Source organism: Capricornis sumatraensis, chromosome 1 (genome assembly GCF_032405125.1).
Source record: "Capricornis sumatraensis isolate serow.1 chromosome 1, serow.2, whole genome shotgun sequence".
Lineage (NCBI taxonomy): Eukaryota > Metazoa > Chordata > Mammalia > Artiodactyla > Bovidae > Capricornis > Capricornis sumatraensis.
Window position 1 is genome coordinate 222,008,661 of NC_091069.1, and position 72,089 is coordinate 222,080,749.

At 38.8% G+C, this 72,089-nt stretch overlaps 1 pseudogene; it reads left to right on the forward strand.

The window, feature by feature from the left end:
• The first annotated feature begins 38,993 nt into the window (after positions 1-38,993).
• On the forward strand, positions 38,994-39,284 carry LOC138094131 (U2 spliceosomal RNA; annotated as a pseudogene).
• Positions 39,285-72,089: the final 32,805 nt, after the last annotated feature.

A 72,089-nucleotide genomic window follows, 5' to 3' on the forward strand; every position in this document is an offset into this window, starting at 1 on the left:
CATTCTAGTACTCTTGCCTGGAAAATCCCTTTGACGGAAGAGCCTGGTAGGCTGTAGTCCATGACGTCGCTAAGAGTCGGACACGAGTGAGCGACTTCACTTTCACTTTTCACTTTCATGCATTGAAGAAGGAAATGGCAACCCACTCTAGTGTTCTTGCCTGGAGAATCCCAGGGACGGGGGAGCCTGGTGGGCTGTCGTCTATGGGGTCTCACAAAATCGGACGCGACTGAAGCAACTTAGCAGCAGCAGCAGACACCCTAAGGATCTTTGAATTGTGCCTATATAGGGAAGGAGGATGTCCTGATAGGCACATTCTTCCCATTGGCTGGTGAAATTTTTCTTTCATGGAATCATCCAAAACTGGTACACTAGAATGATGCTGAGAAGCTGATTTGGGGTGGCCTCATTTATATTAGACATTGGATCTGTTCAGTCCTAAGAGCTACCAGTGGTCCGCTTCTGACCTTTAGGCTTGAGCCCTGTGTGTCGATCTGTCAGTTGGATATTACCCATTTACGTTCCCTCTGGAATGCTGCTTCTGATCTATGGCACTGAGGAGAAGTGGTAGAATCTTTTCCAAAGTGCACTCCTTATTGCTAAGACCCATGGTAACTCCACCCCACAGGCTCTCTACCCTGTGTCAAACAGTCCTCTGAAGTAACTAGCTTCACTTATCTCCTCCATGACCTTTTGACACCAGTATTATTCAATGCCAGTGTTGCCCTTCTTGTCTCTGATTGATGTGGTAACACTGTGTTCCCCTGTATCACTCTTAAGCTGCAAGTGCATGAAAGATGAACATTCTTTGTTCAAATGGGACTGTTCTTATTTAACCCCTGGGCCCCTCCTCTATCTTCTCTTTTGGTGGTGGTATGTGAAAGGCAGGGCTGTGGTCAATAATGAAAGAAATTACACTCCATGAACTCAGAGATTATAGGCTAAAGAGTTCAAGAGAAGACACAAAAGAAGTGCTGTTCAATATCTAGACTATAAATTTCTGAAGGATGAACTTAACATGATCAGAACATGAATTATAATTCACATTTCAGCATATCTTGGGTAAGACTTTCATTTGTAGTTATCTTCAAAGAAGTAGAGCAATAATTTTTGAAACAATCAATGAGAGCCAATATTCATAAATGGCACAATGGTTGATTTAACACTGAGTGAAAATGCAACCAACACTTTAAAAATTGTGTTAAAGAACTGAAGAGTTAATATATGTATTATTTAAATATATAAAGGTTAGGAAAAATCTATATATAATATTCTATTATATAATGAATATATATAGAGAATGGGATATATATATATAAAATGGAATACTACTCAGCCGTATAGAGTGAAATAATGCCATCTGCATGCATGGATGGATTTAGACACTATCTTACTAAGTGAAGACCACATATTTGCATGTATATATGTTTGTGTGTATGTATATACACACACACACCACATCTTTATCCACTCATCTGTTGATGAACACTTAGACTGCTTACACATCTTGGCTATAGTACTTCTAAGAACATTGGGGGTGTATTATCTTTCTGAATTAGAGTTTTCATCTTTTCTGGATATATGCCCAGGAATGAGATTGCAGTTGCATGCGTGCCTGAGAAGTTGCTTCATTTGTGTCTGACTCCTTACAACCTTATGGACTGTAGTGCCCTAGGCTCCTCTGTCCATGAAATTCTCCAAGCAAGAATATTGGAGTTGGTTGCCATGCTCTCCTGCAGGGGATCTTTGGGACCTAGGGATCAATCCCCTGTCTCTCTCATCTCCTACATTGGCAGGTGGGTTGTTTATATCTAGTGCCACGTGGGAAGCCCCAGGGAATTCAGGATCATATGGTAACTCAATTTTTAGCTTTTTTAAGGAACTTCCATAATGTTTTCCTTAGAAGCTGCAGCAATTTACTTTCCCACTCACAGTGTAGGAGGATTCTCTTTTCCCCACACATTTCAGCATTTATTATTTGTAAGACTTTTCGATGATGGCCATTCTGACTGATGTGAGGTGATACTTTAGTATAGTTTTTTATTTGACTTTCTCTAACAGTAACAATCTTTTCATGAGCCTGTTGGCCATCAGTATATCTTCCTTGAAGAAATATCTATTTGGATCTTCTAATTTTAATGCTTTATCTATCTTTTAATGTTTTCTCTGATCCTTATTCTGCATTTCTTCTTAGTTTTAGATTTTTCTGACTCTTTAAGATGTTTTTCTCTCAACTCTTGAATATTCCAAAAGAACACTGTCCCACTTCTCCCCCACCATCACTACAGTCAAAAGTCCAACAGTCCAACCTCAGCCGTAGATCCCAGATCCATTCCATTCTGCCCATATTTTCCCCCCAGTAAGAACCAGGTTATTCCCTGGTAGCTACACAGTAAAGAATCTGACTGCAATGCATGAGATCCAGGTTCAATTCCTAAGTTGGGAAGATCCCCTGGAGAAGGGAAGGCTATCCACTCCAGTATTCTTGTCTGGAAAAGTCCATGGACAGAGGAGTCTGGCAGGCTAGCTACAGTTCATGGGGTCACAAAGAGTCAGACATGACTGAGTGATTAATAGTTTCATTTTTTTAACACTATTTAAAGAAGCTCCTCCTCTACCTCTGTCTTTTCCCAAGTTCTGCTCTTGCATTAAAGATCATGTTGTCCTCAACTAGCCATTCTATAATGGATACCTAGTTAAGTATTCAGGATAAAATTTGAGGTCTTTAGAAAGGTACAAAGGGTCATTTAAAATCTTGCCCAAACCTCCATTTATTGTGTAATTTCTTAATGCTGATCCCATGCTCTTGATACCTCATTCCCATGGTCATCCTCTGAACAGGTTCCTTGGGCAAGTTTAACAGCTCCCTCCACCATGCTCCCTACTATTAATTATTTAACATGTTACATGTGGAATTATCTGCTTGTATGTCTGTCATTGTGCTGGACAGTGAGCTTCCTAAAGCTCAAGATTATGTTTTATTCATAATTGTATTTACTGTGCATGAGGAATTGGTGCTCATTAAATTTATGTATTAATGAATGAATAAATCTCCCAGGGTTCTCACATGCATTTACCAAATCCTTTTTTTTCTATTTGCAATTTTTGTATCTTTATTAATATTCTCTGTCTGCTAAAATATTGTTCTCTTTATTTTCTCTGATCCTTTGTCCCTGGTTTCCTTTAGCCCTTTGAGCCTATATTTAAGACAGCTGTTTTAAAGGCTTTGTCTCATAATTCTAATTTCTAGGCTTCTCTTGTTTATTTTATATGAATGGATTGCAATTCCTTTTTATCATATCAATTATACTTTTTACTGAAAACTGAACATTTTACATATTATAATGTAGTAACTGTGAAAATCAGATTCTCCTCACCCTCTCCTCAGGTGTTGCTGTTGTATTTTATGATCTATAAATCATCCATTTTTAAACTTTTCAAACTGTTTTTACAAAAACTGTATTCTTTGATGCATGTGCTCACAGAAATCTCTTTTCCATTATTTAAGTGTTATCTCAGTCAGGCAGTGTACTGACATATTTCTTTACTTTTACTCAATTTATTTAAACTAAAACCCAAAAAAACAGTTCACTCATTCTCCCGCCTTCTTCCAGTCCCCTGTCTCTTGTAACCGCCAATCTGTTCTCTTTATATGAACTTGATATTTCTGGGTTCTTTTCTTAGATTCCACATTGTCCTATAGACATTACTCATTATTTTCAAAAGTACTCATCAAAATTATTAATGTACAATTAAAAAAAGATATACATGAAAGTTGAAAGAGACAAAAATGACTGAATATTTTATAAAATTGCTTAAATCAAATATTTTAAAATCACAGCTATTCTTGAAAGGCAGGTAAACTGTCATTGAACCTGCTTTATTGGATCTTTACTGCAATACTAATTGAGACTTGAGAGGACTGAAGTTTATAAGGAAACCCATAAGAAGAGAAGGAAACTAAATTCTAGATGAAAATACAATTCAAATGCTAGAGTAAAAAGTATAAAAACCCTATCATAAATCAAGCCAGAAGATAAAGGATAAATCTGGTCATACATGAATATTAATACTTAGAGTAAGCAGTGGATTTAGAAACCAGAAAGACATTTTTAAAAAGTTGGAGATAAGTTGGACAAAGGTCTAACAAATATTAAATAATCCATAGGAATCAAAAGAGTAAGGTGAAGCAGCAAACACCATAAATTTAATGCTCAAATATCAAGATGCCCTTACATTTAATGAAAAAATTCTGGCCTCTGTTTTTAAGCTCTTCTAAGACAGAACCATCTCTGAACATATAGGTGAGTGGGTGCTCTGGTTAGAAAGATAAATGTAAGTGACCCCCAAAGTAGCCTTAAGCAATAGCAAAGGAATCATTTCATTTTTAAAATCTCGAGCCTTCACATTAAGGTAGTTCAGAAGATTCACAATCTGATGGTTGTTTAGTTGCTAAGTGATTTCCAACTCTTGCAACACCGTAGGCTATAGCCTGTCAGGCTCCTATGTCCATGGGATTCTCCAGGAAAGGATACTGGATTGGGTTGCCATTTCCTCTCCACGGGATCTTCCCAACCCAGGAATAGAACCCGGATCTCTGCCTCACAGGCAGATTCTTTACCGACTGAGCTACAAGGGAATCTTGATAGATATCCCGATAGACATCCTCAAACATACACCACATCAAATATGTAGTAAAAATAGGTATACAAATACTGGCAACTGAAATACCACAACTAAGCTAAAATTACAATGCATGAGAACTTAAATATAGAATGGAAAGAAGTGAGCAGGGATAAAGATGGATCCTGGGAATATAAAACAGGTAATGTACCTGGGTCAGAAAGTCGTATAGGATAATCATGACTCAGTTCATCATGAGAGATGGCAAGCTGGAGTCAAGGTTGCTGTGAGAGTTAGGAGATGGAGGGTGGTATGGTAGAGTTATCTCATTCATAGAAGGAGAAGGAAAAGAAGATATGTTTGGAAATCTGCTTATAGGGAAACTAAGGACCTGAGCAGGTGAAAGCACTTTCACTCTTCCTTATGATCTGTAACTGAAGAAAGAGTGAGTAATAATTCAGCCAGGGACAGTGCCCTTAATCATCATTTTAAGTATTGGCTCTGGATTGAGAAACCTTGGGTCTGTGCCACCACAATTTGCCAGGCAGGGGCAGGTACACGGAGGGATGGGAGTGGAATATAAAAACAATCCCCCAAGTACTCAAATAACTTTGCACACAAAATGAGCCTACCAGTGGAATATTACAAAACACCACAAAAAATCTAATCATAAGAAAGACAATATTCATGCCAGTTAGCCTGGCTATGTTATAAAAGCAAACAAACAAGTTATCATCAGAGAGTGTGGTTACAAGAGAATAGAACACTTGTATATTGTTATTGGGAATGTAAAATAGGGCATCTACTTTGAAAAACAGTATGGCATGCCCTCAAAGGCTTAAAAGTAGAATTACTATACAATACAGCACTTTCACTTCTGGACATACATACTGAAAGCAATTGAAATCAAGGATTCAAACAGATATTTGTATATTCATGTTCCAATCAGCATTATTTGCAACACTCAAGAGTGGAAGCAATCCAAGTGCTCATTAATACTTAAATGAATAAATCAAATGCAGTGTACACACACACACACACACACACACACACACACACACACACACACACAGAGGAACATTTTTCAACTTTTGAAAGGAAAAAAATTCTGACACATACTATAACACAGATGAAACTTGAGGACATTATACTAAGTGAAATAAGCTAGTCATAAAAGGATAGCTACTATATAATTACATTTATATGAGGTACTAGGCTGGTAAATTTATAGAGACAGGAAGTAGAATGGTGGCCAGGGGCTAGAGGGAAGGGGAATGAGAAGTTAGTATTTTATGGCTAGAGTTTTGGCAAGAAAAAAACAAAATTCTGAAGATGAATGACAGTGATAGCTGTGCAACACTGTGAATGTACTTAATGAAACTAAACTTTATACTTTAAAATAGTTAAAATGGTAAATATGGTTTATATACTTTGCCATGATAAAAAAGAAAGAAAAAATAGCAAACTAACTTAAATAAAATAAGATTGTCATTCTAAGTAAAATTTTTAAGCATCTGACAAAAGTCTAAAATGAGAATAATGAAAATGCTGACACAAATTTCTGATAGGAATACACTGTATTTGATGTTGATAGGATCCAAGGTCTGTAACACCATGCTTTATAGATGACAGACAGATAGACATAACCCTCATATACACCACTTTATTGCCACGAGTGGCTGCTGAATTTCTAAAATCACTTCCATACTGAGTTCACAAAGAAGGCAGGAAGAGGTAACAGGCTTTCTTCATTAGATGTTACATTTTAACCAGAAATGGAAAGCCTCCTTAAATATTATCCTGATATACTGCTGTCTTCGTTACTAACAGAATGCTCAGTTTTACATTATTCACACACCAAAGAGAATGCAATGATCCCAACTGACTTAGATCAAGCACAATTTTATCTCAAGATGGAAAGATGCTTAGCTTTCTCCCGTCTACCCTCCCCTCCATGCTTTCAGAAAAAATCAAGGCTAGTTTGTTTTTAAGAAAAGGGGAAATGACTCTTAAATATGTATAAATAAACTCTGAAACATTTAGCAGGAAGAAAAATGAACCAAAAGGAAAGTTGTGGGGTACAGGAAAAACAGACAGAAGTGATATGGAACTAACAGAAGCAGAGGATATTAAAAAGAGGTGGCAGGAATACACAGAAGAACTATACCAAAAAAAGTCTTAATGATCTGAATAACCATGATGGTGTGATCACTCACTTAAAGCCAGACATTCTGGAATATGAAGTCAAATGGGCCTTAGGAAGTATTACTATGAAAAAAGCCAGTGGGGTTGATGGAATTCCTGCTGAGCTATTTCAAATCCTAAAAGATGATGCCGTTAAAGAGCTGCACTCACTATGCCAGCAAATTTGGAAAACTCAGCGGTGGCCGCAGAACTGGAAAAGGTCAGTTTTCATATCAAACCCAAAGAAGGGCAATGCCAAAGAATGTTCAGACTACTGTACAATTGCACTTATCTCACATGCTAGCAAGGTAATGCTCAAAATCCTACAAGCTAGGCTTCAACAGTACATGAACTGAGAACTTCCAGATGCACAAATTGGATTTAGAAGAGGCAGAAGAACTAGAGGTTAAATTGACAATATCTATTGGTTCATACAAAAGCAAGGGGAATTTCAGAAAAATATCTATTTCCAATTCACTGACTATGCTAAAGCCTTTGATATGCCGATCATAACAAACTGCGGAAAATTCTTAAAGAGATGGGAATAGCAGACCACCTTACCTGTCTCATGAGAACCTGTATGTGGGTAAAGAAGCAACAGTTAAGACCAGACATGAAACAATGGACTGGTTCTAAATTGGGAAAGGAGTATGGCAAGGCTATATATTGTCACGTGCTTATTAAACTGAAGAGTCCATCACATGAAATGCTGGGCTGGATGAAGCTCAAGCTGGAATCAAGATTTCTGGGAGAAATATCAATAACATCAGATATGCAGATGACACCACTCTAATGGCAGAAAGCAAAGAGGAACTAAAGAGCATCTTGATGAAGATGAAAGAGGAGAATGAAAAAGCTGGTTTAAAACTCAACCTTCAAAATATGAAGATCATGGCATTTGGTCCCATCACTTCATGGCAAATAGATGGGGAAACAGTGGAAACAGTGACAGACTTTATTTTCTTGGGCTCCAAAATCACTGTGGACAGTGACTGCAGCCATGGAATTAAAAGAGGCTTGCTCCTTGGAAGAAAAGCTATGACTCACCTAGACAGCATATTAAAAAGCAGAGACATCATTTTACTGACAAAGGTCTGTCCAGTCAAAGCTATGGTTTTTTCCAGTAGTCATGTATGGATGTGAGAGTAGGACCACAAAGAAGGCTGAATGTCAAAGAACTGATGCCTTCAAACTATGGTGCTAGAGAAAACTCTTGAGAATCCTTTGGACAGCAAGGAGATCAAACCAATCAATCCTAAAGGAAATCAATGCTGAATGTTCATTGGAAAGACTGATGCTGAAGTTGAAGTTCCAATACTTTAGCCACCTAAAGTGAAAAGCTGACTCATTATTAAAGACCCTGATGCTGGGAATGATTGAAGGCAGGAGGAGAAATGGATGACAGAGGATGAGATGGTTGGATGGCATCACTGATTCAATGGACATGAGTTTGAGTAAATTCCAGGAGTTAGTGAAGGACAGGGAAGGCTGGTGTGCTGCAGTCCATGGGGTCACAAAGAGTCAGACACAACTGAGAGACTGAACGACAATAGAGATAACAGTGAGTAAAGACAATGATAAATTATATTGGTAAATCAAATATTTTGTTTTTAAAAAATCTACTTGGTAGTGTTTGCTTACAAAAATAAATGAATAAATAGCTCTATTACTTTATAATAGGGCTTATTAACTGGTAAGTTAAAATATGGTGGGGTCCTTTTTCATCTCCAGGGGAAAGACTGAATTGTTGAGTTAAGATTTGGTTAGAAAAATGTTAATGTTTTCTAAGAATTTAAGAATGGAATCTATTGATTCCAAATGAGCAAAGAAAAAACAAGCAGATTTGTCTTTAGAAAACTCTTTCATTCCAAAGAAGCCCTAAAGTGACTTCCCTGGTGGTCCAGTGATTAAGAATCTGTCTTCCAATACAGAGGACGAAGCTTCAATCCTTGGTCAGGGAACTAAGATCCTACATGCTGCAGGGCAAGTAAGCCTGTGCTCCGAAGCTCATGTGCTGCAACAGAGAGCCCATGTGCCACAGCTGAGGACTGACACAGCCAAAAATAAATAGAATGATGGATAAATTAAAAATTAAAAAGAAAAACAAAGAAGCGCTAACAGCAGGGAAAAAAAGAAACAAGAACAAAAAGGAAAACTGACAAGAAATTTACCTATTAAAAGGGAAAGATTATCATCTTGGATAAATTTTAAAATCCAGTCACTTGTAGTCATCCATAAGAGAGAAAAAAGATGAAAAGAATAAAGCCATACTTGTATTCCACTCTCAATCTGAAATTAAATACTGTTGATAGAATTGAAATCTTTGTACAGAATTTGCTTTGACAGCATGCTGCTCAACAACCCACCCTCTCCTGAAATATTCATTCAACCTCTCTTCATATTTTTATGGACTTATTTGTATGACTGCATCCCTGAACAATATATTTATTATTTTAAACTTAATATGGATGGGAATACTATATCAAGTCTTCTACAACAGCTTGCTTCAACATTATATTTGTGAGATTCATATATATGGGCTTTTTCATTGTTGCTGATGAATAGTATTCTATTGTTTGAAAACATAATTTTTCATGCTGAATATTTAGGGGATTTTTCTCCAAGTTTTTGTGATAAATGCTGCTATAAGTTTTCTTGTACAAATTTCCTTCCTCACATATATAAGAAGTCCACTGGAGCATATACCAAAGAGTGAAACTTGGTTTATGACACACATTTATATACTCAGCTTTACTACATTTCATCCAATTGTGCTCCAATGTAGATATCCCAGAATAATCTGGGTCCCACCACCAGCAATGAGAATTCCCATTAATTTGCCTTCCCATTAATTTGGTATTGCAAGACTGCTTAGTATTTATCAAACTTATTGGTGTGAAATAGTTTCTAGTTGTGATTTTTATTTGCATTTTCTTGTATTTCAATGAGTTTGAGCATCTTTTATGCTGTGTTTATTGGCCAGTTGGTTTTTCTACTTTATGAATTTCCTTTTCATATCTTTTGTCCATTTTCTCTTTGGTTTGTGACTGTGTGTATTTTCCTTTAGTAAGAAATCACTATATATTCTGAATGATAATTCTTTGTGGAATTTATGCACTTTGAATAAATTTTCTGTTATTTTTTCACTTTCCTTGTGAGATCAAAATTTCTTAATATTAGCATCATCTAGTTTTTCAGTCTTTCCTTGAATAAGATATTCTTTTAGAGTCTTAAAATTCTTCCTTAGATCAAGATCATAAAGGCAAGTTTGCCATATTTTCTTTAAAATGGCTAAGCTTTAGTGTGTTACATTTAGGTTCTTTGATACACCTGCAGCAATGGTCAATGCAGAATTCTTACTTAGGCAGATGTTATGAGCACAGAAGAAAAGTCTGTTGGGGAATAGTCTTCTCCATTATCTTACTGATTCATGTCCAAGCCCCTACAGCTCTTTGTGGTCTACTCTCCCCTTTCTTACACAGGGTTACTTCCTATGGCAAGCACGCTTCTGGAGTTCTCGGTTATTGTTCAAAGTTTGCTCCCTCATAACACTACATCCCTTCTCTCCATTAGCCTCTGGTAATTGATCACTCGTAAGATGGCACCCTCTTTTCTCAGGACAATCCATTGTACTAACTTTCGAGGAAAGACTTTACTCAGGGATTTCTGATCCTGCCTATAGTGTGACCTACTCAGTAGTTTTATCCATCAAATTAAACAAAAGAAAAGAGGAAAGTAAACTCTACATTAAAGTGATGTGCTCCACTCTACAACCATGGATGCTTCGACCAGCTAATAAATATATATTACTTACTTTCAGTCAATCCACACTTTAATGAATCTTATTTTTATGTTATGTTTATATACATACGTATGTGCTCAGTGGTGTCTGACTCTTTGCAACTCTATAGACTGTATCCCATCAGGCTGCTCTGTCCATGGAATTTTTCAGGCAAGAATACTGGAGGGGGTTGCCATTTCCTTCTCCTGGGGGATCTTCCTGACCCAGGGATCAAACCCATATCTCCTATGTCTCCTGCTTTGGCAGCTGGATTTGGGGTTGCAAAGAGTCAGACATGACTGAGCAACTAATCCACAACCACCACCACGTATATATTTTCTTTTAGTTATATATGTTATGGGCTTCCCAGATGGCCTAGTGGTAAAGAATCCACCTACCAATGCAGGAGACATAAGGGATGTGAGTTCAATATATATAATATTTATGTTATTTACCAAATATATATATATTAAGGTTTCCCTGGTGGCTCAGACATTAAAGAATCTGCCTGCAATGCAGGAGATCTGGGTTCGATCCCTGGGTTGGGAAGATACCATAGAGAAGGGAACAGCTACCCACTCCAGTATCCTTGCCTAGAGAATTACATGAAAAGAGAAGCCTGGCAGACTATAGTTCATGGGGTCACAAAGAATATTATATCTTATATTTATGCTGTTTGCCAAATGTATAAATATTAACATGGACAAAAATCCCTGTTGTAATGTTGAGTTCCATCTTGAAAACTAAACTTGGTTATAGATAGTAAAAAATAAATTTCCTAAATTGAGCTCCCTCAAATTGATGTGCTTCCTTTTTCTCTCCTACTCACCAGGAGTTCATTACTGGGGTTCACTTGGCTTCCTCATGTAAGTTTATCCCCATTAGAGGAGTACTCATGTTGTTGAGGGCTTTGTGTCATGAACACAGAGGTAAATATAGCACCCATGTTCTTTATGTTACAAGTCAAGGCCACTTTGTTGACAGTCAAACCAGGTCATTGGAAATACTGGGGTTAGAATTCCTGGTTTTACCAAGTCAGCTCAGCTTAATTTATGCCTTTTTATTACCAACCAGGGAAAGGGAGTTGAAATTTTTTTCAACTCTTTTTACTCAAATAAAAAAAAAAATCAAGCATTCTAGAGAGGGTAAGGAGTCAAATATGTGAAACTTTGAGATAAACGCAACAAGCTGATTTTCAATGCATTCTATGTGCTTACAAGTCAGAGAATGAGGACAATTTGTACAATTTAGAAATATCTGCTAGGAGGAGAAATACATTTTGTATTCACTTCATAACACAGGAGGAGACTCTACACATGGACATCACCAGATGGTCAACACCGAAATCAGATTGATTATATCCTTGCAGCCAAAGATGGAGAAGCTCTATACAGTCAGCAAAAGCAAGACCAGGAGCAGACTGTGGTGAACTCCTTATTGCCAAATTCAGACTTGAAGAAAGTGGGGAAAACCACTAGACCATTCAGGTATGACCTAAATCAAATCCCTTATGACTATACAGTGGAAGGGAGAAATAGATTTAAGGGACTAGATCTGATAGAGTGTCTGATGAACTATAGATGGAGGTTCATGATATTGTACAGGAGACAGGGATCAAGACCATCCCCAAGAAAAAGAAATGCAAAACAGCAAAATGGCTGTCTGGGGAGGCCTTACAAATAGCTGTGAAAAGAAGGGAAGTGAAAGGCAAAGGAGAAAAGGAAAGATATAAGCATCTGAGTGCAGAGTTCCAAAGAATAGCAAGGAGAGATGAGAAAGCCTTCCTCAGCGATCAATGCAAAGAAATAGAGGAAAACGATAGAATGGGAAAGACTAGAGATCACTTCAAGAAAATGAGAGATACCAAGGGAATATTTCATGCAATGATGGGCTCGATAAAGGACAGAAATGGTAGGGACCTAACAGAAGCAAAAGATATTACGAAAGAGGTGGCAAGAATACACAGAAGAACTGTACAAAAAAGATCTTCATGACCAAGATAATCACAATGGTGTGATCACTCACCTAGAGCCAGACATCCTGGAGTGTGAAGTCAAGTGGGCCTTAGAAAGCATTACTATGAACAAAGTTAGTGGAAGTGATGGAATTCCAGTGGAGCTATTTCAAATCCTGAAAGATGATGCTGTGAAAGTGCTGCACTCAATATGCCAGCAAATTTGGAAAACTCAGCAGTGGCCACAGGCCTGGAAAAGGTCAGTTTTCATTCCAATGCCAAAGAAAGGCAATGCCAAAGAATGCTCAAACTACCACACAATTGCACTCATCTCACATGCTAGTGAAGTAATGCTCAAAATTCTCCAACGCAGGCTTCAGCAATATGTGAACCGTGAACTTCCAGATGTTCAAACTGGTTTTAGAAAAGGCACCAGACATCAAATTGCCAACATCTACTGGATCATAGAAAAAGCAAGAGAGTTCCAGAAAAACATCTATTTCTGCTTTATTGTCTCTGCAAAAGCCTTTGACTGTGTGGATCACAATAAACTGTGGAAAATTCTGAAAGAGATGGGAATACCAGACCACCTGACCTGCCTCTTGAGAAACCTATATGCAGGTCAGGAAGCAACAGTTAGAACTGGACATGGAACAACAGACTGGTTCCAAATAGGAAAAGGAGTACGTCAAGGCTGTATATTGTCACCCTGCTTATTTAACTTCTATGCAGAGTACATCATGAGAAACACTGGACTGGAAAAAGCACAAATGGGATCAAGATTACTGGGAGAAATATCAATAACCTCAGCTATGCAGATGACACCACCCTTATGGCAGAGAGTGAAGAAGAACTAAAGAGCCTCCTGATAAAAGTGAAAGAGAGTGAAAATGTTGGCTTAAAGCTCAACATTCAGAAAACTAAGATCATGGCATCCAGTTCCATCACTTCATGGGAAATAGATGGGCAAACAGTGGAAACAGTGACTGACTTTATTTTTCCGGGCTGCAAAATCACTGCAGATGGTGATTGCAGACATGAAATTAAAAGACACTTGCCCCTTGGAAGGGAAGTTATGACCAACCTAGACAGCATATTAAAAGGCAGAGACACTACTTTGCCAACAAAGATCTGTCTAGTCAAGGCTATGGTTTTTCCTGTAGTCGTGTATGGATGTGACAGTTGGGCTATAAAGGAAGCTGAGCAATGAAGAGTTGATGCTTTTGAGCTGTGGTGTTGGAGAAGACTCTTGCGAGTCCTTTGGACTGCAAGGAAATCCAACCAGTCCATCCTAAAGGAGATCAGACCTGGGTGTTCATTGGAGGGAATGATGTTGAAGCTGAAACTCCAAAACTTAGCTGACTCATTTGAAAATACCCTGATGATGCAAAAGATTGAGGGCAGAAGGAGAAGGGGACGACAGAGGATGAGATGGCTGGATGGCATCACCGATACAATGGACATGGGTTTGGGTGGACTCTGGGAGTTGGTGATGGACAGGAAGGCCTGGCGTGCTATGGTTCATGGGGTCCCAAAGAGTCCTACATGACCGAGCGACTGAACTGAACTGAACTGTATTCTCCTCATCCTTTGCACCTCTTACAGTTCAGTTTTACTAATTAAATTCCAGGAAGCAGAGAAAAAATAGAAGTTGGGTGGAGATACTTGGAAGACAATATCATAAGGGATTCAGAATGAATCATGTAGGAAAAAGTACAGCTCCGGAAGAGGTAGGATATAAACTGAAGCTGTTTTCTTAATTGGCCTGAAGAAATATCTTAGATCCTAGAGGAACTTTCTAGAAGTAAAGATAAAAGATACTTAGTTCCTACTGCATCTCTGAGGATAATATCTGATGAGGTGATAATAGAGGAGTGAAAAGGGATGGTTTTATGTAAAATAAACAAACATGAGGCTGAGCAGCGAACTAACTTTCAGGATGTAAACACTTAGTCATACTGAAAACAATTTCTTTTGGAAGGAAACTGATAAATATCCACATGTCTGAATCTTCAGAAGGTTTTGGATTATAAACTGAATTAACATCTTGAATGCTGAAGGGATCATTTATATTTTGATTGAGCTAAATTTTCAATGAAGATAAATGAAGTCAGATTAAAAAAAAAAAACTATTTATTTGGTGATTTGGTCCATGAATTACAAATATATATGATAACTTACATTGAACAAAACAGAAAATGAAGCAAATAAAAAGAGAAATAAATATAAATGTTATCACTTCATAATAGTTTATAACATTCAGATTTAAAACATATGGTTAAGGTGTAGCAATTCTCTTTAACTTGAAATTTTAAAAATCTCTCTGTAGCGTACACACAATAAGAATGAAATACACATTTACTTAAATGTTTAGAGGAGCCCCCTGTTACAGATAAGAAAAGCTGCTTATACATATGCAACTGTGTCAGATAATATTTGTTAAACATTTTCTAAGATAGGCAGATGGGAATACTTTACTACTATGGCATTTCACCATGACAAGGGAGACACTCTTGCAAAGAATATCAAACCCATCTTATCTTTTTACTGTTTAAAAATCAAAATATTAAAAACCTATTAGATGAGTCCTTGGTTCAATTTGTGCTTTAACTGGTCCACAAGACATTTTTCAGAGATTAAATTATTGAAAACAGAGAGCATATTGCAAGTGAATAACACTTTCTACTAAAAAAAAAAAATTCTCAAATATCTGGTATAATGTTCTGTAGTCTTTACAGATATATGTTCTATTAAACTTTAAATTAAGTTTGAGTATTTAAACTCTACTCTATGATTTTTATCATAAAAATAAATATGGGCTTCCCTGGTGGCTCAGACAGTAAAGTGTCTGCCTACACTGTGGGAGACCCGAGTTGGATCCCTGGGTCTGGAAGATGCTCTGGAGAAGGAAATGGCAACGCACTCCAGTACTCTTGCCTGAAAAATCCCATGGATGGAGGAACCTGGTAGGCTACAGTCCATGAGGTCGCAAAGAGTTGGAAACAACTGAGCGACCTTCACTTCACTTATGATTTTTATGATAAAAATGAAGCATAGTACCAGGGACATATTATCCTTGACAAAAATTTGATTCTTTTAACAAAGAAATTTAGAAAGTGACTAGTCAATTATATAATCTAATTATGACAACATTATGGAAAAGTTCATCACTTTCCATACATTCTTCTCAATCTTTTGTAAGCACTTTTTTTTTTTCTTGGCAAAGACCATGAACTCACAGTCATTAACTAAAACACAAACCCTTTTTTCTTTAATACATAATCTATTTTTGGAATAGTTAAATAAAGGAATCACTTCAGCACTCATCAGGTCAAACTCTAGTGCTATTCACCAAAACCCTCTGTGGTTTAAAGCCACTTTTCATAGTAAGGTTAAAAAAATGACATACATTAGTAAACCCCTAAATTCTTAAGTTTTGCTAACTTTTTTTTTATTATATATGCTTAAAATGTTATACCTCTAGGGCTTGTGAGTGCCTTATTAGCTTACTCTCAAATTTCCATATTTATCTTAAAGTGTTAAGAAATAAGCTGGATAGTATTTTAATTATGCTGTATGAAAAAGATAATATGTTACAAATAATGGTCATTAATGAACTCAGAATAATCTTACTAGTTATTCAACATTATACTAATCATAGTTCAGAACTTGCAATTGTTAATATGCTATAACTTTTATGGTACATAAACTAAGATGTGTCACTAAAATTGTAAGTCCTTCTATCACAAAAATGGGACTGAAATCTTAACTTCATTAGCTTTTTCAAACTTCATTAAACTAATCAGCTTTCAGCATTCATTCAGCTTTTCCTACTGCTAGCTAAATGTTAATATATTGTTGTATTTATAATATGGTAGGGTATAATTGCAACCCACTACAGTACTCTTGCCTGGAGAATCCCATGGACAGAGAAGCCTGGTAGGCTGCAGTCTATGGGGTTGTAAAGAGTTGGACACGACTGAGTGACTTCACTTTCACTTTTCACTTTCATGCATTGGAGAAGGACATGGCAACCCACTCCAGTGTTCTTGCCTGGAGAATCCCAGGGATGGCGGAGCCTGATAGGCTGCTGTCTATGGGGTTGCACAGAGTCAGACACGACTGAAGCGACTTAGCAGTAAGGTATAATAGTTGTATTTAATTTTAATTGAATAATTTCTATCAAATTATATATTATGAGATGTATATTGCATGTGTATATAATATACAAAACACAAATGTAATTTGATGAATTCAAGGTAATTGCTACTTTATATTTTAGTTTATTATATATATATCTACATTCAATCAGTACAAATTATGTTTTATAAAATAGCTTACACTTTTAGATTTTTTCAGGCATTTCCACAGTTAAGTGCCTTCAAGTTATCAAATTAGGAAATTTTTAATGGGTAATATAAATAAAATATAAGTGAAGAAGAAGAATGCCAATATATTGAAAGTTCTAATAAACTACACATAAGCAAGTAGTATGTTAAAACTGATTGGAGTTTTTGATAGTTTAAGTCAGAAACTCCTTCCTCAGTCTTTTCTAATTACTACAAAATAGTTTTCTGTTAATAACCAAAGAATTTAAAGTAGAAGAACATATAATGAAAACTAATAGATTGTAAATAGAATATCAGTTTAGTTCAGTCCAGTCGCTCAGTCGTGTCCGACTCTTTGCGACCACATGAATCGCAGCACGCCAGGCCTCCCTGTCCAGCACCAACTCCCGGAGTTCACTCAAACTCACGTCCATTGAGTCAGTGATGCCATCCAGCCATCTCATCCTCTGTCGTCCCCTTCTCCTCCTGACCCCAATCCCTCCCAGCATCAGTCTTCTCCAATGAGTCAACTCTTCGCATGAGGTGGACAAAGTACTGGAGTTTCAGCTTTAGCATCATTCCTTCCAAAGAAATCCCAGGGCTGATCTCCTTCAGAATGGACTGGTTGGATCTCCTTGCAGTCCAAGGGACTCTTAAGAGTCTTCTCCAACACCACAGTTCAAAAGCATCAATTCTTCGGCGCTCAGCTTTCTTCACAGTCCAACTCTCACATCCATACATAAATAGAGTATAAAAGAAAATAGAGTATAAAAAGAGATCCTTTTATTTATAACAGCTTTATAACTAAAATAATTTTACAGAGCTATGGAAAATTAATAATTTATATTTTAAGAAGTATCAGGTACTTAGAATAAAATGGAGAACTAGTTTGTTCTATGCTTTTCTGCAATTCTACAAATAATATGAGCTTATAGTTTAATTTAACAAACAATAACTCAGTCTACATAGTTTCTAGCTGCTAATTGGAGAAAGTGAAAAGTGAAGTGAAAGTGAAAGTCGCTCAGTTGTGTCCTACTCTTTGTGACCCCATGGACCATGCAGTCCATGGAATTCTCCAGGCCAGAATACTAGAGTGGGTAGCCTTTCCCTTCTCCAGGGGATCTTCCCAACCCAGGGATTGAACCCAAGTCTCCCCATTGCAGGTGGATTCTTTACCAGTTAGCCGAAAGGGAAGCCTAATTAAAGAATGACTATATTTCTTGATAGAATAAATTATTAGATTATGTAATAGGATAAGCAAGATTTTTTCTTTTAAATTTTGTTCTTATCATCTAATATTATGTTTAAAGATAATGATATGGTAAATGATTTATGTTTTCTTACTCAGCAATTAGTTGAGGCTAGTATTTACATAATGCGGTTATAACAAAATTTTCTGTGTAACTTTATTTTTTAGAGTACTTTAAGGTTCAGAGTAAAACTGAGTGAAAGAGTTTTCCACATACCACCTACACCCATATAAGCATAGCCTCTCCCATTATTGACATCCCGCTGAGCTGGAGGAAGCACAAGCTGGAATCAAGATTGCCGTGAGAAATATCAATAATCTCAGATATTCAGATGACACCACCCTTATAACAGAAAGTGAAGAGGAACTAAAAAGCCTCTTGATTATGGTGAAAGAGGAGAGTGAAAAAGTTGGCTTAAAGCTCAACATTCAGAAAACTAAGATTATGGCATCTGGTCCCATCACTTTATGGGAAATAGATGGGGAAACTGTGGGTATCTTTAATCTGGGGGGCTCCAAAATCACTGCAGATGGTGACTGCAGCCATGAAATTAAAAGACACTTACTCTTTGAAAGGAAAGTTATGACCAACCTAGACAGCATATTCAAAAATAGAGACATTACTTTGCCAACAAAGGTCCATCTAGTCAAGGCTATGGTTTTTCCTGTGGTCATGTATGAATGTGAGAATTGGACTGTGAAGAAGGCTGAGCGCTGAAGCATTGATGCTTTTTAACTGAGGTGTTGGAGAAGACTCTTGAGGGTCCCTTGGACTGCAAGGAGATCCAACCATCCCATTGTAAAGGAGACCAGTCCTGGGGGTTCATTGGAAGGACTGATGCTGAAGCTGAAACTCCAATATTTTGGCCACTTCATGCAAAGAGTTGACTCACTGGAAAAGACCCTGATGCTGGGAGGGATTGGGGACAGGAGAAGAAGGGGACGACAGAGGATGAGATGGCTGGATTTCATCACTGACTCGATGGACATGGGTTTGGGTAAACTCTGGCAGTTGGTGATGGACAGGGAGGCCTGGCGTGCCGCGATTCATGGGGTCGCAAAGAGTCGGACACGACTGAGTGACTGAACTGAACTGACATAGTTTTACTTTTTTTCATAATTGGAGAACATAGATTGACACATCATTATCACCCAAAGCCCACAGTTTACATTTCACACTTCACGTTTTATATTCTATGGGTTGGGACAAACGCATAATGATGTGCACCCACCATTATAGTATCCTACAGAGTAGTTTTACTGCCTTAAAAATCCTCTGTGCTCACCTAACCTCTGGCAACTATGAAATCTTTTCCTGCCTCTATGGTTTTACATTTTCCAGAGGCATATTTCATGTCGTTGGAATCATTCAGTATGACGTCTTTTCAGATTGGCTTCTTTCACTCTGTAATATGTATTCAAGGTTCCTCCATGTCTTGTTATGACTGGATAACTCATTTCTTTGTAATGCTAAATAATATCCCATTATCTGGATGTACCAGTTTATTTATCCATTCATTTACTGAAGGACATCTTGACTGTTTCCAAGTTTTAGCAATTGTGAAATAAGCTTTTATAAACAGACTTTTGTGCAGACATCAGTTTTCACCTCCCTTGGGTAAATACCAGAGAATTTCAGTGATGAGTCATGTGGTAAAAGTATGCTTAGTTTTATAAGTTGTAACATTTTAAAAATAATAGAATTCTAAGGTAAACACTAGGATAACATTTGTATAATCAGATTTTAAAAATACAAAGAAAACAATACTGTCAAATTGTTTTCCTTGAGTGTAATTAAACAAGACAATAAAAATTTAAAAAGTAAAAATGTTTTTTGCCATTTAAAAAATTAGATGCACAAATACAGCCAACGAATATTCCAGAAATATGAAAAAAATCACCATTAAAACAAACATGTAGAAAGTTCCGTTTCCAATTATATGGTTACTTAGTTCACCAGGTAGACTCAATGAAAACAACTAAAGTACCAGATAAATTAAAATAAAACATTTTAAATACATAGAGGTGTTCACAGGAAAGAGAGAAATACTCAAGTCAAAGTCCATCTGAAGGCAGGAATCTTCAGGGGACTTTTGAAGAAGTGGAAGCACTGAACTTTCTGTCCATAGCCTCTATGGCATCAGGGACTGGAAATGGGTCTCTGGGCTTCTTTATCAGGTAGAGGAGTCTGAAAGGAGACATATCCAACAAGCCTCCTTCCCTCAACTTCAAGACAAATGTATTATCTTGAATCTTAGCACTGAAAAAAGAAAACAGAAAAAAACAAAAGAAAAAACATATGCCTTCCTCTAAAATATAATCACAAGCCTATCTTACACCAATTTGAAGTTAGAATTCATATTAGTATGATCTGAACAAACTCAGGTCAACATTTTAATTTTCTGTTACCTCAAATAGGTAATGAACTCAACTTCTAAAAACTAAAAGAAATCTTCTAAGAGTCTACTTTTAACCTAGTTCTCAAAGAATTTCTAATAGGATTCCAGAGAACTGAAAATCTTGACAAGTCACAGTAGAGAGGCAGTAGCAACAATAATAGGAAAATACTTTATATATAGGAATTGTCAGACATAGCAAATGAAATAAAATATGTGATAATTATAAGATAATTGTGAAACAATTTTTTTCAAGGAATATGAAATTATAAAGAATAAGATGACATTCTGGATGAAATGGAATAAGCACATTTTACCTTTCCCACTGAGTGCATCTATGAAACCAGGACAGAATGCATGGATCAACTGTGGCAAGTCTAAAATTTTTCTGCAGTAGGCCGGATGGAGATCAACACTACAATTTCAAAGTAACACTGAATAGACAGTGAGTTTACAATGTCTTTTCCTCCAGTACTCTTCCCTGAATGCAGTGCAGCTGTAAACTCATGAGTGTGACCTGTGGCAGAGAGTGAGAGCTTTTGGATAAGCTCTCTAGTTCTGTCTTGAAGACCAGAAACAGGAATTCCTAATGCTGAGAAGAAATACAGAAATTCATCATTATTTTTTTCCTCGCTGCTTGGTTCTGTTTTCTTGCCCTAGTCTGCAGGGAACTCTTGCAGGAAAGACAGAGATCTACAGAAAGCTGAAAAGGCTAAAGCTCTGAGGGAAGGGCACCTTTTTCTCCTTTGGTTGTAGCCGTAGCTTCAAAAGAATAGGACTGGCCCATTGCTTTATATGTCTCTCTGTCCTCATTCCAGTAAGGCCAGAGTGTGGGTCCCCTCATGGCAGTACATCACAGAGTGGTTTCACTAGAGATCCCCACCAAAAACTGAAGCTCCAGGAAATCAAAGTACAGGGGGAGATCATGGAGAGGGAGGAGCTTATAAAAGTGATCCAAAAATATAATTTAGGAAAATCAGGGCTTCTCCTTAATCTGTATATGCATAGATTTCATCCCAATGGTAAAAACTAAACTAACAAGCTAGAGTAGGTCTGGGGGGCACACATCCAAGAGAGAATTAAGAGTGTAACAAAGGTTTTAAAAACTTAAATAACACTAAAACCACAGCTCACAAGCTGTAGATTAGAACATGTGGCCTGAACTTCCTAAAACAAAAATACCAATATTCTGCATATAGTTCAAATAAGAATTAAAGTCTCTTAAAGTAATTCACAATATGTCTAAAATGACTTAGCATAGAAAGAACCACAAATACTTCAATTCACCTAGGAAAAGATAATCAATAGACACTGATGTTATGAGGATACAAATGTTGGAAATATCTGACAGAGACTTCAATGTAGCTATTATACAAATGCTTCAAGAAGCAATCATGAACACTCTTGCAGTAAGTGTTAAACTAAAAAGTTTCAGTGAAGAAATTAAGAAGAATCAAATTGAAATTTTAACATTGCAAAATATAACAGCGACCTCCCCCTTCCCCAATCTCATTGAATGGGCTCAGTAGCTGAATGAACATGACAGAGGAAAGAGTCATTCAGTAAACTTGAAGACTGAACAATATAAATAATTTAATTTAATAAATAATTTAATCTGAACAATAAAGAGAAAAATAGTCTCAGGAATCAGCGGGAAAATACCAGGAAGCCTAACAATACACCAATAGAGTTCCATAAAAATAGGATAGTGATGAAAAAAAGATTAAATAATGGCTGAAATCTTCCCATGTTTGGGGAAAAAAAAACCCAAACAAAATGAAACAAACCAACAACCATAAATCTAGACGTTCAAGAAGCTAAGGTAAAAAAAAAGGCGAAAGTGTTAGTCGTTTAGTCATGTCTGACTCTTTGCAACCCCATGGACTATATATAGCCCACTAGGCTCCTCTGTCCATGGAATTTTCCAGGCAAGAATAATGGAGTGGTTAGCCTTCTCCAAGGGATCTCCTCAAGCCAGAGATCAAACCCAGGTCTCCTTTACCATCTGATCCAGGTAAACCCAAAGAAATCTATGCCCAGATACAGCATAATCAAACTGCTAAAATCCCAAGATAAAACATATTGAAAGCATTCAAAGAAAAATGACACATCAACTAAAGAGGGAATACACATTCGTGCAACTGAGATTTCTTACCAGAAAACCATGAAAAGCAAAAAGAATTGGTATAAAATTCTTAAAATGTTGAAAGAAAAAACTGTCAGCCTAGAATTTTTATCTAAATAAAATATTCTTCAGTAGTGAATGTAAATTAAAAATATTCTCAGATGAAAAAAACTGAGAGATTTATATCTATCTGCTTTGAAAAAAATTTCTAAAAGGAAGCTTTGCAGAAAGAAGGAAAATGATTCTAGCAAAATACTCGTGACTTTAGGAATGAAGGAAGAGCAACACAAAGAGTAAATATATAGTCTTGAATTAGTCTTAAATTTTTTAACCCAAAGGAGACTGGAAATGGGAAGCAGAATAATGCAAAGTAAAGGGAACAAACAGAAAAAAACAGAAAACAAACAAAAAAAATGATAGTTTTAAATCTAAACATATCTATAATTATATTAAATATATGTGATCTGAAGCAAAGATGGTCAGAACAAATTTAGAAAATTAAATTTAAAAAATTTTGAATTACTTTCTAAAAATAGTCACTTAAAATATAATGCTATAGGTAGGTTGAAATAATGATCAGAAATGATATACTATGCAAGAACCAGCCAGAAGAAAACTGGACTGACTGTGCTAATATAACAAAGCAGACTTCAGAGCAAAAAACATTGCCAGAAATAAAGGACATTCAGTTCAGTTCAGTTCAGTTCAGTTCAGTTGTTCAGTCATGTCCGACTCTTTGCGACCCCATGAATCGCAGCACACCAGGCCTCCCTGTCCATCACCAACTCCCGGAGTTCACTCAGACTCACGTCCATCGAGTTGATGATGCCATCCAGCCATCTCATCCTCTGTCGTCCCCTTCTCCTGCCCCCAATCCCTCCCGGCATCATAATCTTTTCCAATGAGTCAACTCTTCGCATGAGGTGGCCAAAGTACTGGAGTTTCAGCTTCAGCATCATTCCCTCCAAAGAAATCCCAGAGCTGATCTTCAGAATGGACTGATTGGATCTCCTTGCAGTCCAAGGAACTCTCAAGAGTCTTCTCCAACATTACATGATGAAAAAAAAAAAGTTTCGATTTACCAAAATGCCATAATAATTCCCAATGTATATGAACCTAACAATAGATATTCAAATATACAAAGCAAAAACACACAGAGCCAAAAGCAAAGAGAGACACATTCAAAATTACAGGTGGAGACTTGAATAGTCCTTTCTCAGCAATAAATAAAAGTACTTGAAAGAAAGTCAGCAAGGATATAGAACAAAATAATACTACCAGCTAACTTGATTTACTTCATATTTATAGAACTCCATCGAAGAACAGCAAAATACACTTTCTTTCTGGGAGTACAGGGAATATTCACCAAGATGGATGAGATTCTGCGTTATTAATACACACATTGACCAATATATAATAACGGAAATCATACAAAGTGTGTTCTTTGACCATATTGGAATTATACTAAAAACAAATAACAAGAAGAAAACAAGAAAATCCCTGAACACTTGAAAGTTTAAGTTCATGATTCAAAATAATCTATGCCTCAAATAATCTGTCTCAAAGGAAATTAGAAAACATTTTAACTGAATGAAAATGAAAATATAACATAGTAATCTCTATGGAATTCAGTTAAAGCAGTCTTCAAAGGGGAATTTATAAATGTTTTAACATAATAAAAGAAAATCAAAATTTAAACTTCTGCTCTGTGGAAAATAATGGCAACAGAATGAAAAGATAAGCCATAGGCTTGAATAAAATATTTGCAAAAGACGTTTGATAAAGGATCATATAGAAATATACAAAAAACTCTTAAAACTGAACAATAAGAAATTAACTGGATTAAAAAAAATGGGCAAAAGACCTTACAATATCTCACCAAAGGAAGTATACAGATGCAAATAAGCATATGAAAAGATGTTTCACATCGTAAAACATCAGAAAAATCCAAATTAAAACAAGATACCCTCACATACCTAATACAATGGCCATTATCTGAAACATCTACAGCAAATGCTGATGAGGAGGTGAACAGTAGGACTTCTTATAGACTGCCGGTGGGAATGTGAAATGGTGCAGCCATTTTGGAAGAAAGTTTGACAGTTTCTTAGAAAACTAAATATACTCTTACCATATGAATCAGCAAATACATTCTTTGGTATTTACCCGAAGAAGTAGAAAACTTACAACCACACAAAAACCTGCACACAGATGTCTACAGAAGCTCTATTCATAATTGCTAAAACTTGGAAACAACCAAGACGTCCTTCCATAGGTGAATGACTAAAAAAACCTGAAGTACATCCAGACAATGGAACATTATTTAGCGCTAAAGAGAGATGCACTATCAAAACATAAAAAGGTACAGAGGAACCTTAAATGCATGTTACAAAGTGAAAGAAATCAATCTGTAAAGATCATACTCTGTATAATTCCAACTACATGACATCCTGGAAAAGGTAAAGCTATAGAGAAAATAAAAAGATTAGTGTATAGCAGGGTTTAAGTGGGGAGAGATATGAATAGAGTGCAGAGAATTTTTAGGGCAGTGAAACTACTCTGTAATGATACTATAATGATGGATACATGTCGTTATACATGTGTTCTAACTCACAGAATTACAGTACTAAGAGTAAACCATAATAGGCTTTGGGTAATTATGATGCGTCAATGCAGATTCATCGACTGTAACAAACATACCATTCTAGTGAGTAGTGTTGATAACAGAGATCGCAGATGTGTGGGGATAAGGAGGGATATGAGAAATCTATGTACTTCCACTCAGTCTTGTTGTGAAATTAAAACTATTCTTAAGTACTTAGTAAAAAAGAAAACAAATAACAACAACAACAAAATTTATGATGACATCAAAACAGGAAGTAACTAAGAATGACTTTAACAAAAGATGTGCCAGACCTTTGTGTGTGACATGATTAAATCTCAGTGAAACAACTTAAAGGAGATCTAAATAAATATGTACAAGGATTAGAAGATACATATGGCAAAACTGTTAATGTTCCTCAAATTAATCAATAAATTCAAGCAACGCCGATCATATTGCCAAATGTTTCTCTATTCTATTTGATTTGCAGGTTAGAAAATTTTCTTTGGTAGTTTAAGGGCCAAGATAACTAAGAAAATCTTAGAGGAAAAGACAGAATTGAGATTTCCCTAGTAGATAATAAAATGAATTACATACTGACAGTGCAGTGTGTGCATGGGATAAAACATTGCAACCAGTTAAAATGTCCAGAAACAGACCATTGTTATATAAACTTTTGATATATTACAAGGACAACATGTAGTTATATATAGAAAGAAGTGACATTCCAATAATGGTACTGAAATGACAATCAGAAAAACAAAAAAAAACATCAATTTTTCCAGCTCACTTTATACATTAAAAATCTTCACGTGTACTAAAGAACTAAACCTGAAATATCTTAAAGGTTTTGAGTTTAAAAGTTCTATTAAATAAGGTTTGAAAGATTTTTTGAATATAACACGCAGTGTACAAGTCTCATAGGAGAAAGTGATATATCCATTTACATTAATATTTAACACATATCTTCATCGAGACACCATGAAGAAAGTAAAAAACAAAAACAAATAAGAAAGTTTTTACTATTGATAACAATCAAAAACGTGGAATCCAGATTATATAAATTTATCACATACATCACTAAGAAAGTTACAACCAATAGAAAATCAAACAGCCTTAAATAGCATATCACTTCAGTAGAGTTCAGTCGCTCAGTCATGTACGACTCTTTGTGACCCCATGAATTGCAGCACACCAGGCCTCCCTGTTCATCACCATCTCCCGGAGTTCACTCAGACTCATGTCCATCGAGTCCGTGATGCCATCCAGCCATCTCATCCTCTGTCATCCCCTTCTCCTCCTGCCCCCAATTCCTCCCAGCATCAGAGTCTTTTCCAATGAGTCAACTTTTGGCAAGAAGTGGCCAAAGTATTGGAGTTTCAGCTCTAACATCAGTCCTTCCAAAGAAATCCCAGGGTTAAATCTCCTTCAGAATAGACTGGTTGGATCTCCTTGCAGTCCAAGGGACTCTCAGGAGTCTTCTCCAACACCACAGTTCAAAAGCATCAATTCTTTCGTGCTCAGCCTTCTTCACAGTCCAACTCTCACATCCATACATGACCACAGGAAAAACCTTAACTAGACAGACCTTAGTTTGCAAAGTAATGTCTCTGCTTTTGAATATGCTATCTAGGTTGGTCATAACTTTTCTTCCAAGGAGTAAACATCTTTTAATTTCATGGCTGCAGTCACCATCTGCAGTGATTTTGGAGCCCCCCAAAATAAAGCATATAGCATATATCAAAAGGGAAATGAAAACTAGTCAATAGCATGAAAAGATGTTCAATGTCATTAGTAATAAAAAGTAAATGCAAGTTAAAACCATAGAGTCACCATTTCTCATCCATATTTTCAGGAAAAAAGTTAAAAACTTGACACTATTACATATAAGCACACATAGAAAACAATAGGAACTTTGGTAGAATGGTGGTGTGATGTGCAAACTGACTCAAACACTTTCAAAAACAGATTGGCATTCCACAGGAAAGGTGAATATACGCATAATGTATGTTCTGCAGATTTCATTCATGGAGTAAATATGTAAGAATATTAACAACAAATTACACAAAAGCCAAAATGTCCATCAAAAACAGAATGGAAAATAATCTTAAAATGTAATACTATTTAGTGGGGAAACTGAATGAAGGACAGCTACACACACAAATGAATCTCCCCTAAATCCCACATAATTGAATAAAATAAATTTGACAAAGACACTATAGAGTAGTTTATATTTATTAAGCTCATAGATGGGAGAGATATTGATAAGCAGTAAAATTATTTATAATGAAAAGAAAATTCAGTTCCATTCAATTCAGTCACTCAGTCATGTAAGACTGTTTGTGACCCCATTAACTGCAGCATGCCAGGCCTCCTTGTCGATCGCCAACTTCTGGAGTTTACTCAAACAGTGATGCCATCCAATCATCTCATCCTCCGTCGTCCCTTTCTCCTCCTGTCTTCAATCTGTCCCAGCATCAGGGTTTTTTCCAATGAGTCAGTTCTTCATATCAAGTGGCAAAAGTATTGGAGTTTCAGCTTCAGCATCTGTTCTTCCAATGAACATTCAGGACTGATTTCCTTTAGGATGGACTGGTTGGATCTCCTTGCAGTCCAAGGGACTCTCAAGAGTCTTCTCCAACACCTCAGTTCCAAAGCATCAATTCTTCGGCCCTCAGCTTTCTTTATATTCCAACACTCACATGCATACATGATTACTGGAAAAACCATAGCCTTGACTAGACAGACCTTTGTTGGCAAAGTAATGTCTCTGCTTTTCAATACGCTGTCTAGTTTGGCCATAACTTTTCTTCCAAGGAGCAAGCATCTTTTAATTTCATGGCTGTAGTCATCATCTGCAGTGATTTTATTTTGGAGCCCCCAAAATAAAGTCTGACACTGTTTCCACTGTTTCCCCATCTATTTCCCATGAAGTGATGGGACCAGATGCCATGATCTTCGTTTTCTGAATGTTGAGCTTTAAGCCAACTTTTCCACTCTCCTCTTTCACCATCATCAAGAGGCGCCTTAGTTCTTCTCTGCTTTCTGTCATTAGGGTGATGTCATCTGCATATTTGAGGTTATTGATATTTCTCCCAGCAATCTCGATTCCAGCTAGTGCTTCATCCAGTCCAGCGTTTCTCATGATGTACTCTGCATAGAAGTTAAATAAGCAGGGTGACAATACACAGCCTTGACGTACTCCTTTCCCAATTTGGAACCAGTTCATTGTTCTATGTCCAGTTCTAACTGTTGCTTCTTGATCTGCATACAGATTGCTCAGGAGGCAATTGCTCAGGTCAGGTGATCTGGTATTCCTACCTCTTTAAGAATTTTCTACAGTTTGTTGTGATCCACACAGTCAAAGGCTTTGGCATAGTCAATAAAACAGAAGTAGGTGCTTTACTGGAACTCTCTTGCTTTTTCAATGATCCAACAGATGTTGGCAATTAGATCTCTGGTTCCTCTGCCTTTTCCAAATCCAACTGGAACATCTGGAAGTTCACAGTTCATGTACTGTTGAAACTTGGCTTGGAGAATTTTGAGCATTACTTTGCTAGTGTTATGAGATGAGTGCAGTTATGTGGTAGTTTGAGCTTTTTTTTTTGCATTACCTTTCTTTGGGATTGGAATGAAAACTGACATATTCCAGTCCTGCCACTACTGCATTTCCCAAATTCTCTGGCATATTCAGTGCAACACTTTCACAGCATCATCTTTTAGGTTTTGAAATAGCTCCACTGGAATTCCATCACCTCCACTAGCTTTGTTCGTAGTGATGCTTCCTAAGGTCCACCTGACTTGGCATTCCACGATGTCTGGCTGTAGGTGAATGGTCACACCAACGTGATTATCTGGGTCGTGAAGATACTTTTTGTATAGTTTTTCTCTGTAGTCTTGCAACCTCTTCTTAATATCTTCTGCTTCTGTTAGGTCCCTATCACTTCATGGGAAATAGATGGGGAAACAGTAGAAACAGTGTCAGACTATTTTTTGGGGGCTCCAAAATCACCGCAGATGGTGACTGCAGCCATGAAATTAAAAGACACTTACTCCTTGGAAGAAAAGTGATGACCAACCTAGATAGCATATGCAAAAGCAGAGACATTACTTTGCTGACTAAGGTCCGTCTAGTCAAGGCTATGGTTTTTCCTGTGGTCATGTATGGATGTGAGAGTTGGACTGTGAAGAAGGCTGAGCGCCAAAGAATTGATGCTTTTGAACTGTGGTGTTGGAGAAGACTCTTGAGAGTCCCTTGGACTGCAAGGAGATCCAACCAGTCCATTCTGAAGGAGATCAACCCTGGGCTATCTTTGGAAGGAATGATGCTAAAGCTGCAACTCCAATACTTTGGCCACCTCATGCGAAGAGGTGACCCATTGGAAAAGACTCTGATGCTGGGAGGGATTGGGGGCAGGAGGAGAAGGGGATGACCGAGGATGAGATGTCTGGATGGCATCATGGAGTCGATGGACGTGAGTCTGAGTGAACTCCAGGAGATGGTGATGGACAGGGAGGCCTGGCATGCTGCGATTCATGGGGTCTGAAAGAGTCAGACACGACTGAGTGACTGAACTGAACTGAACTGAACTGAACTTGCATGAAATGTTCCCTTGGTATCTATAATTTCCTTGAAGAGCTCTCTAGTCTTTCCCATTCTATTGTTTTTCTCTATTTCTTTGCATTGATCACCGAGGAAGGCTTTTTTATCTCTCCTTGCTATTCTTTGGAACTATGCATTCAGATGCTTATATCTTTCCTTTTCTCCTTTGCTTTTCGCTTCTCTTCCCTTCTCAGCTATTTGTAATGCCTTGTCAGACAACCGTTTTGCCTTTTGCATTTCCTTTTCTTGGGGATGGTTTGCTCACTGCCTCATGTACAACAACCCGAACCACCATCCATAGTTCTTCAGGCACTCTGTCTATCAGGTCTAATCCTTTGAATCTATTTGTCACTTCCACTGTAAGGGATTTTATTTAGGTCATACCTGAATGGTCTAGTGGTTTTCTCTACTTTCTTTGATTTAAGTCTGAGTTTGGCAGTAAGGACTTCATGATCCTAGCCACAGTCAGCTCCCAGTCTTGTTTATGCTGACTATATAGAGCTTCTCAATCTTTGGCTGCAAAGAGTATAATCAATCTGATTTCAGTAATGACCATCTGGTGATGTACATGTATAGAGTCTTCTATTGTGTTGGAAGAGCATGTTTGCTGTGACCAATGGGTTCCCTTGGCAAATTTCTATTAGCTTTTGCCTTGCTTCATTCTGTACTCCAAGGCCAAGTTTGCTTGTTACTCCAGATATTTATTGACTTCCTACTTTTGCATTCCAGTCCCCTACAATGAAAAGGACATCTCTTTTGGGTATTAGTTCTAGAAGGTCTTGTAGGTCTTCATAGAACCATTCAACTTCAGCCTCTTCAGCCTTACTGGTCAGGGCATAAACTTGGATTACTGTGATACTGACTGGTTTGCCTTGGAAACAAACAGACATCATTCTGTCATTTTGGAGATTGAATCCAGGTACTGCATTTCAGACTGTTTTGTTGACTATGATAGCTACTCCATTTCTTCTAAGGGATTCTTCTCCACAGTAGTAGATATAATGGTCAATTGAGTTAAATTCATCCATTGCAATCCATTTCAGTTTGCCGATTCTCAAAATGCTGATGTTCACTCTTGCCATCTTCTGTTTGACCACTTTCTAATTTACCTTGATTTGTGGACCTAACATTCTAGGTTTCTATGCAATATTGTTCTTTACAGCATCGGACTTTACTTCCATCACCAGTCACATCCACAATAGGTGTTGCTTTTGCTTTGGCTCCATCTCTTCATTCTTTCTGGAGTTATTTCTCCACTGATCTCCAGTAGCATATCAGATAGCATAGTGTCCAGGAGTCTCTGGCAGGGGCGTGGATCAGCAGTGGCTGTTGCAGGTTTGGGGGCACTGAGTGAAGCAGTGTGTGCCTGGGATATTTTGAAGGAGGTCCCATTATCTTCATTACCTCTACCATAGTTTGGTCTCAGGTCAAATAACAGGGAGGGAACATAGCTCCACCCATCAACAGAAAATTGGATTAAAGATTTACTGAGCATGGCCTTACCCATCAGAACAAGACTCAGTTTCCCCTCAGTCAGTCTCTCCCATCAGGAAGCTTCCATAAGCCTCTTATCCTTCTCCATCAGAGGGCAGACAGAATGAAAACCACAATCACAGAAAACTAACCAATTTAATCACATGGATCACAGCCTTCTCTAACTAAATGAAACTATGATCCATGCCACATAGGGCCACTCAAGATGGATTGGTCATAGCGGAGAGTTCTGACAAAATGTGGTCAGCTGAGAAGGGACTGGCAAGCCACTTCATCCCTCTTGCCTTGAGAACCCCATGAACAGTATGAACAGTATAAAAGAAAATTGGATGATTACTATAAAAGCCAAAATGATGAAAACCTCTTGGTGGAGGGTGAGAAGGTGATGCAATTGGGGAGAGGAACACAGGGGAATTTTGCAAGAACGGGCAGCAAACACAAAGGTGCATAATTTATTAAAACTTTTTAAGCCAAAATATATATCCACACACTCTTCTCTATGATATACTTTTTTGCCTCTTTTTAAAATTTAAATATATTAAAATTTTTTTTCACAATGTTGTATTGGTTTCTGCCATATAACAATGCAAATAGCCATAATTATACATACACCCCCTCCCTCCCTAGCCTCCTTCCCCTCCCTCCATCCCATTCCTCCAGGTGATCAGAGAACACCAGACTGGGCTCCCTGTGCTACACAGCATCTTCTCTTTAGCTATCCATCTTACACCTGATAGTGAATATACGTTGATGCTCTTTCTCCATCCATCTCATTCTCTCCCTCCTCCATGGTATCCACAAGTCCATTCTATGATATACTTTTAATAAAACAAATGGAAAACTGCATAGTAAAGTAAATAAATTTTTTGAGATCCCCAAACTGAATTACTGTTCAAAAAGTTGCAACCTGACATATTAATAGAATCTTTGCTTATAATTTTTTTTCCATCTAACATATTCTAGATTTCAATTCTTGACTCTCCTGATGCCAAAATATAATTATACTACGGTATGTTGTTTAACCATGTGTAATTAAAATGACACCATTAAATTGTGGTATTGTGTAATGTTTTCCAACTGTTAGAGGTTGAGAATATAAGTTCATGTTGTGTATATGCTCCTGAAGACTATTTCATAGATTTACATAATACTAGAAAGATCTCCTTCATGTTACTCAAATTATAGATTAAAAATGAGCTATTGTTTGATACAGAAGTCAGGAGAATGATTCAAGAGTACTACTAATACGTGTTGGGAAATACTACTCAGGCATAAACGGGCCAGTTTGTGAAGCCAGAATTGCCATTATTGCTGTTTTTGTGAAGTTTGGCACAGCGAATTTGCTCGGCCGTGTCTGACTCTTTGTGACCCCATGGACTATAGTCCATGGAATTCTCCAGGCCAGAATACTGGAGTGGATAACCTTTCCCTTTTCCAGGGGATCTTCCCAACCCAAGGATGGAATCCAGGTTTCCCACACTGCAGGCGGATTCTTTACCAGCTGAGCCACAAGGCTAGCCCAAGAATACTAGAATGGGTAGCTTATCCCTTCTCCAGCAGATTTCCTCGACCTGGGAATCAAACCAGGGTCTCCTGCATTGCAGGTGGATACTTTACCAACTGAGTTGAGGGAAGCCCAGTTTGGCATAAATCAAGGACATATTTGAGGCTATGCTGAGAAGAAAGGAAACCTTGCCCAGTGGATTAGAACTGGAGCTTAAGTGAGAAAGGGGAGAAAGTTCATAGAAACCAATTATAATTCGACTTATTTATTTTCTACCACAATGTCTTTTATAGAAGACTCTTCCACCCACTGTTTCACATCTCAGTATTTCCGTCTTTCTCATGATCCTTAAGATTATTCTATCCTTTAAAATGTAAGATTATTCTATATTTTAAAGCTAGAAAGTTTTCCTTTTTAAAATAAATAGATAAAATTCATATAAGTTTCTCTGCAGATTACAGATCAGTCTTTAGAAGATCTGCTCCTCTTGCTACATCCTGTAAAATATTTTTTCTTGCTAATTTATATCTACCTATAAATAGACACATTTTATCTTAAGATCTAAATTAATCATTATTTTGCATATCAGGTAGAGAATGGAGTTTTACTTTGACACTAGTAGGGCTATTGAGTTCTAGTCCCTTTCTGTGTAAGTCATGAATATATTTTAAGACTGTTTTGCAGTGAGAATATAAGTAACAGTATTCTCACCAAGTAATACAATAGATACAGTGTTCTGAAAAATCATGCTCTGTACATTTAACTCAACTTGGCAGAAATCCCCATTCCTTCTATGGAAGATACTAATACTATGTATAGAAATTTACATAGAAACTATGCTTACAGACTTCTTGGAGCTACAGTTTAAAATATGCAACCTAAATTGGATCAATTTTATGTAAATATTCTGTGGGAATTAAAATAAATTAGAATGCAAATTTGACAAACTCTTACACATGCACCCATAAGCATATGAGTATATGAATGTGTGTGTTTGTTTGCTTGTTTATTTTTCTTCTAAATCATTTGCCTTGAACAACCAGTTGAGATGAAATCAGCCTGATTCCAAAAGAAATGAAGCTTTCATAAAACAGAGGTACTACATGAAGGTAGGTCCCTGAACAACCTAAATATTAAAATCTCCAGAAATTATTGGCAAATTCTAAGCTATAATTCAAATTAAATGACTTTATTACATTTTTTTTTTGTTTTGAGCAAACTGTACTGAACTAACTGAAGATACATGCACACATACACTCACATGCAGATCATTGGTGTATACCTAAATAAATTTTCCAAAATAAATAATCTTTCCAACCAGGACTTATATACACAGACAAAATATTATCATACCCCAGAAATTCCCCACATATTCCCTTTAGTCACTACTCTGTCCCCAAAGAAAGTCGCTATTGAACTTTTAACACCATGAAAGTGAAAGTGTTAGTCACTCAGTCGTGTCCAACTCTTTGTGACCCCATGGACTGTAGCCCACAGGCTCCTCAGTCTATGGCATTTTCCAGGCAAGAATACTGGAGTGGGTTGCCATTTCCTTCTCCAGAGGATCCTCCCATCCCAGAGATCGAACCTGTAACACCATAGATAAAATTTATTAATCTTTGAACTTTATGTAAGTGGAATCATATGGCATGTACAAATTTGTGTCTTTTTTCCTCGACTCACAACTCTGTTTGTAAAAGTTATCCATGTTGATTTATGTATTTATATTTTACTCATTCACATTGCTGTTCAATATAAAATAATGATTTTAAGGCATAAACTATCCTTGACTATATACACTGTGTTAATGATATCACATTTAGTAAAATACTACTTTGAGTGTCAATAGCTTAAACTGGCTGTATAACAGGGCGTAAAATTTGGGATCAAAGAAGCTGGAGGAAAGTTAGTAGCAGAAGCTCCTATTAACTCTTCTACTCTATAAAAATAAGGCTGACTTTACTCCTCAGTTCATATAGCAAACCCCTATTATCCGGCTTTTGTAATTTACCTTGTTCCTAATTTAGCAGACCCTGATGGTTGGCTTATCCAAGAGCCATTAAAACTATTGTCCTTTCTTCTCTTCTCAATAGGGGCTGAAAGAGCCTGATATATATATTTTCCCCAATCTCTCATAGTACTAAGGAATGACCATGTGATACAGTCCTGCCAATGAAGTAAATTTAAGAGAGAGTTTGAGGGGATGATTTCTAGGAAAACTTTAATTTTTTTGTTAAAGAGCTAAATGTGGAGAGGTAACAACCCAGAATAGCCAATACCCAAGCCAATATTAAAAGAGAAGAACAAAGTTGGAAGACTGATAGTATCCAATTTTAAGATTTACTAAAACACCATGGTTGGTGAACAAAATAGACAAATAGACAACATAACAAAATACAGAATACAGAAATAGATCCCTATATTCAACTGATCTTTGACAAAGGAGGAAGGGGAATACAATGGGGCAAATATAGTCTTTCAACGAATGGCACTGGATTTCTACAAAAATAAACCCAGACATAGACCTTATATATGTTATGAGTTAACTCAAAATGGATCACAGATCTAAGTGTGAGACACAAAACCATAAAAATCCTAGAAGATAACATAGGGGAAAACCTAAGTGACCTTCGGCATGGTGATGCCTGTTTACAGCACCAAATTCTATCAAAAGAACTAATTCACAGTCTGGACTTCATAAAATTAAAAACTTCTCTGCATAAAATGGTGGAATAAGGATGAGAAGACAAGTTATAAGCTAAAAGAAAATATTTGTAAAAGACACTTCTAATAAAGAACTGAACTTATATTTTAAAAACAACAATAAAGAAAAAACACCAATACAGTATATTAACACATATATATGGAATTTAGAAAGATGGTAACGATAACCCTGTATGTGAGACAGCAAAAGAAACACAGATGTATAGAACAGTCTTTTGGACTCTGTGGGAGAGGGAGAGGGTGGGATGATTTGGGAGAATGGCATTGAAACATGTATAACATCATATAAGAAACGAATCGCCAGTCCAGGTTCAATGCAAGATACAAGATGCTTGGGGCTGGTGCACTGGGATGACCCAGAGAGATGGTATGAGAAGGGAGGTGCGAGGGGGGTTCAGGATTGGGAACACGTGTACACCCGTGGCGGATTCATGTTGATGTATGGCAAAACCAATACAGTATTGTAAAGTAAAATAAAGTAAAATAAAAAAAGAAAAAAATGATCTGATTAAAAAGTGGGACAAAGACCTAAAAAGACCTTACCACAGAAGATACATGCATATCGCATGTTATTGTGCTTCACTTTCTTGCAGTTTGCAGATGCTGTGTTTTTTTTACAAACTGAAGGGTTATAGCTAACCTATGTCAAGCAAGTCTATTGATGCCATTTTTCCAACAGCATTTCATCACTTCATGTCTCTAGGTCACATTTTGATAATTCTCAGAATATTTCAAACTTTATTATTATTATTATATTTGTTATGGTGATCTGTGGTCAGTAATCTTTGATGTCACTACTATGACTTGCTAAAGACTCAGATAATGGTTAGCACTTTCAGAAACAAAAAAAAAAAGAAAATCAAGTTACTCAATCATGTCCGACTCTTTGCACCCTTTGAACTGTAGCCTGCCAGGTTCCTCTGTCCATGGGATTTTCCAGGTAAGAATACTGGATTGGGTTGCCATTCCCTTCTCAGGGGATTTTCCTGACCTAGATATTAAACCCAGGTTTAATATGTGCTGCAAGCAGATTCTTTACCATCTGAGCCACCAGGGAAGACCTTTTTAGAGATAAAGCATTTTTCAATTAAAATATATGCTTTTTAAAGACATAATGTTACTGAGCACAATAGATTGCATTATAGTGTAAACATAACTTTTCTATGCACTAGAAAACCAAAAATTCGTGTGACTTGCTTTGTTTCAATATTCACTTTACTGTGGTGGTCTGGTGTTCTGAACCTGCAATATCTCTGAGGTATGCCTTATAGAGTAGCAAATAAGCAAATTAAAACTTCAATATTATTATACATCTATTAGAATAACCAAAATCGTGAACACTAACAACTAATGCTGACAAGGATGTGAAGCAACAGGAACTCTTATCCATTGCTGGTGGGAATGCAAAGTGATATAGCCGCTTTGGAAGATAGTTTGGTAGTTTCTTAGGAAACTAAACATAGAGCCAACCCTTTGCTATCTGACTGAGGATTGTCTCCAGGACTCCCCTCACCCAAATATACCAAAATCCATGGATGTTTATGTCCCTCATATAAAATGCATAGTATCTGTATATAACCTATGAGCATCCTCCCATATACCTTCAATCATATCTAGACTATTTATAATATTCAATACAATGTAAATACTATATAAATAGTTGTAAATACAGTGTACATTCTATGTGAATACTTGCCAGTGTAGGGCAAAGTCAAATTTTGCTTTCTGGAGCTTTTCTGGAATTTCTTTTTTCAAATATTTTGACCCACAATTGGTTGAATCCACAGATGTGGAATCTGTGAATATAGAGAATTGACTGTATTCACAGGTTTTACCTGTGTTTTGCAGATCATACTACCATATGACACAGCAAACTCAGTCCTTGTATTTATCCAAAGGAGTTGAAAATGTACATCCACACTAACACCTGCACACAGATGTCCACAACAGCTTTTTGCATAAATGCCAAAATTTAGAAGCAACCAAGATGTCTTTCATAAAGTGAATGGCTAAATAAATTGCAGTCCATCCAGACAATGAAATACAGGCACACTTCAGATGTGATGGGCTTGATCTCAGACTATCACAATAATAAAGTAAGTACTGCAGTAGAGCCGCAAACCATAACACACACGAGTTATATTTACACTATACTGTAGTCTATTAAGTGTGCAATAGCATTATATGAAAAGGCTACACACTGTGTGATTCCAGATATTCTGGAAAAGGCAATGTATCTTGTACTATGTACTATTGTACTGTGTACTATAGTATGTACTATGTATGGGTAGTATGTAGGGCTGGAGTGGGGAAAAGGATAAATGAGTAGAGTAGAGATGGTTCTTAGGGCAGTGAAAATATTTCATTTGAGACCATAACAATGAATATATGTCATTACACATTTGTTAAAACCCATAGAATTCATAGATTGTAGAACACCAAGAGTGAAGCCTAAGGTAAATTATAGACTTTGAGCAATTATGATATAACATGATTTATCAATTATAACAAATGTACCATTTTGCTGAGTGATGCTGATAATGGGGGAATCTATGGCTTCCCAAGTGGCGCTAGTGGTAAAGAATCTGCCTGGCAATGCAGGAGATGTAAGAGACGCGGGTTTGATCCCTGGGTCAGGAAGATCCCCCTGGAGGAGGGCATGGGAACCCACACCAGTATTCTTGCCTTGAGAATCCCATGGACGGAGAACCCTGGCAGGCTGCAGTCTATAGGGGTGCAAAGAGTTGGACATGACTGAAGTGACTTAGCACATGCATGTGTGGCATAGGGTATATATGGAAAATCTCTGTACCATCTACTTGATTTTGTTGTAAACTTAAAACTTCTCTAAAAAATAAATAAATGGAACAAGGAAAAAAGAAATAAACAAAAGAGGAGAGGGGATCAATGGCCTTCTTATCTTCCTGTCTTGCCTCTGAATAAAATTCCTGGAACTTCAACAGTCCTTTTGAGATCATGAAACAATGAACATGAAAATGAAATGGGAGTATACTAAATTGGTCAGGCCAAAATGCGAAAATCAGAAACTTTGACTACACCATTGGTGCTGACCCAAGTTTTAGACTCATTGTTCAGTAAAATAATTTCTTTATGATATAACCCCATATTATTACTGGTTTACATTAGTTCAATTAAAAGTATATCTGATATACTATTTATACTGATAATCAAGATAAAAACATGTATTGAAGAATGTTGCTTGAAATTATAGTGTATTTTACATTGACTTCTTGAAAGACAGCATCTTTATTAGAAATTTAAAACTCCATATTCATCCAAAAGATGAACCATGCCTAGTTATAAAATACCTGAAATGCTTTCAGATGCTTTGCTTTTTAAAAACAATTTCTATGAGTTTCTTGCTATGGTAGCACAACTTGAGCAAACATTCAAATATTTTAGTTTATCGCTTCTTGGCCTTTTGGCTAAGATCAATTTTAGTATCTGTTCTTATCAGTTTAATATCTGATAAACTCTGGGAGTTGGTGATGGACAGGGAGGCCTGGTATGCTGCAGTCCATAGGTTCACAAAGAGTTGGTCACGACTGAGTGAATGAACAGAAAAGAGCTGAACTGAATGTCCTCTATCTGAGAACAACAAATTAAACGGATTTTTGGAGCAGGAAGTTGGAATAGAGGCTTGCTCAGACAAATACTTTTCTGTGCAAACTCTTCTTGGTCCACTGGAGAATTCTAGTGGTAGACTACTAGCTAAAAGTGAAAGTGTTAGTTGTTCAATCATGCCCAACTCTTTATGACCCAATGGACTGTAGCCCGCCAGGCTCCTCTGCCCATGGAATTCTGCAGGCAAGAATACTGGAGTGGGTTGCCATGCACTTACTCCTTCAGGGAATCTTCCCAACCCAGGCATTGAACTCAGGGCTCCTGCATTGCAGGCAGATTCTTTACTGTCTGAGCCACCTGAGAAGAGCCTTAGCTAGCTAGTGAAGTGAAAGTCACTCAGTCATTTCCAACTCTTTGCGACCTCATGGACTATATAGTCCATGGAATTCTCTAGGCCAGAATAGTGGAGTGGGTAGCCTTTCCCTTCTCCAGGGGATCTTCCCAACCCAGGGGTTGAACCCAGGTCTCCTGCATTGCAGGCAGTTCTTTGCCAGCTGAGCCACAAGGGAAGCTAGCTAAGCACCTAGCTAAAATCCTCAGAGGTCAATGGACGTCAAACACGATTATTATCCCATCAGTAACAGAAAATAGCTTTTTTACATCTTTATTTAAACAGGTAGACTACTATAATCATGGTTCTGAAATGCTTTGTTTTCTCATTAAATTAACAGTTTCCCACAGACTTTCGGTCTCTGGTTTTGGGGTTGAGATGGTAGGAGAAGAGCATTTAAAAGTCCTTTGCTCCTCCTGTTGAAAACTGAAACTTTTATTTGTACCTCTTTATTTTTACTTTTAGCAAGCAATCCTTTATTTCTCCCTTGTTGGCTTTCTATGGCAACATCTAAGTAAGAATAAATTGGAGTTAACCTAAGTTTTCTTTTAATCGAAAGTAAATCTGATATCTTAAAATATAGATGAATATACCCTAAGGAGTATTTCATGAGTATTTGGAGTCTTTCTTATCAAGAGACTTTTTATTAACAATCTATTTTTCTTATGTTTGTGATGAGACAGTACGCTGTATTGAGTTGACTTAAACAATGTAGTCAGAAAAGCTGTCCTCAAATCTTACTGTTAGTAATATTTTAATAGAGAACTTGAGGAATCATAAAAAAAGTATGTTAATAATCCTGCCTTGCTTCCTTGGAGAAACACTATTTTTTATACAACTGAGAGCCCAATTAATGATTTTTTTTTCATTCTTATTACATTTTATAGCAGAAAAATCAGACTTTGGGGCTTTAAATAACAATTGTATGGTGTTTGTGAAGTTGAAAAGTTTTCTGCATGCTCAGATCTCCTCTGTCTGATAAGTCTAGACAACTTTAATGAAACTCTTTCACTTAAACTACAGATCACATTGTGACATGAAAATGATGACAAATATTTCCCAGAAAAGCAAAAAATGAGTATTTATGAATATTTGCTCTTCTTATAAACCACTAATTGTAAGCAGAAGGAACGCATCAAAGAGCTCTGATATAACTGTTTTATGTAGATTTTGCATGGTATATTAAAACTTTAAAATTTGATAAATTTGGAAGATAGGAAAATAAAATCCGAGATGAAAAGAAACACATGCAAAAATGCACATTTTCTAAATGACGAATAATAATATAGCTAAGACTCATGGACATCCAGTGTTATTTATCAGACTGTACTGAAGCATGGTGCAAGAAGAAAGTACTTATACAGCATGTAAGCCAGTATTTGACCAGCTCTGGCACCTAAACAGGAAGATTTTTGGAGCCACAAATGTCTTCTGCACAGATAGGGTTTTATTTAGTGCCAGGGGCATGTCTTTTTCTACTTACATTTCCTGGAAAATTTTGTATATTTTGTAACCAGCCTATGAATAATGAAATACCTTCTCATGAATGGTGGACTTCAGATGTTCAGGATTTCAACCTTGGTAAACAAGTATATATTTGTATGCTGGTCTAGGTGTATGTGTGCCTATGCTGCATTCCACAAGCCATCTCACAGAAAGGTTTCTGAAGCCCTTTTCTGACTCCCACTTCCCACATTTCATGAAGGAATGTGTGTATGGAAGAGGGATGGCTCTAACAGAAGGATTCTAGTCAAGTGTTTCTGTCTCGAAGTCAACCACAGGCTACTTTAGAAAGCAGAGCAATTTGGAACATTCTTTTGGAAAACTGGTAACATTCTACTGAAAGATGGAAGAGAATAAGTGCTATTAGTTCTTTGGATAAGAATGCAGAGTTCCAGAGAATAGCAAGAAGAGATGAGAAAGCCTTCTTCAGCGATCAATGCAAAGAAATAGAGGAAAACAACAGAATGGGCAAGACTAGAGATCTCTTCAAAAAAATTAGAGATACCAAGGGAACATTTCATGCAAAGATGGGCTCGATAAAGGATAGAAATGATATTGACCTAACAGAAGCAGAGGATATTAAGAAGAGATGGTAAGAATACACAGAAGAACTATACAAAAAACATCATCATGACCTGAATAATCACGATGGTGTGATCACTCATCTAGAACCAGACATCCTGGAATGTGAAGTCAAGTGGGCCTTAGAAAGCATCACTACGAATAAAGCTAGTGGAGGTGATGGAATTCCAGTAGAGCTCTTTCTAATCCTGAAAGATGATGCTGTGAAAGTGCTGCACTCAATATGCCAGCACATTTGGAACACTCAGCAGTGGCCACAGGCCTGGAAAAGGTCAGTTTTCATTCCAATCCCAAAGAAAGGCAATGCCAAAGAATGCTCAAACTACCACACAATTGCACTCATCTCACAAGCTAGTAAAGTAATGCTCAAAATTCTCCAAGCCAGGCTTCAGCAATATGTGAACCATGAACTCCCTGATGTTCAAGGTGGTTTTAGAAATGGCAGAGGAACCAGAGATCAAATTGCCAACATCCGCTGGATCATGGAAAAAGCAGGAGAGTTCCAGAAAAACATCTATTTCTGCTTTATTGACTGTGCCAAAGCCCTTGACTGTGTGGATCACAATAAACTGTGGAAAATTCTGAAAGAGATGGGAATACCAGACCACCTGACCTGCCTTTTAAGAAACCTGTATGCAGGTCAGGAAGCAACAGTTAGAACCAGGCATGGAACAATAGACTGGTTCCAAATAGGAAAAGGAGTACGTCAAGGCTGTATATTGTCACCCTGCTTATTTAACTTCTATGCAGAGTACATCATGAGAAACCCTGGACTGGAAGAAACACAAGCTGGAATCAAGATTGCTGGGAGAAATATCAATAACCTCAGATATGAAGATGACACCACCCTTATGGCAGAAGACAAAGAGGAACTAAAAAGCCTCTTGATGAAAGTGAAAGAGGACAGTGAAAAAGTTGGCTTAAAGGTCAACATTCAGAAAACAAAGATCATGGCATCCGGTCCCATCGGGAAAACAGTGGAAACAGTGTCAAACTTTATTTTTGGGGGCTCCAAAATCACTGCAGATAGTGACTGCAGCCATGAAATTAAAAGATGCTTACTCCTTGGAAGAAAAGTTATGACCAACCTAGATAGCATATTCAGAAGCAGAGACATTACTTTGCTGACTAAAGTCTGTCTAGTCAAGGCTATGGTTTTTCCTGTGGTCATGTATGGATGTTAGAGTTGGACTGTGAAGAAGGCTGAGCACGAAAGAATTGATGCTTTTGAACTGTGGTGTTGGAGAAGACTCTTGAGAGTCCCATGGACTGCAAGGAGATCCAACCAGTCCATTCTGAAGGAGATCAACCCTGGGATTTCTTTGGAAGGAATGATGCTAAAGCTGAAACTCCAGTACTTTGGCCATATCATGCGAAGAGTTGACTCACTGGAAAAGACTCTGCTGCTGGGAGGGATTGGGAGCAGAAGAAGGGGACGACAGAGGATGAGATGGCTGGATGGCATCACTGACTCGATTGACATGAATCTGAGTGAACCCCGGGAGATGGTGATGGGCAGGGAGGCCTGGCGATTCATGGAGTCACAGAGTCGGACACGACTGAGCGACTGAACTGAACTGAGTTCTTTGGAGAGATTTTGGAGACTTCTTACTAATGGATAGGATCAAAGACTTCGATGATTCTGAACTAGGATGAGAAAGATTACTATGTTCTGATAAGGAAGGAAATAGAGGTCAAAATCAGTTGTGTTTATGCTGTGTGGTGTGTTATGGTAAGGCAAAGGGATTTGACTTCCAGATGTCTATGCCGCTTGTTTTATTCAGCATTCAATTTTTTTATTCCTTCAGATATGTGCTTAGTGAAATGTTCAAACCAGCCCAGTACCAATTCTCCTTCCCATACTCACATCTCTCCCCCCACACATACATAACTCAGATGGATAAAAGTCCCTCAGGGTTCCTTTCTTGGAGGCAGAAGGTGTGGTTAGTCTGCAGATGGCCAGTGAGATGGTCCTGGCATCTGTCAGTCATAGACTCAATGGACTCCTTTGACTCCTCAGAGATTGAATGAGATGGAAACTACAGAGATGAATCAAACATTGAAATTCCAAGTTTTGCTTAAAGAAAATTATACAAATATAATCATGATTCACGTGTGGCTTAACATCTAGAAATTTAGATAGATACTGGCAACATCTACTACCCATTTGATTTTTTATGTTTCAAGCAGATTTGGGCATTATTTTTCTCTCAGGTAATTCACTTACAATTTGATATGTCAGTAGGTGGCTATGGTGCCTGATTAAGGCATTCTTATCTGAAAAGAGTGTAAATCGTGCAAATAAAAACCCTAACTCAAAGATGAGAGGATATTTCCTATTCAAATATACAACTGTTCAAAAAGCAAATAAATTTTTCTCACTAAGAAAGTATAACATGGTATCTTTGATGTTTAACTTGACTAGTATCAATGTTCATTACTATAAAATCATTTTTATTTATTCATTAATTTTAAAATGATACTAATCTCTATACTCTCCAAAATATTTTGAAAATAGTAGCAAATTGTTACTTGTGTTTGTACTAATAGTGGCACCACTATAGGTGTTAAACAGAAATAACAGCTGTGCTTGTTACTGAAATGATTCTTAAATTTTGCAAGTCTTTGTTATGCAAGAGTCTCAGATATATCCATTACATAAAATATGATTACCTTGTAATTATGTGATCATTGTGAAATATTTCATCAAAACATACAAAGAAGAAAGTCAAAATCATCCATAAGCCTAACACTAAGAAATACACTTATGATCTTTAAAAATTTTTTAATACATATAATTGCTGAAATGTTTAAGCAGAATTTTAACGTATATTTTTATTATGATACAAAATTAGAGTCAGGTTAGAAGAAACACAACATCAGTTAAGTACCTCAATTACTTAAATACTACTGCTCCATAACTATTGCTTACTTGGATTTATTTCTACCCCCATTATTACCATTAGGTGTGAAGAAAACACAGCTCCTGCATGCCTTCAGCCATGTGGTGATGCCCCTAGGTCCCTTCATTCTTCTAAATATCAAGTTCCTTGACTCTGCTTCCAAAATACACCTCAAATTCTCTCACATTCCTTCATTTTTGCTGCCACTGCCCTTGCCGAACCCTCCATCATCTTGTACTTAGATGAATGTGAAAGTCTCCCCGCTAGTCTCCTTGCTTCAACTTCTTCCCCTTTGGGACTTCCCAGGTGGGCCAGTGCTTAAGACTCCCTGCTTTCAGTGCAGGGGCTGGCTGACTGATCCCTGGTCGGGGAACTAAGATCCTGTGTGCTGGTGATATAACCAAAAAAATAAATAAAAATAATATTGCTTCTCCATTCAACAGTCAAAAATGGCTGATAATAAATGACTGGATTTGTTTGTTTAATCATTCATGGCTTTGCACCTACTTTAAGGCTAGTACTTTCCTAGGCCCTGGGGGTAAATCAGTGAACAAAATGAAGTTGCTTTTCTCCTGCCACAACTGATAGGTTCTTGAATTCCTATGCTTTCTTAGGCTCCATGTTCTTGCTCAGGGCACTCACTCTGCCTGGAAGGACTTTTTCTGAGTCACATCCTTGCTTGGGTTACTTGCACCAGTGGCTCTTCAAGATTAACAAAGATGGTCACCTCTGTGAGGAATACTTCTGTGTCTCACACCCTACAAGGCTATGTTAATGCAAATATTTGTGCTTTTTAACATTTTCTATGCATTCCTGTCTCTCAGCACTTGCACCGTATTATCATAGTTAATCACCTCTCTGTCTTCCTGAATTTGACTGTGAAATCTTCCTAAGAGGGCACTCTGTGTTTCCACTCTTGTTTATTAGATCACAACATGACCCATGACCTAACTGCATTATCGAAAGGCTGTTGAGACAAAACATCTAGACAGCTTAATTTCAACATCACACAGATATGAGGCAGCAAGTAAAAGAAAAAAAAGCTAATGAAGGGTCTCAGGTTCAGAAGTCCATTCTGGGCTTTTTCTTTGATATCTTCTGGACAAGCTTTAGAATCTGGTTGATTGTTAATGCCCCTAATTAAGGTAGGGGTCACATAAGCAGAAAACAAAGACAGCCAATGTGTATGCTCAGTTGCTCAGTCATGTCTGACTCTCTGCGATCCTATGGACTGTAGCCCACCAGGCTCTTCTGTCCATGGGATTTCCCAGGCAAGGATACTGCAGCGGGTTGCCATGTCCTTCGGTAGGGTATCTTCCTGACCCAGGGATCGAAACTGTGTCTCATGTCTCCTGCGTTGGCAGGCAGGTTCTCTATCACTAGAGGAAGACAGCCAATATCAAACCCATTTTTAACCTTCTTGCTGGGTGATTCTCTGGAAATTGTATAAGTGTAAGATACACTTTTCTCATTTACTATCAGTAATTAATATGGAGGTCTTGAAATAGCTAGTTGATTTTCTTCCAGGCAAATGAAAATGTTCATGCTAATGGTGAGATATCCATGCAATGTGAGTTTTTATTTCAGTCACTGGTACTTTTCTGACTGTTCTCCTTGAAGTCTGGATCTATCTTTTAAGTCTATTCATCTCCATCCTCTTATTTTTCCAGGCACAGGAATGTGGCAGGGTGTGTTAGACAGTGGTTTACAGTCAAACATAATTCGTTAGATCTCTCAGAGAATATGTTTTTCTGAGATTCTGTCTGTGGAAAGAACATTGAATCCACATGTGTTGTTTTCTCTTGTTGCCATTGACATCCAGAAGTCAACAGCTGGTCTGTTTTTAGCTTTTTAAAAACCTTTCTTTTTTTTTGTTTTAATGTGGCTTTCCTATTTTTCTAAACTTACCCCAGATGCCAAGATTGCATCAATTCTAGCCTTTTCTCCAGGGCTTTACTTTGTATGGATAATGGGATCAGTGCATGATTGTTATCACTTTCCTCTGTAAAGTGAAGTCGATAATTCTTATGTTTTCTTAGGCTTTTATAAAGTCGAATTGGCTGTTTAAAACTGTTTTAAAGTTGAATTTTATGCTTTTCTAATTGAAGGAGTATTTTAAAAAATAATTGAAAAAACTGACTTGATACACCAGAACAAAAACATATTCTTCTTCTTGGCTCAGAACTCATTGGCTTGATTTTGCAAAGGCCAAAGACTCATTTTGTTAGTATTGAATTTATTCACCTTTTTAATCTTGGTTCAGAATACGTAATCTTGTGTGGGGACTGGAGATTGAAGTCCCAAGGATATACCTTCGAGTTTTAACAGGAAGGAAAAGGACTCATATTAAAACTTGCCTTAGATTTAATAGTGATTACTCTCCAGAAGAACATAACCCTATGTTTAGAGGGAAAAAAATGACTAGAGGCTCTCACTAGCCCAAGTTTCAATTCTAAAAGAACCAAACTACTCAGTTTAACCTGAACCCATGTGAATTTCTTGGATCTCAGCCGAGTTTATTTTACAACTGGAAAGTACTGGGACCACCCTGAAAAAACAGACAATTTTGCCTTAAAAAAATCATTAAATAAATATTGATTCCTCAGGAGAAAAGCTCAAGCCACAGACATCCACACCCAATAATTAACTAATTGACTCTAAATATCAAAGATGAATAGAAAAAAATATTTAAAAAGAAATTACAACCTTTATTTGTGGTTTAACAGGTATATGAAATACTATAACCAAATCTCTGTTGCCTAGAGTTGGATTGCCAAATGCTTATTTGGTTTTAAATATTTAACAGATTTTTAAAATTAAAATGTTTTAATATAAACTGCTGGTTAAATAATTTTCCTAATGTTCTTATTTCCTTTTTTCCGTGACTAACAGTTGAAAAAGCATAGTCGTTTTTGCTCAAAAATTATCTGAAACTGTTTAACTTACTTCAAAAATGAGCATAAATATTGAGGACCATTTGTACTTTTTACTTATTGCCTTCCATTCAGATCATTTACTATAAAGTATAAATGGGAATATGAGGTGGTCCACAGAGGGTTTATACTTTAAGTCAATGTGTTATCTTTTCAAATGTTTTACTGTTTATGCATCTATTAATTATTATCTGTATACACTTTCTAATTTGATACATATTCCGGGATTTTCTTCTAGGAATCTGGTCTGTATATGTATTATTATAAAATTGATTATTGATATACAAATTCACTATCTCGGGCACATCATAAGAGTTGTGCATTGACTGATTGCTCCAATTCATAAATTTCACATTTGGGGAAAACAGAGTCATGGTAAAATACGCTCTGATAAGTAAGAGAGTTTTTCTCAGAAAATTAAAAGTAGAATGCTGTTCAAAGATTGTTTAAAAACACATAATTTTTCTGAAGTCCTCTTTGCTCCCTAATTATGAAGGACCCCAAAGTGACTTTGAGGTTGGTTAGCTGCCTAAAAGATCAGGTGGCAAGTCACTACAGGTTCTTACATTATTTAACCCACAGGAAGTTTCCTTTTTAAGCAAAGTCTACTCAGAATTTGGGCAGATATCAGACTCCAGTTTTTCAAGCCATGTTCTTCCTATAAAAATATAGCCACACAATTCTTATCCCTGTGTTTTCATGAGAGTGACAGGATTCCTATTGCAAACAATGAAAGATGTACACAGAGTTATGATTTGAGAAAGATAAACAGACGCTCTTCACTGCTATGTCCTAACAAGGCTTCTGTTATACGTTATTAATTACTCTGGAATTAACTCCAGGATGTTTAATACTTCTTCAAGAGATTTTAAGAAATTTTCCTCACTTTAAGAGCTTATTGATTTTGTTCTTAAAGCTTCAAGTTTGGCATTGAAAATCGAAGCCTGTCTGTTGATGCCGAAGATAATCACTGAAAATTCCAGCACTTAAATTGGTGACACCGATGGTGCAGAAACAAACACAGTGCTACCCAGTGCTCTTGCATCCTCTTTGCTTTACTAGTACAGGTTCTCACTAGCAAATCTGAATTAGCTACTCCAAGTGCCTTTCCAGCAAATGGTTTCTTACCTCTTAACTGGTGACAAATTTTTAAAAATATTTTCTTTGTCTCAATCAGAGCGTAAGAAATGGAATTAAAAGAAAAACAACAACTTAGATTTCTTTGTGTCTGTCTGCACAAACCTTTCAACTTCATGATTGTTTCTTCCAAATGGGATCTGGTTTACCAGGCCACAGGACTAAGACACCCACTCTCTTGATACTCTCAGGTTTGAGTTAGAGGCTGTCACAGCAAGAAGAGACCTTAAGATTGTTTAGTTCAACTCTCTCATTTATAAGATGATGAAACAGAACCAGAGATGTGAAGGGACCTGTTCAAGGTTATGCAGTTAGGTAGTGGAAGACTTGGTTTAAATTTTGGAGGTGGGGTGAGGCATTCTTCATTATACATTCATTGGGTTATGCAGCTTCTCTTTTTTATAATTTTAATTGTTTGTGATGTAGATGTTGTTGAAAAATGGTCATTTCTCCCCTGCTTCTTCACTGAATAATATGAATGTGATTTGCTCTGGATATCTGACAGGCTGATATCTTTGGTGGTGTTGGTTGCATGTCATGTGCACCCCTTTCCTTCCTGGGTAAGGAAGGAATGGGGCAAAGAATTACCCATTACTTTTGATGTCCACAAAAGTAATAAATGGCAGGTGCCTGCTATAACAGCTTTTGTAGCAGCCAAAATAAAGGATTATAACCTTAATATTGCCAGACACTCTCAACCTATAAACCTACACTAGGGCAAGTGATGTGAAGATACAGGGACAAAGATTTTGTCCTGGTGTAGGCAGCAGCGATGACAGTTCCTGGGTGAGTACTGGTAATGATGCCAGTGGCAGACAATGTCCAAGACTGGCAAAGACAATGTCTGGCATCCTTCAGATATGGCCATCATGTCCAACCTGATATTTCCTGAGGAGTAATTTTAGCTGTGTTCCTGGTACTCAGGCTTTCTTGGTTCCTACTTCTTTCCTGTGCTTAGTATTCTAGCTTTGCTGGAAATTTTGTGAGTATCCAGTAACCTTTTTGAGAAATTCTTTTCAGATTTAGCTCATCCAAAGTCAGTTCTGGTTACTTCCAAGAGGAACTCTGATAGGTACATGGCTTGAATAGAGAAGTTTTGTTTTCTGGATCTTGGAATATCCAATAAATATGCTTGCTCTGGTATACATTTCACTAGCAGAGAGATGAATCCAAAGCCAACTTAATTTCTCAACTGCAAATAAGTGATAGCTGCCCATTCTAGCCTCTCCAAAATATTCCCTATATAATTAGCAAAATATTTCAAGTAAGGTATGTTTTTCTCTCTTTATTTCGGAGGTGGGGTAGTTATTCCTTCTGTAAGTATTCCAAAGACTTTGCTTTAAAAGCTGTGTGCATCATGCACAGATCTAAAAAAATTTACTATGTTTGTGTTATATTCATAAAGGCCTTCCTCCTACTATTGTTCTTTCTAAGTGGTAAGAGCACCGGACCAGAGGTCTGGAGAACATAGATCCTAGTGCCTATCCTTTTTCCAATTGATTTCTCACCTTTGTAAAAGATGTCGTCTTTCTGGGCATCAACTTCCCTGGTGTAAAACGTGGGAAAGGAAAACCTGAAGAAAGCGGGCTGTATCACTTCTTCTTATATTATTACTTCTTGCTTCACAGACTCTGATTTTATAAGAAAATGTTGGAACAGGAGAAAATCTGTCCTGTTCCTTTCTCCCCATCTCCCCTAAGTAAGCATCAATATCCATCCTTCAGTAAAATACAAGGAACAATATAAGCAGGAAAAAAAAAAAAAACAAACTTTTTTTTTTAATAGAAGCTCATGAAATACAGTAACTCAGTTTCAATTTTCTGGAGCTTTGCACAATAATTAATCTTAATATTGCCTAGAGTAAGCAAACATGCACAAGTCCAAGTTTTAAAAAGAATTCTATTCATTAAGATAAAGGAATCAGGCATAGGTAGAGTGACATTTTTTATGAAGCACTTGACTTGAAATTTTCTAACATCTGTAGAAAGTTAAAAAACAATCACTACAGTCATTTCAGTTACTCTGAAGCCAGAGATACATGAGTAATCCTTAGGCACTTTATGGATCCTACAAAATCATCAAATAGATCTTCAAAAGTGTTTGCAGGAAGAACCACACCTCTTTTTTTCTAGGCATGGAAAAATCACGTAAAATAGACTCTCAGTGAAGCCAGCATTGCAAGTAACAGACACAGAGTTTATTTTTAGAGACTGGGTTGCTATTAGGACATAGTTGGACACTTTTTAGTCTGATTTAAACATACAAGAAATCTTTCTAATCATTTATAAAGTCTTGTCTCCACCCTACACAGAATATAAGATGTAAGCGTTCTAATAATAGGGACACAAGTAAATGCATTGACAGGTGCTTTCTCCTTTAACACAATTAATTTGGCCTAAGCAGTATCTAGTTAATGAGACCTTAAAGTGTCAGGAATGAATAGGTGTGCTCTCCCCTAACTTCAACATGAGGCAATGGCAGACACTGCTCTTTTCAGCTTATTTAAGCTTATTTGGACGCTTTTCCTATTTATTCAGTGTTCCTTTAGTGAGAATGGTCATGGACTTCGAGCTGTCTCCTCCTGAAAAGACCAGCTTCACTGCCACGAGTCCCTCCCCACGCCTCCACCCTTTCTGGAAGCTGACACTGTACTACTAATACAGAACTGCTGGCAAACAGCTGTAATTAGGAAGTATAAACTTGGTAGTATTAGGTAAATGCAGTTTAGTTCTGAATTACCCTTGAGCATTTTTAGGAAGCATGAAGTACTTTTTGCTTCTAATTAAAACCAGAGGAAATACTGAATGAAGGCCAGCTTTGAATGTAAAGAAGAAGGTGTGTATTTGGACAGGCTTTCTCCCTGCTATTTACTTCATTGAAGACCTGACTTCTCAAATTTCTTTAATAAGGACAAGCCACTTCATTCAAGCTTTCAGACTAAGAAAGAAGATGGCCAATTTTTTTTAATATAAATTTATTTATTTTAATTGGAGGTTAATTGCTTTACAATATTGTATTGGTTTTGCCATACGTCAACATGTATCTGCCACAGGTATACACGTGTTCCCCATCTTGAACCCCCTTCCCTCCTCCCTCCCTGTACCATCCCTCTGGGTCATCCCAGTGCACCAGCCCCAAGCACCCAGTATCATGCATTGAACCTGGGCTGGCGACTCGTTTCATATATGATATTATGCATGTTTCAGTGCCATTCTCCCAAATCATCCCACCCTCTCCCTCTCCCACAGAGTCCAAAAGACTGTTCTGTATATCTGTGCCTCTTTTGAGGTCTCGCATACAGGGTTATCGTTACCAAGAAGATGGCTGAATTCTTAGGAGAGGCAATACAGTGTCTCAGATTCATATTTAAGGACACATGGCTGACATAAGACTATTTTCTGAAGACTGGCTAAGAAGAAAAAGGATAGGAAGAAAAAACCTTAAGATGATAAGAAATCTTGGAAACTGGGCAGGAGCCTAATTCATCCACCAAGAAACAGGGGACAAGCAGGTATTTCAGAGGAAGTTGTAAACTAGTGTGATGCTTACCCATTGGACTTACTGAGAGGCTGCTAGGCAACTTCTGTCTTAATGGGGGCTCCTTGGTCAGGTGTGGTTTGTTGTCCAAAGAATATATCAGGCAAATAGAAATCCCAGTAGGACTTTTTTTTCTTGTCTCTCTTCACCTCTGGCATGTGAGCTCCTTGGGGTAAGGAGTCAGTCAGTCAGTTCAGTCACTCAGTCGTGTCCGACTCTTTGCGACCCCATGAATCGCAGCACACCAGGCCTCCCTGACCATCACCATCTCCCGGAGTTCACTCAGACTCACGTCCATCGAGTCAGTGATGCCATCCAGCCATCTCATCCTCTGTTGTCCCCTTCTCCTCCTGCCCCCATTCCCTCCCAGCATCAGAGTCTTTTCCAATGAGTCAACTCTTCACATCAGGTGGCCAAAGTACTGGAGTTTCAGCTTTAGCATCATTCCTTCCAAAGAAATCACAGGGCTGATCTCCTTCAGAATGGACTGGTTGGATCTCCTTGCAGTCCAAGGGACTCTCAAGAGTCTTCTCCAACACCACAGCTCAAAAGCATCAATTCTTCGGCGCTCAGCCTTCTTCACAGTCCAACTCTCACATCCATACATGACCACTGGAAAAACCATAGCCTTGACTAGACAGACCTTAGTTGTCAAAGTAATGTCTCTGCTTTTGAATATGTTGTCTAGGTTGGTTGTAACTTTTCTTCCAAGGAGTAAGCGTCTTTTAATTTCATGGCTGCAATCACCATCTGCAGTGATTTTGGACCCCCCCAAAATAAAGTCTGACACTGTTTCCACTGTTTCCCTATCTATTTCCCATGAAGTGATGGGACCGGATGCCATGATCTTCGTTTTCTGAATGTTGAGCTTTAAGCTGACTTTTTCACTCTCCTCTTTCACTTTCATCAAGAGGCTTTTTAGTTCCTCTTCACTTTCTGCCGTAAGGGTGGTGTCATCTGCATATCTGAGGTTATTGATATTATTACTGTTTTATTCCCCACTAGATTGCCAATACCTGAAAGATCTGGTACATGATAAGGACTTAACAAATATTTGATATAAGAAGAAAGAAGGGAAGGAAGAGAGGGAAAAAAGGAGGAAGGAAGGAAGAATGGAAAGAGCAGAGGACCCCCGAGACCAACTAGTGGCAGAAAATTTTGAGGAGTGTGGTTTTCAGTAGTCCAATGAGTGTGTAAGTATCTTTAAGAAGTCTTGAATGTGATGTGTGAAAACACCCAACACTCCCAACTGAGTGTGGTTATAAGACAGCTGACACAACATCCTCTTAGCTGAATTTGTCCCACTGAGTTCACTCACCCCAAGTTCCCTCTGGCTTCCAACTTACCTCCTACTACTTAGTTCCTCCCTCATGGAGCCTCTAAACATGTCTGCATTACCCACCAAGCTGCCCTTGACTTGTGTTTGATTGCTGGTCCTCAACTGAGGTCCTCCCTCTTTTTTTTTTTTTTTTTTTAATTCACCACAACATCTGCAGAAAAACTGTGACTATCCAGGTGCTTTAGATTGAGCAGCAACTTTTATTTTCAACTGAGACCCCAGCCTGGCCATTGCTCAGTCTTGTCAAATCCTGTGTTCACGATGTGGTCTAAATCTTAGGGTGAGATGGAGTCTTCAGAGAAGGGACCTAAAGTGTCAGCCTCTGTGGAGCTGGCAACAGAAGAGGCTGAGGAAATGGGAAGAGAGAAGAGAGGAGTTCTAGGGATGAGGGAGCACAGAAAAGAGGAATCGGAGTGAAAGAGCTTTACATACTTTAACATCTGGCTCTGGCTTTGTCCTGTCTCAAATGCTGACTGTATCAGCTCATAAAACATTTAGAGAGATGCACAACTGTGTAAACAGAGTGAATTGAAGCCAGTTTTAGTAATTTCTCAATGAAGGGATTACCTTGTAATTCTCTGTGAAACAATTTTGCAAGCCCAAAGGGAAAATGGTTTGTTCTAGACACGTGTATTAATGCCAGTCCCATCCTCAGCTGGTTGGAAGGGAAGATTCAATTGCCTTCAGGTCCCTGCCCAGTATGCACAACCATATTCACTGGCCTCATCCATAAAATACGGTCAAAATAGCGTCTGCCTCCCAAGTTGTTATTGGGATTAAATGAATCATGTCTAGAGTTTTTAGGAGGTTGTCTGACACATAGTAGTTCAGTTCAGTCGCTCAGTCGTGTCTGACTCTTTGCGACCACATGAGTTGCAGTACGCCAGGCCTCCCTGTCCATCACCAACTCCTAGAGTTCATTCAGACTCACGTCCATCGAGTCAGTGATGCCATCCAGCCATCTCATCCTCTGTCGTCCCCTTCTCCTCCTGCCCCCAATCCCTCCCAGCATCAGAATCTTTTCCAATGAGTCAACTCTTCGCATGAGGTGGCCAAAGTACTGGAGTTTCAGCTTTAGCATCATTCCTTCCAAAGAAATCCCAGGGCTGATCTCCTTCAGAATGGACTGGCTGGATCTCCTTGCTGTCCAAGGGACTCTCAAGAGTCTTCTCCAACACCACAGTTCAAAAGCATCAATTCTTCAGTGCTCAGCTTTCTTCATAGTCCAACTCTCACATCCATACATGATGCTAGCAATGGTACTGACTGTGATGATATGAGATGAGATGGATGATGATTATAAGGATGTTAACACATCATTGGCTGTGATTGATTGGACAAGACAGTCAAGGCCCAAAGCTTGGCCCAAAGCTTGGCCCATAGCAAACAATCCAGAAGTTGCACATTTATGATCTCTGCAATTGGTTTCAAACGAGGAGCTAGACCAATCTGAGCCCTTCCTCCAACAACCAACCAATGGAGACTGACAAACTTCAGGGGCTGGAGTAGCCACAGTGAGAAGATTAAGACTGGGAGGAGAAACTAACTGAAATAGGGGTGAGGTGGGTGGGTGAAGAAGAGGCATTGTAAGAAATGCTCTCAGAAGCAGGAGTACTTTGCATGAGATTGTATGCAGCCAGTACCCAGTCAGCTGTTCTCATTACTTACTATTTTCTTGAATGTCTCAGGTTCCAACCCTCACTCCTGGCTTTTAACTTTAAACGCATCTGGGTTTGAATGTTTGCGTTTGAGTCCAAAGAATCCTGACTGGATTAAAAAAATACTTTTTATAGTATAACTAATGGTTTTTCCAGTGGTCATGTATGGATGTGAGAGTTGGACTGTGAAGAAGGCTGAGCACCGAAGAATTGATGCTTTTGAACTGTGGTGTTGGAGAAGACTCTTGAGAGTCCCTTGGACTGCAAGGAGATCCAACCAGTCCATTCTGAAGGAGATCAACCCTGGGATTTCTTTGGAAGGAATGATGCTAAAGCTGAAACTCCAGTACTTTGGCCACCTCATGAGAAGAGTTGACTCATTGGAAAAGATTCTGATCCTGGGAGGGATTGGGGGCAGGAGGAGAAGGGGACGACAGAGGATGAGATGGCTGGATGGCATCACTGACTCGATGGATGTGAGTCTGAGTGAACTCCGGGAGTCGGTGATGGACAGGGAGGCCTGTTGTGCTGCAACTCATGAGGTCGGAAAGAGTCAGACACGACTGAGCGACTGAACTGAACTGAACTGAATCATACTCCAAAAAAAAAAAAGTCAGATATTATCTGGCTATAGGACTTCCTTTCAATTGTGGCTTAACAGTTTTAGAGCATACCAATGATTACAAGGGGCTTCCCAGGTGGCACAGTGGTAAAGAATCTGCCTGCCAATGCAGGAGACACAAGAGACACGGGTTTGATCTCTGGGTTGGAAAGATCCCCTGGAGGTGGAAATGGCAACCCACTCCAGTGTTCTTGCCTGGGAAATACCATGGACAGAGGAGCCTGGAGGGCTGCAGTCTATGGGGTGGAAAGAGTTAGACATGATTGAGCACACGTGTGTGCCCACACACACACACCCAGAATTACAAACTGATACAGATTCAGCTGTTTATGAAAATTAAATTTCTATGGCTAGGCACTTCTATGTAATTCTACCCTCACCTCCACTATAAGATATTGCTAGATATTACTGATCTCCCCAGTGACTGAAGTGGCAGAAGAAAGTGTCAGTTATGCAAACTCTAATGTCTACAGGGATATTAATTCATAGACTGGATGCAATACAATACAGAGTAGTAGGAATGCTGCCAATCAAAGAGGCACATCCACCTGTGCCTTCAGGGCCTCTCCCCAAGAAGGGACTTCATCCTCATATGAGTCTTTTCTTAACTGGTGGAAGTATGTTCGGAATACAAAAGATAGAAATTCAAAATTTAAAAATTGCAGCCTTTTGTTTGTTGAATACTGGAAACTAATTTTTTTTAAAAAGACGTGGCCCAAAGAAAATGTATCTGCAGACTAAACTTTATCTGAGGCTGTCAGTTTGCACCCTCTGATACAATATATAGGTTATGAAATATACTCTGGTAAAGAAACAGATGTTTCACAGTTTATCGCATTTCCTAAGTCCCCAGCCGACTATGTGGTTATACTTTAGAAAGACAAGAGAGGGAAGACTTTGAGACATTTTATCAGAAGTAAATGAAAACTGTATATCAACACGTCACAAAATTTTGAAAAAAAGTTAACATAATTATGTCTGGGGAGTGTGTAATTTCCCTGGTTCTGTCTCATCACAACAAAAATTTGAAGTGACGGACCAATATTTCAGCCCTCAGAAGGACCAGTATTACAGCTCCGTGTTACAGCTCAATTTTATTTAGAAAGCAAAGGAAAATACATCCTAAGGTATGAGGGCATGCTGACCCAAAAGACATGAAGAAAAGAGAGAGACCCCTGGCCCTTTGGCTCCTCTCTCTATATGTTTTTTTCTCCTCCGCCTGGGCCTGCCCTGTGTAAACTGGGCTAGCCAGGAGTGCTGTTTGTTTTACCTGAGGTCCTCACTCCAGTCCTCGGACCTTCCTTTGCTCTATTTTCTCAGGCTTTTTCCTTCCTTTTCTTTAGCCACTGCCATTCTGGACTCCTTTTTCCTATTCTAACTACCTAAGATTTCCCCAAGAGATGGGAGGCCCAATTCTTTGGGAATAGGGGCATCGAGGTCTCTCTGGCTACTTCCTGCTGATCTGGGACTGCAAGGGGCATTGGGCCTCCCCCTCTTGCTAGCCTCAGGCCTCAGAGTCCTTATAGCAGTGTCCATCTAAGGATGAATGATATTTTCTGTGGTCAGCTCTAGTGTTATATATCTTTGTTGAACTGGCTCTGCAGGTTGTAGCTTGTTGACATGGGCACAGACAAAATGAGTTAGGCAATTGATAATACATGGAATAATCACAAGCAGTATCAATATGGTGATGACAGGGACTAGTAGGGGGATGAGCCAACTCCAAATTTCCATCACCAGGAGGATCGCCCAAAGGGAGATTGTGGCCACCCTGAGAACTCTCCAGCTCATTCTCTGAGATCCTGTAGGGTCTGCATGTTTTTCTTGAGTACTGTGATACTTTCTTTAACTTAGCTGGAGGTATTTACCCAGAACTAAGACTTCTCATTCAAAATGCCTCAAGTCCCTCCTTGTTCAGAAACCCTTGCAAGGGCCACACCGAGGTTGTTTCAGCCAGGTTAAATCTGAGAAATGGCACCATAGATGTCAGGGGAGTGTGTAATTTCCTTGGTTCTGTCTCATCACAACAAAAATTTGAAGCAACAGACTAGTGTTTCAGCCCTCGGAAGGGCCAGTGTTACTGCTCCGTGTTACAGCTCAGTTTTATTTAGAAAGTAAAGGAAAATACATCCTTGAGGTGTGAGGGCATGCTGACCCAAAAGACATGAAGAGAAGAGAGAGACCCCTGGCCCTTTGGCTCCTCTTCTTATATGTTTTTTTTTTTTTCCTCTCCATAGGCCTGCCCTATGTAAACTGGGCTAGCCAGCAGTGCTCTTTGTTTTACCTGAAGTCCTCATTTCGGCCCTTGGACCTTCCTTTGTTCTATTTTCTTGGACTTTTTCCTTCCTTGCCTTTAGCGACCACCATTCTGGACTCTATTCCTCTTCTAAGTGCCTGATGAACTATGGAATGAGGTTCGTGACATTGCACAGGGGACAGGGATCAAGACCATCCCCATGGAAAAGAAATGCAAAAAAGCAAAATGGCTGTCTGGGGAGGCCTTACAAATAGCTGTGAAAAGAAGAGAGGTGAAAAGCAAAGGGGAAAAGGAAAGATAGAAGCATCTGAAGGCAGAGTTCCAAAGAATAGCAAGGAGAGATAAGAAAGCCTTCCTCAGCGATCAATGCAAAGAAATAGAGGAAAACAACAGAATGGGAAAGACTAGAGATCTCTTCAAGAAAATTAGAGATACAAAGGGAATATTTCATGCAAAGATGGGCTCAATAAAGGACAGAAATGGTATGGACCTAACAGAAGCAGAAGATATTAAGAAGAGGTGGCAAGAATACACAGAAGAACTGTACAAAAAAAAATCTTCATGACCAAGATAATCACGATGGTTTGATCACTCATCTAGAGCCAGACATCCTGGAATGTGTAGTGTCAAGTGGGCCTTAGAAAGCATCACTACAAACAAAGCTAGTGGAGGTGATGGAATTCCAGTTGAGCTATTTCAAATCCTGAAAGATGATGCTGTGAAAGTGCTGCACTCAATATGCCAGCAAATTTGGAAAACTCAGCAGTGGCCACAGGCCTGGAAAAGGTCAGTTTTCATTGCAATCCCAAAGAAAGGCAATGCCAAAGAATGCTCAAACTACTGCACAATTGCACTCATCTCATAATGCTAGCAAAGTAATGCTCAAAATTCTCCAAGCCAGGCTTCAGCAATACGTGAACCGTGAACTTCCAGATGTTCAAGCTGGTTTTAGAAAAGGCAGAGGAACCAGAGATCAAATTGCCAACATCTGCTGGATCATGGAAAAAGCAAGAGAGTTCCAGAAAAACATCTATTTCTGCATTATTGACTATGCCAAAGCCTTTGACTGTGTGGATCACAAGAAACTGGAAAATTCTGAAAGAGATGGGAATACCAGACCACCTGACCAGCCTCTTGAGAAATCTGTATGCAGATCAAGAAGTAATCATTAGAACTGGACATGGAACAACAGACTGGTTCCAAATAGAAAAAGGAGTACGTCAAGGGTGTATATTGTCACTCTGCTTGTTTAACTTCTATGCAGAGTACATCATGAGAAACGCCGGACTGGAAAAAGCACAAGCTGTAATCAAGACTGCTGGGAGAAATATCAATAACCTCAGATATACAGATGACACCACCCTTATGGCAGAAAGGGAAGAGGAACTAAAAAGCCTCTTGATGAAAGTGAAAGAGGAGAGTGAAAATGTTGGCTTAAAGCTCAACATTCAGAAAACTTAAGATCATGGCATCTGGTCCCATCACTTCATGGGAAATAGATGGGGAAACAGTGGCTGACTTTATTTTTCTGGGCTCCAAAATCACTGCAGATGGTGACTGCAGCCATGAAATTAAAAGACACTTACTCCTTGGAAGAAAAGTTATGACCAACCTAGATAGCATATTCAAAAGCAGAGACATTACTTTGCCGACTAATGTCCATCTAGTCAAGGCTATGGTTTTTCCAGTGGTCATGTATGGGTGTGAGAGTTGGACTGTGAAGAAAGCTGTGAAGAAAATTGATGCTTTTGAACTGTGGTGTTGGAGAAGACTCTTGAGAGTCCCTTGGACTGCAAGGAGATCCAACAAGTCCATTCTGAAGGAGATCAGCCCTGGGATTTCTTTGGAAGGAATGATGCTAAAGCTGAAACTCCCGTACTTTGGCCACCTCATGCGAAGAGTTCACCCATTGGAAAAGACTCTGATGCTGGGAGAGATTAAGGGCAGGAGGAGAAGGGGATGACAGAGGATGAGATGGCTGGATGGCATCACCGACTTGATGGACATGAGTTTGAGTGAACTCCGGGAGATGGTATGGACAGGGAGGCCTGGCATGCTGCAATTCATGGGGTCACAGAGGCGGACTCAACTGAGCGACTGAACTGAACTGAACTGAACTACCTAACAATTATCATCAAATGATGAATCCTGGTGATTAATAATGCATACACAGTAATGCAATAATGCGTTTCATATTTCAGTGAAATCATATTAAGTCCCCTAGCATACCTGCACACCCGCATGTAAGTTTGCAATTTTTTTTTCATTATGTACAGCTATAGTACAGTACAAGGGTAATTTTCAAATCTTTTCCCCTATTTCTAAGATCACCATTAAACCCTTAGCTTTTAGATTGTATTTAAACAAGCTCTTTGACTATGACTAGAAAGTAGTTTAAGTGATAAACACACATTTTTAAAATTTCCATAAAATAATGTGCTCTAGGATTTTAAGTTTTCCAGATTAACCCAATTAATTGAAATAGAATATACATTTTCATTGAAATGAAAAGCATGTAATAGATGATACAAGGCATGGCTTTCACATTATGATTCAGTGTGTGTGGGTTGCTCAGTCATGTCTGACTGTTTGCGACTGCATGGACTATAGCCCGCCAGGCTCCTCTATCCATGGAATTCTCCAGGCAAGAATACTGGAGAGGGTTGCCATTCCCTTTTTCAGGGGATCTTCCTGACCCAGGGATTGAACCTAGGTCTCCTGCATTGCAGGCAAATTTTTTACCATCTGAACCACCAGGGAAGCCCCATCAGCTGGTTGGAACATCAAAACGCTAATTTTTACAAATTGCTAGAAGCTGGGTGTGGACTAATGAGAAAGTCCCGAGAGCCATGGACCTCTCAGAGAGGTCTTAACATTTTTATGGCTTTTACCACTTGGCTCTCATGATGTAGATCTAAGAAAGACCTCCTGTGGCTCTGGCCAGAGTGGGTGGGAAGACCAACCCACAAAATAGACCAAGAGCTTTCTCCACAATAAAGGCTTACAGCTCAGGTTAACCCCTGTGTAAAGAATACATTTTATTGGTTTTTCCTTGTGCCTTAAGGTGAACAATTGAGAAAATACTGGTTTACGCCAGCAGTTCATAAATGTGGGTCCTGGGATAAGAAGCATCAGCATGTTCTGGGAACCTGTTAGAAATGCAGGTCTTTGGAATCCACTTCAGGACTACTGATCGGACACTCTAGGGGTGGGGCCAGATCTTCCAGGAAATTCTGATGGAGCTAACAGTTGAGGCATAAAAAATTTGAGAAAAAAAGAAGCCCAAGACAGATCCTTTGCGTTAACAGGGGCTCTTCTGTGATGTGAAGGCATCTAGATGTTTCCTTGTGCTTGTTTGGTATAGGGAAGGGGGTGAGGAACAAGGCTACTGAAAACCAGAAGACTTAGAATGGCCTTTCCAAGAGTCTGGAATAGATGCGCAGGGAGTAGAAGCCACGAGCAACTCCCCTAAACCAGGGGTTTCGAGGGGTTGGCGGCATCTGAAAGAATCAAGGGGAAGCCAAGGCAGCAACAAGGTGGACCCACCAGCCAGTTTTGCACATACCAGCACCCAGGGAGGGTACAGTGAGCTTCTGGTGAGCTGTTAACAGAAGGGGAAGGAAGCATAAGCTCTCGGACTGTTTGTATAAAGTAAGACTATTTTCACGTCTAATATGGAAGATAAAGTTATACCCACACCCTTTCCCTGCCTAAACCCTAACCAGTTAACCTGGAGCTCATGAAGCAGTCACACACAAATTTAAAAAGATGACAAAACCAACAATTTTGAAATTGTAGAGAGTGCACATATTTTGACACAACTACATAAAGTTTCTTAATAACATTTGGTTATCTAGAAAATATTTGAGAATTAAAGTCTTTTTTTTCAGATTTCTTTTCTCAAATAGTCTCTCTGAAGTGAATTTGATGGAAATATTGACGACTGAAATAGAGATGTTGCAGTGAAAAACTGAAACCACTAGAGGGCAGTAAAAGCATATTTCTTGTGTTGCAGCAGATTTAATTATAACTTTAAACCAAACACTACCAAAATGCCCTTTTTTGTATTTCTACCTTGGTCTAGAGTTACACCTCACCTCTGCAGTTCAGATTCCTAGAGAATTTCTCCATGTAGGTAAAACAACAATAACAATTATTTTCAATGAACACATTTTTGTTTATCTGCTCTATTTTCGCTGTGGCTTGTAATGATATAATTCTGAGACATTGAACAATTAAGTCATAAGTTCAGTGTCTTCTCCTCAATAACCTATTAGGTTCATGGAAGTATATCCCCAAATTCACCTATATATGTGGACACCCATGGTTGTGTGCGTGTGTGTTTACCCAGAAAAATTTGAGTAAATAAATAAAATATTATATGTAATCATACAGTGAGCCAGCAGAATTCTTTGGAGGCACATTCATATAGTATCTTTATTCTTTCTTATCACTGTCCTGTAAACCCACTGTCAAAACTGACCTGTTTTTCATGACCATCTTGGATAAATCTTGGGCAAGTCCCATAATTTCTCAGAAGTTAAAAAAAAAAAAGTCAAGTTATTTTGTTTCCTTCTCAGCTTATCTCATTTCAGTAAGTAAAATGAGATGGACTTCAGTAAGTCCGTCTTATAAAATACTTAAAATTCTAAACTTCGTGTAAAGTTTATCTTCCCCGTTTTGTCTGCTCTTGCAGGGGGGAGAAGTGCTGGGGTGGCGACACCCATTTCAGGTTGATTTCTCTGCCTAGTTTCTACTCATCTGGCTGCTTACTAGGCTGCCTCTGACTTCCGGAAGATTGAGAGAAAGAGGTGGAAGAGAGGGTACAGAGATGTCTTTCTTTGAAATCTGTGATACACACTGATTTTCTCCGGCTGTGGAAGAACTTTATGCCTAACTTCTCTTGAGTTAACTTGTGGGAACTTTGAGAGCTGTGTGATTTCACTACTAGATCAAGGGCCAGCTTAATTGGTGTGAGCCCCATGCAGACTCTCAGGACCACAAGTTTAGAGGGGCCTCAGGCTTGTTTTAATGCTCTGTCATCACCATCTTGAAATGTTTAAATTTTGAGCAAGAGCACGCTGCGTTTTCCTTTTTTTACTGCATCCTTGTGTGCTAAGTTGCTTCAGTCATCTCCAACTCTTTGTGACCCTATGGACTGTAGCCCTCCAGGCTCCTCTGTCCATTGGATTCTCCAGGCAAGAATACTGGAGTGGGTTGCCATGCCCTCCTCCAGGGGATCTTCCTGACCCAGGGATTGAACCCTCATCACTTGCATCTCCTGCATGGGCAGGTAGGTTCTTTATCACTAGCGCCATGACCTGGCAAATTACAAAGCAAGTCCTAAGTGAGCCACTGAGCTTCAGCTCCATTGCCGGGCAGTGCCTCTCCTTCAGCTGAAAATCTACAGTCTCCCCCTCAATCTCTTTCTGGTCAGATAACCTCTACAGCAGAAACCAACTTGGGCAGGATTCCATGAACTGAGACCACAAGCCAATATCCCTACTTAGCTTCTTGTGTTGTAGGAAAGCAAACACTTCGGGAAGTACAGCGATTGGAAACCTCTAAGCTAGTGCTACAAGTTCTCTGTGGAGTCAAACTCTCCAAAGAGACTTTTGTCCTCAACCATGAGTCAGATGATTCTATTGTTTTAAATGACAATGGTCCCACTGAAGCTCTCCTTGAAAACCCACTCCTCCAGATAATTGTCAAATCAATCCTTCGTCTAACTCTCTGACTTCTTCACCTCAATTCTTTTATATCCTCAAGAGGAATGAGGAGCTGAGGGTCTAAACTTCCGTTTTTGGCTCTCCTATGCAGGATCTCCAAAGGGGTTTAGCCTCACTCTGAAAACTGCTGGTTCTTGCCCTCTGCTCTTCTATTCTCAGCCTGTTAAGAAACTTGGCAGAAGCAGAGTCCCAGGACAGTGCTCAACCACATCATTTATAACAACAAATTCTTATTTAAAGGGAGAGATTTTGAAATTAAAATTCTTGAGAAACATTTTAAGTAACACCAGTTCTATAAAGATGTTAATAACCTCATCGATAGAAAAGTTCCATTCAAATATGTTGAGCATCTCTTTTGTCTAGGAACCAGCATTAAGTTCGATTGATATGCAAATTAATAAGACTCTTGCTGAGCTCACAGTTAGGGAACAACATAGATGATTTTGTGAAGATGGGTGATAATAAAGTTTTGGGTTTTGTGCAACTTTCCTGAGCTTGTGGGTGAGAGTCGGTGTTGTGGAGCTTCTTCCCTGAAGCTTCCTGATTGATAGATCGCTTAAAGCGTCTGTCTACAACGCGCAAGACCCGGGTTCAAGCCCTGGGTTCGGAAGATCCCCTGGAGAAGGAAATGGCAATCCACTCCAGTACTATTGCCTGGAAAATCCCATGTATAGAGAGGAGCCTAGTAGGCTACAGTCTGTGGGGTCGCAAAGAGTCGAACACGACTGAGCGACTTCACTTCACTTCACTTCGTAGGACCACCCCTCATAGCTGACTCTCTGGCTCCACCATATCCACAGTGGAGTTGGGACAGGATGAATTCCCAACTTACACACTTTTAGACAAGGGGTTCCATTTTACCCATAAACTATTTTATGCCTATTCAAAACTAAATTCCATAGCAAAGCTTTGCATAAGGCATCTTGCATTTTTTCCTGTCTTGTTGCTATAAGGAATCAGTATTAGAGCCAACAGACAAAAACCTATTTTAGCTTCTCCTTCAGTGTGTGACAAACAGTCCACAAAGAGAAGTGGGTGGATATCAGACTCTGTGTGTTCCATTAATAGATAGAAGAGGGAAGCCAATAGCGGCATTCTCAGTGACACTCCATATCTTAATGTGGAATTTTGTCCCCTCTTCCTTTTTATTTCCCTCCTTGGAGAGTTCCTATTATGATTAATAAAATCTTATTAAATCTTTTAGGTTATGAACCCCTTTCAGAATGAAGGGGACATTTAGATATCTATCAAGGAAAAAGTTTCCTAAGTTCATTGAGTTAAAAAAAAAACAAATCCCATTTAGTAGGAAAGGAAACAGGGGATAGGGTGGATTTCAATTTGGAATTTCCTGGACATAGCAATTATAAAGTGATTCACAACTTGGAAACATCTGCCCAGATTTTGTCTTTTTGCTACTAAAGAAAGAAAATCAATGCATACTGATTACAGAGTTTGATAAATGGATCATTTTCTAAATAGGCTGACTTAACTGGGTGTTATTTTTCTTGTGTGTGTGTGTGTGTAACTCAGTCATGCAGTTTTTCTTGGAGGAGGGGATCACATTTCGCGTAAATATCCTCTGCAATAATGAAGCCAAAACATGCCTTCTGATCAGCCCTGATGTGTTTCTTCCCTGAAGCACTGAAATCATCTTGTACCACTTTCAAAGCATCACGTATCACTCTCAGTACAAAGTAGCAGTATTTCTGAAGCAATATCAATTGCCTTCATAGCCCGTGCATTGGGCATTAGTACATCATATCATATACTTTTCATTAATGATAATTTCTCCCATTTTCAGAATAAGGATCTCACACTTTCAGGAAAGATGTCAGGAAGGCTCATTTCTCATCTGTACCTGCATCTTCCCAAGGGATATCTGTTTTTCAGTTATTCCTTTCTATCTAGATATATACTAGAGTTAAAGCTGTAAAGTCCTCATCTGCTATTGTTAAAACCGCTGGTGGAAGGCCCAGATTTTCAGTCATGTCTCTGTCCACTGCAACTTTGAGAGGTCCACTCAATTTATACCCCAGTGGAGGGTATCAGAGGTCTGAGGGTCAAAACTTTCTTACAGAGCATTTGCCTTTTCTGGCTGAACTCTGGACAATAACAAACGATTAAGTCATACTCTTATGGCTAGAATATTTGAATGCAGAGTTTCCAAAGAATAGCAAGGAGAGATAAGAAAGCCTTCCTCAGTGATCAATGCAAAGAAATAGAGGAAAACAACAGAATGGGAAAGACTAGAGATCTCTTCCAGAAAATTAGAGATACCAAGGGAACATTTCATGCAAAGATGGGCTCAATTAAGGACAGAAATGGTATGGACTTAACAGAGGCAGTAGATATTAAGAAGAGGTGGCAAGAATACACAGAAGAACTATACAAGAAAGATCTTCATGACCCAGATAATTATGATGGTGTGATCACTCATCTAGAGCCAGACATCCTGGAATGTGAAGTCAAGTGGGCCTTAGAAAGCATCACTACAAACAAAGCTAGTGGAGGTGATGCAGTTCCAGTGGAGCTATTTCAAACCCTGAAAGATGATGTTGTAAAAGTGCTGCACTCAATATGCCAGCAAATTTGGAAAACTCAGCAGTGGCCACAGGACTCGAAAAGGTCAGTTTTCATTCCAATCCCAAAGAAAGGCAATCCCAAAGAATGCTCACTACCCAAAATTGCATTCATCTCACACACTAGTAAAGTAATGTTAAAAATTTTCCAAGCCAGGCTTTAGAAATATGTGAACCGTGAACTTCCAGATGTTCAAGCTGGTTTTAGAAAAGGCAGAGGAACCAGAGATCAAATTGCCAACATTCACTGGATCATGGAAAAAGCAAGAGAGTTCCAGAAAAACATCTATTTCTGCTTTATTGACTATGCCAAAGCCTTTGACTGTGTGGATCACAATAAACTGTGGAAAATTCTGAAAGAGATGGGAATACCAGACCACCTGACCTGCCTCTTGAGAAACCTATATGCAGGTCAGGAAGCAACAGTTAGAACTGGACATGGAACAACAGAGTGGTTCCAAATAGGAAAGGAGTACGTCAAGGCTGTATATTGTCACCCTGCTTATTTAACTTCTGTGCAGAGTACATTGTGAGAAACCCTAGGCTGGAAGAACCACAAACTGGAATCAAGATTGTGTGGAGAAATATCAATAACCTCAGATATGTAGGTGACACCACCCTTATGGCAGAAAGTGAAGAAGGGCTAAAGAGCCTCTTGATGAAAGTGAAAGAGGAGAGTGGAAAAGTTGGCTTAAAGCTCAACATTCAGAAAACGAAGATCATGGCATCTGGTCCCATCACTTCATGGCAGATAGATGAGGAAACAATGGAAACATGGAAAGTGGCTGACTTTATGTTTTTGGGCTCCAAAATCACTGCAGATGGCGATTGCAGCCATGAAATTAAAAGACACTTACTCCTTGAAAGAAAAGTTATGACCAATCTTCAGTTCAGTTCAGTTCAGTTGCTCAGTAGGGTCCGACTCTTTGCGACCCCATGAACCACAGCATGCCAGGCCTCCCTGTCCTTCACCAACTCCCGGAGTTCACCAAAACCCATGTCCATTGTGTCTGTGATGTCATCCAACCATCTCATCCTCTGTTATCCACTTCTCCTCCTGCCCTCAATGTTTCCCAGCATCAGGATCTTTTCAAATGAGTTAGTTCTCCACATTAGGTGGCCAAAGTATTGGAGTTTCAGCTTCAACATCAGTCCCTCCAATGAACACCCAGGTCTGATCTCCTTTAGGATGGACTGGTTGGATCTCCTTGCAGTCCAAAGGACTCTGAAGAGTCTTCTCCAACAACACAGACAGCATGTTAAAAAGCAGAGACATTACTTTGTCAACAAAGATCCACCTAGTCAAAGCTATGATTTTTCCAGTAGTCATGTATTGATATGAGAGTTGGATTATAAAGAAAGCTGAGCAATGAAGAATTGATGCTTTTGAACTGTGGTGTTGGAGAAGACTCTTGAGAGTCCCTTGGACTGCAAGGAGATCTAACCAGTCCATCCTAAAGGAGATCAGTCCTGGCTGTTCATTGGAGGGACTTATGTTGAAGCTGAAACTCCAATATTTGGCCAGCTGATGCGAAGAGCTGACTCATTTGAAAAGACCCTGATGTTGGGAAAGATTGAGGGCAGGAAGAGAAGGGGATGACAGAGGATGAGATGGTTGGATGGCATCATTGACTCAATGGACATGAGTTTGGGTGAACTCCGGGAGTTGGTAATGGACAGGGAGGCCTGGTGTGCTGCGGTTCATGGGGTTGCAAATAGACACAACTGAGCAACTGAACTGAACTGGACTTGTGGCTAGATAATGCTATAAATACTAAGTTTATTGTATTATCCCATCCAGTTTAGGACAAGTAAGGAATGTTACCAGTCTCCTCTTCAAAAGACTCTCCAAATGTATATGTTGAATTTAACCATGTGGCCCACATCAGGGCTAAAAAGTCTAGTTTATGAATGGGAGATTGAGCTTTTAGCCATGACTAGCAAATGCCAGGGTTTTCTTTCTCCATCTATTTACTTTTTAAAAATATAATGCTACTGGTAAGGCTTATGAGCCAGTGGCCATATATGATGTGTAATGCTTATTGAAATTAGTAGAATTCAAATGATGATGTTTTGATAAAAACAGTTTCTTGGGTGTGACCTCAGCATCATGGTACTGTGAGTCATTCTGTCTTTCCCCTTTTATCTAAGGAGTAAAACATCCGTAACTCAATGAAAGGTCCTCATACCAGGACACTGGCGAGTTCCATACATCTGTATATCAAACGGTGGGTGGACTGAACACATAGAAGAGGCAGAACCAAGGGAAACGTAGAAGTGGTGCCCGAAACCTTGGATTCTCTGCATATGAGGTAAACCTGCAGTCCAGGAGAACCCAGTGGCAACAGGGAAGCAGTGCAGGCGACTCCAGCTTCCTGGGTGCAGCAGTGCTCACTAGCACAGGGGACTGGCAGCGGCAGCAGCAGTGGGACCTGTAGCCCCCATCCCTCCATCTGTGAACACCACCCCAGATGTGGCAGAGGCACGCATGACCCCAGCTCCCTGCAGACCTTTCTTCCTCCACTACACCTGTTTCCCCCCACCCAGGCACTCCTGATCACAGTGGAGGTGCCTGCCATCCTGGGGTCCCCAGCAGCAACACCAGTGACAGCAGCAACACTGGCACACCAAGGCACCAGCAATGCTGGAGGCAGAAGCAGTGAGGGCACCTCACAGTGACACCTCTGACAGAAGTGTTGGAGAGTGGAAAGTTCTGGTTCTCAACAGCAGGCAGAGGAAGCTCAGGTAAGAGGATCAACAATTTGTGCTACAGTGCCATCTACTGAAGGAAATGGAGAAGGAAATGGCAACCCACTCCAGTGTTCTTGCCTGGAGAATCCCAGGGACGGGGGAGCCTGGTGGGCTGCCGTCTATGGGGTCGCACAGAGTCGAACACGACTGAAGCGACGCAGCAGCAGCAGCAGCAGCAGCAGCAGCAGCAGCAGCAGCAGCAGCAAGTAGAGAACCCACTCCAGTACTCTTGCCTGGAAAATCCCATGCGCGAGGAGCCTGGAGGGCTGCAGCCCATGGGGTCGCAAAGAGTTGGACACAACTGAGTGACTTCACTTTCACCTTTCACTTTCATGCATTGGAGAAGGAAATGGCAACCCACTCCAGTGTACTGGCCTGGAAAATCCCAGGGACAGGGGAGCCTGGTGGGCTGCCGTCTATGGGGTCGCACAGAGTCAGACACGAATGAAGCGTCTTAGCAACAGCAGCCATCTACTGAAAGATAAAAGAAAGACTGCTAATTGCCCATCTGTTGGATTGTTATAAATAGAAACAAGTAAAACAAACAAACAAACAAAAACTTTACTTACAGAGGAAATGTATTCACTACTTAAAACGGACCAGCAGCAGAACCGCTCATCAAACACCATGAAGAACCACAGTAACACTGTACCATAAAAAAGAAAATGACAATTCTTCAAAAACCAAACTTAAGAGCATGGAATATTACAATCTAACTGAGAGAAAATTTAACATAGTTGTGAAGCTCAACAAGCTACAAGAAAATTCAGAAAGGCAATTCAATGAGTTCATGAATAAAATTAATGAGCAGAAGGAATGCTTTGCTAAAGAGACTGAAAGTAAAGTTGTTCAGTGGTGTCCGACTCTTTGCGACCCCATGGACTGTAGCCCAGCAGGCTCCTCCGCCCATAGAATTTTCCAGGCAAGAGTACTGGATTGGATTGCCATTTCCTTCTCCAGGGGATCTTCCTGACCCAGGGATCGAACCTGGGTCTCCTGCATTGCAGGCAAACGCTTTACTGTCTGAGCCACCAGGGAAGCACAGAGAGAGAGAGAGAGATGGAAACTCTGATAAAAAACTGAACAGATATTATGAAATGAAAGAACTAAAAATATGAGATAAAGAAAGCATTAGAAAACATAGAAAATAGTGCAGACCATAGGGAAGAGAGATTATCAAGCTGAAAAGTAAAAATCTAGAAATAATTCAGGTAGAAGAGGAGATAGAACTGAGATCTAAAGATAAATGAAAAAATTCTATAGGTACTACTTGACATCATCGAGAAAGGTGACCTAAGGATAACACTTATCCCAAGAGAAAAGAGGAAGGAGGGGACAGGAAGTTTATTTAAAGAAATAACACTTCAGATCTTCCCAGATCTGAAGACACTGGATATACAAGCTCGTAATGCTAAAAGAACAGCTATTTAGTCAATGCAAAAAGACCTTCTTAAGAGACATTATTTGAAAACTATCAAATGTCAATGACAAAAAAATGTAAGGCAGCCAGGGGAAAAAAAGACAGTAACCCACAAAGGAACTCCTATTAGTCTATCAACAAATTTCTTAGCAGAAACTCTACAGGCCAGGAGAGAGTGGAATGGCATACAGAAAATTAAAAAAGGTAAAAGCTATCAGCCAAGAATACTCTATCCAGCAGTTATTTTTCAAATATTAGGGAGAAATAAATGCTTTTCCAGACATATGAAAGCTGAGGGAGCTCATCATCACTAGACCTGCCTTACAAAAAATGTGGAAAGGAACTCTTCCATCGGAAACAAAAGGGTAAAATAGCAGAAAATTTGAGTAGATGATAAAAAGACAATTAAAAAAAACACCACCAAAAAAACACAACTCTGTATCAGAGCGGGTTTCCCTGGTGGCTGAACAGTAAAGAACCCATCTGCCAATGCAAGAGTACTGGGTTTGACCCCTGGGTTTGCGAGACCAGTTGGTGCTGGGGTCCAGCCTCGGTGGATCCAGGGAATTCAAAGGTGGGGAAGGCGTTGGCGTCTTTGGAAATAACTTACTTAATTACAGATAGAGAGGAATTAGAAGATTAGCAGAGAAAAAGAGGCTGAATAATTTGCTTCACATGGAATACCAATCACCACCTATGCAGGCCGCAGGCATCTTCCCATTCTCCCGAAGGAGAGGAGGCACTGAGGCACCGCCCCCCACCCCCAGTCCGATCTTAGAAGCCCAGGTAAAATTAATAGGCTTGGTGGATACCCAGGCACCAGATGGGAATTCGGCCAGAAAATAGTAGGAGAGAAAAAGGGGCTGAATAACTTGGTTTATGTGGGAATACCAATAAAATTCCAAGACAAGGAATTTGCACCATCTACGTTGGGCCACCGGTGCCACTTGAATATCAGAAGGTGCCCCTCCTTGGGCTCCTTCTCGCATGGGCTTGAAAACCGGGGCAAATAAGTAGACTTGGAGAGCACCCATGCTCCAGATGGGAATTCAGCCAGAAAAACGGGGAGCAGAAACGAACCTCATGAGGGAATCAGTCTTTCCGGAAACTGATCTGATTTCTTTATTTTTGGGTTTGCTTATATACCTTTTGTTACACATAGGGATGAATACAGAGTCACGCGGGGGTCAGCAGTCCTGACCTTTATCAAAATCAGGTGCTTCACATAAAAAGGTCTTAGGGATTTTATGATCCTTTCTTTCTGATAACCGAAAACTTATTTTTTCCAAGGGTGTTTTTTCTTAAACCAAGCACCACCCTCCAAATAAAGTAACATTCCTATAGGGTGAGGGTGTAGTGAGTTACAATCAAGAAGGGAATTTATTTAACCCAAGGTTAACATGATTAATCTTAAAGGTTAATACTTATTTCTTCCTATATGCTAGTTATATTCATTATAAGGGTAGGGAACATGGAGATTTAGCAGCAAACATCAGCCCAACAAATGAAAATCCTTTTACCAATGCTCCCCTTAAGATCTATTAGTCTTAAGATAGTGATAAAGTTACATTTTTACATAGCAAGGACACAGTGATT